The following is a 60,948-nucleotide window of genomic DNA, read 5'->3' as shown; positions in this document are numbered from 1 at the left end:
CCCTTATAAGCAGATCGACTGTTTTTTTGCACTCTACACATAGACAACAGCACCACATCTCAGCTCCCATATCCTATTCGAGCATGCCCGCCCTTCTGTGAGTTTCAAGGTTAAGTTGCCACTATTTAATTTACAACCCTCGTATATATCTTTTAACTTTGACACGAAATAACTCAAAAACTAATGATCATTTTCTTAAACCTCTCTAACCTTCCTTCCTCTAATTTTTTTTTTTTTTTTTTACTTTTTTCATCTATTTCAAAGTCCTAGTCCCGCAGTGAACTGATCGTTAAGACACGGTTCCCAGCAGATCACCGAAGTCAAGCATCACTGGCTGCGGTCAGTGTGCGGGTGGGTGACCCACTTGGATCAGTCTGCGTAGGGACCGAGGGTGTGCGGTATTGGTTAAACTGTGCTACCGTAAAATGCTCGACATCGCGCGCAGGTCGTTGGGCTACCGAAGCGGGGATGCCATCCCCTCTGCAGAGGATCATCCTCAGGGATGCTTCCCAGACCGTCGCCAATAGCCCATTGTGCAGCTCTAGTGCGACGTAAATGAAACTACAAACAGAAACTATAATCCCTTATGAAAAACTCGAGGTACAAATGAGGTATATTTGAAAGGTATAAAGGAGGTTGTTATTTAAATACGTCGTTAAGGTTGAAAAGGGTGCAAATGAATACCTCAAAATCAACCTCAAATATGCCTTAAATATACCTCCAGAGGTATATATGTTTCAACCTGAGGTGTTTAATTTTATATCTGTGGAGAGGTAGAAATTTACTACTTTAAAGTGTTTTATTTTCAACCTTAGGTTATTACTTATCAGCCTGAAGTATATTTTTTTACACTTGTGGAAGTATTTTTTCAACAACCTAAGGTGTGTCATTTTACACTTCAGGTTATTATAAATCAACCTCAGGTGTATTTTGTTCTACCTCAGGTAATTATTTTTCAACCTCAGGTGTATAATTTTATGCTTGTAGAGGTATATATTTATCAACCAGAGGTGTGTCGTTTCACACTTCTGGTTGTTGTAAATCAACCTCAGGTGTATTTTGTTCTACCTCAGGAAATTAATTTTCAACCTCAGGTATATAATTTTATGCTTGTAGAGGTATATATTTATCAACCTGTGGTGCGTCGTTTTACACTTTTGGTTGTTATAAACCAACCTCAGGTGCATTTTGTTCTACTTCAGGTGATTATTTTTCAACCTCATGTATATAATTTTATGCTTGTAGAGGTATATATTTATCAACCAATGGTGTGTCGTTTTACACTTCTGGTTGTCATAAATCAACCTTGGGTGTATTTTGTTCTACCTCAGGTAATTATTTTTCAACCTCAGGTATATAATTTTATGCTTGTAGAGGTATATATTTATCAACCTGTGGGGCGTCGTTTTACTCTTATGGTTGTTATAAATCAACCTGAAGTGTATTTTCAACAGTTGGAAAGGTTATTTTTTTATTAACGTCATGTGTTCCATGTTCTACCTTTAGTTATTATTTCGTAACCTAATGTATATATTTTTGTATTTTTAGAAGTATTAATTTATCAACCAAAGATGCGACATTTTACACTTCAGGCTCATGTAGCGATGTAGCTGAACCTAAAGCTGTTTTTTCAGTACTTACGAATGTGAGGTCTTCACCTAGTTGATTAATTTTTAACCTCACTATATAAAAAATATAATATATATATAAAGATATTATCTATATTATATGAAGAATAATGTATGTCATTACATTTTTTCACTAGTAGAGATCTTCATTTATCAATCTGAAGTTTTTAATATTAAACCTTCGGCAGTAATTGCTTATTTTGTTAAGTTATAAAAGAAGGTTTTAAATGCATAATTCTTCTGTAATTTTAATAGATTGAATTAAATCATCTTAAAATAACACTTATCCAAATTCTACAATTAGTAAAAACTATTTATGGGAACTCATACTTTTAGAAAATAGTTGTCTAATGTGCTTGAATTTCTTAAGCTATAAAACTACAAAGTTAAGTAATTAGTCAGCTGAAATTCAAATACTTTTATTTAAAACTAAAATTTAATTTTTTTACAAATCAACAAAATTATTTTAATTACTGTTTCCGTCTACCTGTTGAAACTTGTAATTATTGGAACCTAAAGGAAAAAAAAAATGAATTAGTAAGTAAGTCATATTTACAGTAATAGTGGCAGGTTTTAAACTATTAAAATATTAGAAATTATTTTTTTTATGATTTAAATTAACTGGATGAAGTTAATTTTCTTTTTCAGATAATTAGTAGTACTCTTCTGCCATTTCTATTCAATCCTCATAGCTAAAAAGCATGATAGGTACCACAGCCACAAAATAAAGTACACTGAAGTCAGTACTACCATTAACAACATTTACAGAAATTCAAAGATATAATTCCAATCTTAATATGGAATTTTAACACTTTGTATTTTTCTATGCATTTGGTATCATTATGGTACTTGTAAGTTTAATAATTATATTTTCTTTCTTTCTTTTCTTACAAATCTTTAAACTCAATAAACCTAGTCTATATATTTTTCAACTTTTTGTCAGACTTTATGAAAGTAATAGCTTTTTTATAAATTTTAGACGCTGATTCTGAAAAGGACTTCCGTTATTGTCAATCACATAAGAGTTTCTTAAAAAATAGTTATTTTAATATTTTTTAATAAATGTAATCAAGAATCAACAATCGTCTAATAAATTAAATTTTAAAGTTATGTACCAATTTTTATTCTTTTTTTTCACTCAATCGAATAGGACAAATTACAAGTTGATAAGGAGCATTTATTTTAAAGTTGTGAGTAATTTTATGTGAGGAAAGTTTCTAAGAGAGAATGATTTGAAACAATACTTTTAAAATAAATTGAGTACAATATCTCCTATATAATTTATAATACCAAGCAGAATAAAACTAGTAGTTACAAACAAAAAACTACTAGTTGTTACAAACATTTGTTTAAATATAAAAGCACATCCCACAAGATGAAATTCAAAAAAATTGCATGTTACTTTTAACAATAAATGTCTTTATTTACAATTGATTTTATTCAATTCAGCATTAAAATTGCATAAGAAACTATACTGGATTATTTCTAAAACATTTAAGATTTCCGAAAGTCACTAATTTTTGAAGTAGTGAACTATAAACAGCTGCATAAAAATACTCATAAATATACCTCAAATCAACCTTAATACCTCAAAAATACCCCGAATCAACCTTAAATATACCTTAAATTTTCGTAAGGGATCAAAGTCCTGACCTTCAATCGGTTGACAAACTACAACTATTTTTTATGAATACATTTTCAATAAATCGAAATATGGCTGAGTCGGACATAAACGAGTGCTATTGGGCCCTAGATATATGATAAAATTAGCCTAGTTTTATTGAGACTTGAAAATCGAGGATAGAAAATTTTTGCTGGATCCGAGTAATAATCGGGAGATCCAAACTACAACTATTTTTTATGAATACATTTTAAGGTTTCAATAAATCTAAATATGGCTGAGTCGGACATAAATGAGTGCTATTGGGCCCTAGATATCTGGTAAAATTAGCCTAGTTTTATTAAGACTTGAAAATCGGGGATAGAAATTTTTTGCTGGACCCCAGTAGTAATCAGGAGATAAAAATCTGGCTACGTAGAGAGTAAATGCCAGGTACCCGATATATCTCTAGTATATATGGAACGGCATTAAAGCGGGCAATTTGAGAATTTCTTAAATTATTTTTTTGAAAAGTGGGACTTAATTCAAACTGATATTCTCTGAAAATAACCCTATTCGCCTAGAAATGTTTAACGAATTTTTTTTAGTTTTATTTAGACCAAAACACGCAAATACCAGTTTATATGTTAGCGTGAATGGTCGAAATCTGGAAAATGCATGGTAATTTGCAAAGATTTTGAAGAGGGAGAATCTTTTGAAACTAATTTCATATTAAAATATTGGCATCATATTCTCTGGAAATCCTCATATATGACTAGAAATAAATAAAGAATATTTTTGAAGTAGTTTTATTTACTCCAAAGCACACAAAACGTTTACATCGAACAGGCACTGGTATTTTTTGTAAAAGCGAGATTTCCTTCAAACCTAAATTAAATTAAATAAAATATGGGTGTCATATTACTTAAAAACCCCATATATGACTAGAAATACTTAAGGTATATTTTTTAAATAATTTTATTTAGTCCAAATCCCACAAAATCCAGTGCATATACAGGGTGTCCCAAAAGGTCGTTTACAAACTTAACATGCTGGTCTGTCATATCATGATGAACAAGATTTACATAGGAACTTGTGTCCGAAAATTAAAACTGAGACCGCTAGAGGGCGATAAGTGCAGGTTTGGATGAGGAGAAAAAAATGATATCGAGAGCTGTGTTAATATGATTTTTATTATAAAGCATCATTACATCACAGCAAATGCTCAAAATTCCTTCCATTCGCCACAATGCACGTTTCACAGCTTCGGCGCATGGATTCACGAACCCGTACAAATTGGCCAGGAGTGTCACGGACACGTGCTGTCGCTTCCGCGATCCTGGCGATAAGATCCATGTCCGATATTACAGGTGTCTCGTACACTATGGACTTCATGTGACCCCACAGGTAGAAATCCAGGGGAGTCAGGTCGGGTGATCGCGGCGGCCATGGGACTGGTCCGCCTCTACCGATCCAGCGATTAGGATAAATACTATCGAGGTATTCTCGAACAGCGTAGCTAAAGTGGGCTGGCGCTCCATCATGCTGAAACCAGATGTTTCGGCGTGTAACGGCTGGAACGTCACCCATCAGATCCGGCGAAACTCTTTTTAAAAAAATGCGATAGGTATTTCCGTCGAGGCGTTGAGGTAGAAGGTAAGGACCAATCAACATGTCACCGATAATACCAGCCCAAACGTTTACGTTGAAACGTTGTTGATGTGCATGGACACGTGTACATCTTGGGTTTTTATGCGCCCGTTTGTGCATGTTGTGCAGGTTCACGACACCATCCCGTGTAACGCAGGATTCATCAGAAAACAAAATCCATGATGGAAAATCTGGCGGTGCGACCCGCTGTTGCAAATACCAGCGTGAGAATGCAATGCGTTTGGGATAATCGTCAGCGCGCAATGCCTGTACTTTATGGAAGTGGTAAGGGTGTTGCATGTCATCGTGCAGTATACGCATTATGGTGGAACGAGCTACACCCAAGACACGTTCGCCTTCTCGGAGACTTCTCTGCGGGTTGATGGCATACTCCTGTAGCACGGTTTCCTCTACGACAGGTGTGCGTGTAGCACGTTCTCGACCGATGTGGCTACGTGCTACGAAAGCACCTGATTCACATAATTTGAGGTGCAATCGTCCAAACAAAACATGACTTGGCTGACGTCTGTTTGGGAAGCGCTCAAGGTACGTCCGTGCCGCGGCTCGTCCATTTCCATCAGCGGCGCCGTATACGGAATGCATGTCGGCCATTTCTGCGTTACTAAACTCATTCATCCTTCTCCTTCAACGTCCACGCCTGAAATGATTGTTTTTCCCACTCTCCCGCTTTCGTGCAATTATCGCCCTCTAGCGGTCTCAGTTTTAATTTTAGGACACAAGTTCCTATGTAAATCTTGTTCATCATGATATGACAGACCAGCATGTTAAGTTTGTAAACGACCTTTTGGGACACCCTGTATAGACCTAACATTAGAAAGGACATTTGCAAATATCTTTAAAAGCAGGATTCCTTAAAAAAAATTGACAAATTAAAATACTAGATATGACAAGTAAATACTAATCTATGACCCCAAAATACGAGTAACCCAGCATATATATAGAACTAACATGAAAATGTCGAAACATTAATTCCTTATAGCTAGTTTTATGATAAATATGTCCGTGGCCGTAATATTCTCTGAAAAACTCGTAAGCGACTAGAAATATATAAAAAATTTATTAAAAATAATTTTATTTTGTCCAATTTACATTGCACATATCAAATAAAATTAGAATAGGCAAAACCAGAAATTTTTATTTATTTTTTCTTGGTAAGCATTATTTCTTAAGAACTGGTTTTATATTAAAATAAGGGCGACATATTCTCCGAAAATACCCATAAATGACTAAAAATAATTAATGGCATTTAAAAAAAAAATATTTCGGGCAAAACACGCAATGAAATGCGCATAAAAAAAGCTGGAATTTACAATTTGTAAATTTTTAAAAAACATTTCAAAAGTGGAATTCCTGTAAAACTGGCTTCTTATTAAAATGCGGGTGTTATATTCTATGAAAATTCTAATATATAATGCAAAATATTTTTAAAATAGATTTATTTTGTATAAAACACACAGAGTCCAGTGCATCTACAGAACTAACAGTAAAACATATCTCATATTAAAATATAGATGTTACATTCTCTGAAATTATTAATATATTTTTAGAAGAATTTAAAGGATATTTTAAAAATAGTTTTATTTAGTCTATAAGTGCTCAAATTCCAATGTATATGCATACATCAAATTACATTAGAGCGGGCATAGTAAATTTTTTGAAAAGCGCAATTCCTTTAAAACTAATTTCATTTTAAACTTATGGGCATTATATTCTATTTAAAATATCAATGTATGGCAAAAAATATCTAAGGAATATTTTTTAAATAATTCTGTTTAGTCTAAAACACGCAATGTAGAACTAAAAATTTTTATTTTAAAAATTTGGAGAAAGGTGGAATATTCCTTAAAAATATGTCTCACATTAAAATATGGCCTTGACATTCTTTAAAAATCCCCCTATAAGACTAGAAAAAATTAAAGAATATTTTTAAAATGGCTTTATCTACTCTAAAACACAAAAAATTCAGTATATATGTAGATTGTTGTTGTTGTAGAACTAACATTAAAACTGGCAATTTGCCATTTCTTTAAATATTTTTTTGCAAAAGTCCTTTCAAACGTTTGATTCCATTCAAACGGGCATGTTTTTAAAATATTGGTGTCATATTCTCCAAAAATACCCATATATGACTAAAAATATAATATATGGGTCATATATAGGTATTAATATTTTAAATATTTCTAAATAGTTTATTTAGTCTAAAACATGCAGATTCCAGTGTATTCATGAAATAAAATTAATATAAACACTAAAAATGTTTTTTTTTTAAGCGGGATTTCTTTATCATTAGTTTAGTATTAAAATATGATTGTCATATTCTCTGAGAATACTCATAAATTTCTAGAAATATTTAAGAACATTTATTAATGAAATTATTGCTATTATTGCATAAATAGAGCTATCGTTAGAAAGGGGAATATTCAAATTTTTTGGAAAACGCTGCTCCGTTAAAATTGATTTGATAGTAAAATGATTCCATGAAATTCTTATTCTATGTCTTATTCTATGAAAATATCTACATATGACAGGATGCAAAAAAAGTGTGAACCATTCTCACTGCTGATATGAATGTTCTTTTTGGATCATTCACTTCCCGAATGCAATTACAGTTCACAAACATTGTACTAGTTCAAATGTACCCAATGCATTTTATTGAGACATAAGTTATTTTTGTCGATATAAGATGTTTTAAAATTCAATTTACGATCTTGATAAATCGAAGAATAAAGAGAAGTAGTTATTTTTGCAAATATGAGATGTTTTGAAATTCAAGTTAATTCAAGTTAAGTTGAGGGAACAAAGAGGTTATCGAAATCGTATCGAAAAATTTAATCGTATCGTTACGATATTGCCTTCGAGCACGGTTCTGGCATAATATTCTGTCTGGTGACTATATAAAGCTGGTTGAACGCAACATTCTCGGCTTTTTGTAAGCCCATAAGCTTTATCGTAATGGCTTCCTCTAGTGTGGTAAACTCCATATTTATCATTTAAAATGTTTAATTATTCTAAAAATGACACTAATTTTACACGTTTTTATCATTATGTAATAGAAATTGTGTTTGCAATAACACTTTCAGTTCGATTGCAAAATGTCATTAATGTCTATTCATGAGTTAACATAACGTGCGTTTTGTATTTACATATTTTTGTAGTTTAACAACTTATATGCTTATTAAATAAGCTAAATTCGCAAATATGTTATAATTAATGAAATTTTCTAATTAAATTGTAAGTTCTCTGCTTTTTCTGTTTGAAATACATTTTTCTAATTTAAATAAAATGGAAATTGACCTCTATACCAATAATCAAATGCCAATTTAATACATTAAAAGAGCTATCAACTCGTTTTATTAATTTTTTCAAACTAATCGTGCTTTTTATTTCTGATCACTAGTTTTTCCTTTTATGACATGACTACTATTAAATTTTTGAAATAGCTGTATAATTTTGTTCGCTAAGCTTTTAAAATATTTCACTTATCAGTAGACACATTTTTCTTGAAAAAAAAGGGACCTATTTCATTAAAATTTAAACCATTAAAACTCCTTTAATTTATCATATTAAGGTGATTTTCTGAATTTTTTTTTAATCACAAAAAGTATGTAGGTATATAAATCAAGTTCAATAAAGTCCATTGAATGCTTTGTCATTAAAATATTTTTAAAAATGTTGTATTTCATAAATAAAATAAGATCTTTGTATCTAAGACTAGAAGATCCATATGGTTTGAATTTGCTTCTTCACCTCTGATTTTCATTTAATTTTTCTCAACCAAAATAATAAAAGTCAGGCTTTGAAAAAATTAACATGTTTCTGACTATAATTGTTAACATGTAATAATGAAAGTTTCTTTAGATTGTATTTGATTTTTATACAAACATATAAGGAACAATGATACAAACAAACAATTTGATTTTTTATATAAACAAACCTGTATACTGTTTAATATTAAGAATGCTTAAAGAGGTTTTTTTGATCAAATCATTTTTTATCCTGAAGTAGAACAATTTTTCGTACCTCTCGTACCTTGTTAAGGAGGCAAAAAAATAAGAAATACGAGCATAGTGTTTATATTAGTATAAAGGTGTCTGTTACAGCAATTTTTTTTACAAAACATTAGCTCAATCATGAGGCAAGCTGTAATATTTGCTTAGCATGTTTTATTAATAAGCCAAAAGTATAGTTTTTTACTCTCAAATTATTATTTTCTTTGTCAAAATATTTTAAAAGGTAAATATTATCTTGGTATTTAAAAATGGAGTAGGAAAGAAATAATTGAGTAGCTTGAATTTTATAAGGTCCGTTAATGTGCAGGGAAATGAGTTAGGCATTTTTATTTTTCCTTTTCAGCCAAGCAAAGGTAAGGTTTCTAATTCATAATGAGATGTGATGATTTGAGAGGCATATTAGTCAGAATCCATGGATCCGTTTTTAAAATTTCTACAGTCTAATATTTTTAAATGTGTACAAATTGTTTACATAATCTTTAAATTGTGTGCATTTTTGAATAAAGAAAATAATTGTATATTTTTTATTAATTTTAAAAAAGTGCAAAAAGGCTGTGGTTTTGAAGAAATATCACCCAGTTGACAAAGAAAAAAGAAAAATCAAGAAATTTTGTTTTTAACACCACAATTACAATATTATAGTCAAATTTTTAATCAGAGTAAGATTTTAACACAATAGCATAACTAAGTTTTATTTTATGTTGTGAAGAAAAAGGTATCTAAAGTGAGAAGTTCAGCGTTGTAAAAAAACACATAGGCGTATGATGCTTCATTTAAAAAAAAAGCTAGATTTTTATTTAACAGAATAACCTAGGCTAGGCCTAATTTGCTGATAGCCAAGTGAAATGGGGGGAATTACAGCTTAGTGCATTTTATAAAAATTTTATACAATTTATAGCACAGAGAAATAATTACATTTGTGCCCAGTTCTTACTCATTATAACATATTTATAACGTAACAACTTTATTGTTTGTGCTGAAAAAGGCTTATAAGTTTAAAAAGTTAGCTGCACCAGAAGCAATTTATATTTAATAGAAAAATATATACAAAAAAACAAAAAAGAAATGTCATAGGATGCATTTTAAGGAAAATTGATATAAAGCATACTTATTATGAATGACAACAATATAATATTTATTCTTAAATTTTAGACTTGAGTGGTCTATATTCAACTGATAAAATAGGTTTTTAATAAAATATGCTAAACTTTTTTAAATACTTGTACGGCAAAGTAAAAAATGTCTAAATTGCAGAGCAATTTATGTGAAGCTTAATTCCTTTTTTTTTTATTGCATTTATATTGAAAATATTTGTCTTCATTTCCGTGCAAACTAACCAAATTTATTATTTTGTTTCATTATTGCACATACACAATATTTATAATTGTTTCAAGTCTTGTTGCAGAATCTGGGATTGGATATAATTTTGATTCATAGCAGCAGTAGTATATTGTTAAATACTGTACTGGAATTGTATTATTAAATATTTGTATCCCAATATTTTAGATATGTTTGAGATTTAAGATTTTGTTTTCTTTTTTCATTAATTAAAAAAGAAGAATTTAATTAAAAAAGATTCATTTTTATTGTACAGTGAAACCTCCTGTTATGGACACTCCTGCAAAACGGACGCCTCTTAATACGGACATATTTTTAATTCCCCGGGAATCTTCTATGAATAAACCATTACGTACATTCTCCGCAATGCGGACACTCCCGTAACCGGACGCGGACAGTCATTTTGGTCCTGAAACGTTGTTTTTTATCTCTACAAACCGGACACTACTTTTTCTAAATAAATTGCAAGCTAAGAAATGCAACTTTTCACCATTTTTAAGGCATGTAAATAAAACTTTTTGCCTTATCCATAACTAAAAATATTGTTAAGCTATTTCACCACCGAAAAATCAATCTTTCTCCTTTTACCTTGCCTTATCTTTGTAAAGAAAGGAGAGAAAATGGTACTGCACTCCTGAAATAATTCTGACATCGGCATCTTTTGATCTTTTCATCTGGACCACACAGGTTATGAGACCCCTCAAGTTGAAATGACTTCTCTCAATGCTTCTTCCCCATTGAAAATTTCTTCAATTTTCTTATCAATTTGAAGATTGTATTTAACACAACTGGGGTAAAAAAAGAGAACAGAAGTCTAATCTTTGAGGTGTTTATACAAATGAAACATTTATTCAGACACTTGATAGCTGATCAATTGTGAATAATCATCTCCATAGGTCCTCATGACTTACAGGTATGCATTGTTTTATTTTCTGTGAATCATGGGAGGTTTATTTTCCAAGAAGGTATTCCCTATCAAATGATAAGTAGGTGTAAGGGGATGTGAACCTAATAATTGAAACTGAGCCTAATGACTGAGGACAGTACGCTCCTATTTGGTATCATATGTCTAACTAGTATCTATGCTAATAGGAAAATTATATTTATTTATCTGTAGCTACATCCAGAATTATGTATTTAATATCAATCTTCTTTATATATTCTTTTTTATCTTTCTTATTGTTTAAATAAATATTCTTGTAGATATTTACAGTATCCTTGTAGATATTATTTAATTATTTCTACATCTTTAGAGTATTCTAAAACAATTTACTGTGTTAAATTTCGTTATTAGGGTACCCTTCCCGTAAACGGACAACTCTCATAAACGGACAAATTTTTTGGTCCCATGAATGTCCGCTTAACGGAGGTTTCACTGTATATAAAAAAAACAAAATTTAAGAAGTATGTTTTAAATTGCTATTTTTTTTTCATCTTCATTATTTTAGACAAGGTATTGTGTTAAGTTTTTTTTTAAGCTTTTAGATTACAAATTGTAGATTACATAGATTACACAAATAGACATTAGATTACAATAGACAAAAACATTAGATTACACAAATTATAGATTTTTGATTACACAAATTATAAAGCAGGAATCATGAATTTAGAAATTTTTTTTTAACCTAATTCAAAATATTTCTAAAATGAGATCAGAGCTGTCTTATATTTTAACAATAATGAAAGACCTTTCACTTTTAAAGAAGTTTTTGTGGTAATAAAATTAGTCTAATTTGGGACTAAAACAGGTTTTTCTATAAGAAAGGAAAAAAAAAAAAAAGAATAAAAATTGGGTTGACTTGGCAGTAATAAGTCTAGTTGTCTAATTTAGTAGATCAATATTAGTCCTAAATTTAAATAAGTCTTTCTAGTCTTTAAATTAAATACTAGACTCTATTGAATATTATACTAACTATATCTGTGAGCCATTAAAAATATAATTAAATTTATGAATTATTATAAAATAATTCAGGCGTAATCAGAGCATAAATAAGTATTCATATCAATGTTCCCTTTAAATCAAAATAACAAAATTAAATTTTTGTAACGTTATTTTACTTTAAAATAATTTAATTTTGTTAAAGTTTCATTAATTCATGATGTGTTTATGTTAATATAAATAAAGAAAATTTTAACTTAGCTAAAGGAATAATTTGGAGAAAATTTTATATATTTTTTAGATTTGTTCATATTGAATGATAATTTTCTTTACAATTTATTTCTCTGCCAACAAGATTTTGCCAATAATTTAACATTCTTATGACCACTGTTTTTAAAATGAGAATCAAGTTATGTTTGATTTACTTGATGTTAGAATACTACTAACTAGTATTAATTTTTCAGCCAAAGTTATATTGTAGTGTGATAGAAGACGTAATATCTAGTGTGAGAGAAGCATTCATAGATGAAGGAGTTGATGAACAAGCTCTTGCTGAATTGAAACAGGTCTGCATATTTCTTTCTTTCAGAATCATGGCGACATTGTCGCGGAACTTTACAGAATTTTTGCAGAAAGATAATTGATTTAAAAATTTAAAAAATTTTACTTTTCTTTTCTCCTGAAATTTGCACATAATATTTGTGTCATGCATTTAGATAATCACTTTTTGACGCTCTCAATTTACACCTACAGTATAGTAAACCGATATAATGTTTCGATTCTATTTTCGGCAGTTATTGATGTTGATTTTCACGTGTTTTTTTTTAATATCCCGATATATCTCAAACAATATGGAAAATTCTAATCGGGCATTTGAGTATTTATTTTTCAAGGCAATAATTCTATTGAATTTTTGGCAGTTATTGCTATTGATTTCTCCATAGTTTTTAAATGTGTTATTTTTTATGTGATATTATTTATTACAACAACCTAATCTCAAAACTAAACACGCGTTTGAGGATACACATAATTTCATGGCCTAGTATATTTTTTTCGGCAGCTACTGCTACGCATTTCATGATTTTTAATTTTTTTTTTTATTGTAATAATTATTTATAAAATGCGAAGAGTTTATGATTAGTATGTCCCCCTCCCCAAGAAAATGCGAGAATATCACCCATAATATTAGAATGAAAAATTATTATACAGTAGGGAACCGATTATCCGGAACGATCGGGACCATCGCTATTCCGGATAACTGATTTTTCCGGTTTTCTGAATTTCTACAAAAAGCCGTTTTTTTTATTGTTAAACCCAACTAAAAAAATATTTGGTAATAATCTTAAAAAGAAGAAAAAACGATAATGTAATACACTAATGATTATTTCCAAAATGACTGTAAGGTAAACATCTTTCAAAAAAGAAAGAAAAATCCTAAAATTTTATGAGAATTTTTTTTTTTATTTTTAAAAATGGCGGAAAAATTTATCGAATTTCGTTCCGGTTTTTTGGTTTTCCGGTTTTCTGAATTCCGGATAACGGGTTCTGTACTGTACGTTCAATTAAAAAAATATATAGTTTTTTTTTTTTTTAATGAACACCACTTATTTGTTATTTTAAATTAGTAACATATATGTTTATTATTAAAAGAATCTTGCAGAAAGATATTTGTGCTGGAGAGTTAAATCATAGTTAGCTCGAAAAAATTCTGCCATGGTGTTTTTTACTTTATTATTGATCTTGTAAAAAGTTATGCTACCCACCGAATTAAGTGTTTGTAGAATGTTTTGAATTTTCCGTTTATAAGGATCTGTTTTTAATGAACAATTTCTAATGTATTTTTTATGCATTGAATTAGTTTAAAATTTCTGTTTCCCTCTCACCATTAACATTAGCTAAATATTTCATTAGAAAATTTTAAATTATAATTAGAAAAGTTGTAACAAGTTTTTATAATTTTAATTGTGTTTTAAGAAAACAATTAAAATTATATTGCATAGTTATAAAATTATTTTGCATAGTTATAAAATTATTGGTTGTGATGAAGATGATATTTTGATTAAATTTGTTTTTTTTTTTTTTTTTTTTTAAACAACGATATATTTCGGGTTTAGTTTCAATTATATCTTTATTTAAATTTTGGTCTGCCTGTCTTTATTTTCTGAGAATTGTTCTTTTATTAATTTTTTGAAGAAATGAAAAATTTTTCCTTTTTTTTTCATGTTGATCAATTTAAGAAAACCATCTACTCTATCATTATTCAATAGTTTGTGTTTTGTATCTTCTAGAAATTCAAATTATATAAAAAGTTTGTTTTCTATTCTTATTTTTTTTTAAAAAATTTAAATTGGTTTGAAATTTATTTAGGTTTGGGAAAAGAAAGTGCAAGAATCTAAAGCAATTGAAAGGGAAGTTGAAGCTCCTATTAATAAGGCACCTGTGTTACAACCTGTTCAACAGACTACAAATATAGGAACTTCAGGTAAATTATTCATGCAATCAAAATAAATATCTTTATTTACATATTTTTTTAATAAATAAGAATATGTGCTTATGCAATATTCTCAAATTGGCAGCCCTAAAATCCATAATCTTATGAAATCAGCTCAGATTTTAGATTGTAAACAACAAATTAGTAGTTGAAGTTAAAGTTGGCAGCTTCAACAAGTTGGTTTCTTTCACTGCATTATCGTGTATTTATATTGTATATCTTTCACTGCATTATCGTGTATTTATTTGTATATCTTTCACCAGGGTTTGAAAAATTTCAAAATGTCCTATATGTCCTAATGAAATTACTCTAACTATTCATTGAAAGAAACGAATTACCCATAAACCTCATCACTTAGCTAAAAAGACAAAAGGAAATAGAAGAAAAAAAATGGGAATATTAACTAAGATTACATTTTATATTAACGTTAGAAATGGAAGAAAAATGTTTATTTCATACTTTGCATCCAGCATTATATAGAATGCCTAGGCATTGTGTGAAATATAAATCATTTCATACTTTGCCAGCTAGTTTCAGGCATTATATATAATGCCGGATTTCATACTTTGCCGGTAACCTATAGGGCAAATGTTTTTCAATAAAAATAGGTTTGATTAGGGAAATAAAAAACAAAAAGCTAACTTTATTTCCTATATTTTTATTCAAAAGCAAAATTTGAGGAAGCACGTAATGTGTATGTTTAGGTTATTTTTAATTAATTGTATTCATGCTTGGCAGGACTTGTAAGAGTTAAAGTACAAGTTCAATCAGAGTTTTTATGTCCTGGGCATCTTAATTTGAGTCTATTCATCCATAAATTTAAAATAAAGAATTTATTCTAGCGAATGTAATGCCACACTTGCGTTGAAATTGTCTTTTAAAAATGGGTAGGAAATATTTTTATATATTTATATTTTTATATATTATAGTTGGTAAAGTTAAAATGCTGGAATTTCTTCTGGATATTTTATTATCTCAGAGGTATTATCTAATCTTTCCTAACAATATCAAAATGAATTTGATGATATGAGTTCTGAGAAAGTGCTAGTAAATTTTTTTCTTAAAAATTTTTTTTCTTTTGTTGATTGTTCATTTTATTCTACATTTCATATTATACATCCTTTGATTTTTAATCTTTCTCCTTCTTTAACCTAGTAAAATTAATTACATTAGATTTGGAGTTTTTTTTTCTTCCTTCTAATGCCATAGTTGTGGCATAAAGCCATGTTGACAACCAAATTTCAGAAATTTTTACCTAGTTACATAGCTGCCAACCTCTAGTTATAAAAATGCAGAAGATAGACAAAAAAAATGCAGAAGAAATGCCAAAAAATGCAGAAGATTCATAAATGCATACTAATTACAAAAAAATTTATAAAAAAAGCTGATTTTAATTATTTATTTTTAAATTCACTATAATATGAGCATAAGAAAGCAATATACTTACCTTTATTTTAAAACAAGAAAAGGAAAAACAGTTTAAAAAAACCTTTGACCAGCTATTGATGGTACAATATTCATTTATTAATTCTTGATTAAAGGAAAATAGTAAAATTTTAACATTACATTAGTTTAATTACAATATAATAGTATGCACTGTATATAAACTTAATAGAAACTATGGAAAGAGAATAACATTATAAAAAATCATTTTTGTAAAGATGCTTTAGTAGCACTTTTTGCCTTTACTAAAAATTCTTTTGAAAAGTCTCTTTCAAAACAAAGTCTATCTTCTTTAGACTTAATTATTAAAAGTTTTTCGAGAGTCTCATCACACATCGATGAGCGAAATTGAGTCCTATTTTTTTTCACAACAGAAAACACCCTTTCGCATTCAGCGTTGCTGTGAGGTATAGTCAATACAGCTTTCAATACCTTTGAAATTTTTCTATATTTGGGGCTACCTTCTGCGTCATAGATATTAACTAAAGCTGCAACTTGTTGATCCATAGGATCAGAGGAAATGCTTAAGTGTTCAACTTGCAAGGAATTGAATTCAGTCTCTAGATTATCTAAAGCTTCATCTTCACTTTCTTCATTTTCTCTTGTTAATAAAAAAGGAAACTTTTTAACAAAGTATCTTATACTAGCGAAAGACTTAGAAGAAATTTTGGCCAAATCTGCCACCTCAGCATGCTCCAATATCTCATCATTTAGAGGAAATCTCTTTACAATGTATTCACACAAAGCAACAAAAAACTTCCTGACTTCTGCATAAAATTCTTTTCTTTCTTCAATTGTTAAAGATTCCAATATACTTAGTGTGCGATTGCCTACACGTAGATCGCCATCATTTTTTTGGACAGTACGATCCTGAAAGGGGACTTTAATTAACTCAAACTTTTTTAAACAATTAGCATCAATAAAATAAAGAAATATGGTCTTTAGTAGATTTGTAAGTATTTGCTTCAGATTGTGAATAAGAGGAGAACTTGTTTGCAAAAGTGTATTTATTCTTTCAAGGTCCGCTGAGGCAAATAAGACAAAAGAGCAAAATGCCTTATTAATATTAGAAGATAAGAAATAAAATATTTTTTCTTCTCTTTTTACAAAATTATTTTTATTTGCTGCTTTACCTATTTTCTTTTTTTTGGACTCTGGCAGTTGACAATCTACTTTTCTTTTCTTGGCATTTGAAGGGCCCTGTTGAATTCTTTCTGATCTTTGTTCCTTGTTCAAATTATTGGATGACTTTTCCGCTACTTTGGTTGCTATATTCTGCTTTAGACTGGTAGGTAAACTTTCTCCTTTTACTTCACTGAGAAAGAAGCTGAGAAGAGGATCCCACTGATCTAAAATTCGACCTAAGCATCGACCAAGAGACAGCCACCGAGTAGGGGCATGCTTTAAAATCTTACGCATTTCAACATCATGAAGTTGTTGAAAGTATTTTAATTTTTCTTTTCTCTTAGAACTAAATTCCAGGTAATAAAAAATATCAATTACTGCCTGGTCAAGGGGAAAATTCATTGCAGAAATAGATTTCTGTAAAGCTAAATTAAGAAGATGACAAGGGCATCCAATGATAATTAATTCATTTTGCACATCTTTCAAAAACTTTTGTGCACCATTTCTGACACCTATCATTACAGGTGCATTATCAGCACCAAAGGAAACACATTTCTCAAAGGGAATGTCTAGAGAGCGCAACCTGTCCAATACACCATTCGCAATATTAATCCCAGTACAGCCATCTCTAATAATAGTAAATGCTAAAACACAACTTTGAATTTTTTGAATTGATTCATCAAAAAATGTTACCACTAATGGATGGAGTTTAGAGTCAGAGTCATTTGTCCCGTCAATTGCAATTGAAAACGCAGCATTTTTCAATTGATCCACAATTGATTTCTGCAGTTCATTGGCCATCTCATTTACTATAGCAGAGCTCTTAGTTCTGCCACAACTATAGTTCTTTGCTATATCAGAATCAGGAAACATCTTTCTGAAAAGTTTTCCAGCATGATCGGCTGCACTGATCGGTAAATTGTGCTCTACTAAAAAAGCTGTGAAGAGGCATTCAGCATTCGTCTGTTTTATAACGGCTTCTTCATTGAGGCTTGTTTGAAAAAAAGAAACAATCTTCTTTGTTGAACCTAAAAGTTCTTTGTTCTTTTGGTGTTTTGTCGATTTCATATGCCTGACTATATCAGTTTTACCACCATGCGAGATGCTAAAGTCATTTTTACAAACGTTGCAACGTGCATCATGTACTCCAAGATCCGATCGAGAAATAAATGGAAATTCAAGAGAATAAGACTCCTTAAAAGCTTGTTTATATTGTTTTCGTTCAGCCATAATAAATTAACAAAATATTCGAATGATAATATAAATATCGCCATAAACCAATTTGCTATTTCGCTTTTACACAAGCCATTTTCTTTCAGTGTTTACTTACGCGCCGGCAAACAGGAAGTCACGTGATAACGGGAAGCGCTCTCGTAACAGAAGCTGAATTCCTTCCCTCATTGGTGGAAGAGAGGAGAAATCTATTACGTCACATCGTTCGGCGTGACGTAATAGAAGGAAAGGGAGGAACATCTCAAGCAGGGCTTCTTAATGGCGTTACAAGAGGAGCAGCGATGTCGGACTTAAAGAAAAAAATACGAGCTATTGGGGGGGACGGGAAAAATGCGGAAGATCTTATCTTCTGCGCGTAAAAGCGGAAAAAATAGTCAAAATAAGTAAAAATGCGGAAAGCTTCTGCAAAATGCGGAAGGGTTGGCAGGTATGTAGTTATATTGAAAAGAGTGCAATATTTTGAGTGTTTTAAAAATCTTATTCTTTTCTACATTGATCAGATTGTTATTTAATATTGTATATTTTTTTTATATGAATTTTTTGTTACTATACCTTCTATATTTTTTTTCTTCTTTTCCCCATTAGCAACTATTACTCACCAGTTGGCTATGCCTACCGCTAATATTGTCCCACAAACTTTATTGCAGTATACCAATGTAAGTATTCATTTGTTTCCTCATTTGACAGTTTCAGAAATTTTTTAGTTGTAGCAATTGAATTGAATGTAGGGTTTAGTGGCACAAGGTCAAAAAAAAGGACGTGCTGCTCCAAACACACGGTTTAAAAAACTGATTAAAAGGTAAAGTAAAGCACATTTATAAAATCAGATGAGATAGTGAAAATTCTAAAGCAATGTTGTAAAGTTGCATACATTAAAATGAATAAAACTTCATGGTAAGTCTACTAAAATGGTAAGAAGTATGAAACAATTATATGCAACTTAAAATTGCAATAGTGTTTAAAAATGCAAATATGTTAGGATAGTGATTTTTATCTAACAAGTCTTTTATACATAAAATCGTTGTTCCGAAAAAGGTAAGGCGTTTTTAGCTATAGCAAAGATTATATTTTTTATAAAGTACAAAAATGATACTTGGGTTAGGCTGAAAAAAAATTTATCATCCATTTTAGTTGCTACTAAATAAATGCCAAAGCCAAACCTTTGTTTATTAGTTGTATAAATTTTGACAAAGATTCCTGTCTTGCTAGAGTGCCGCTGTCACATTGCGTTATTTTCACTAAACTAATGCTATTGTTTTGTTGCTAGTTGTAATTTACTGATAATAGATGTTTCTGTGCGAGAGATTTTTTGCCACTCGAAATAAAAAAGGATATGCCTTTAACTTATATCTAAGTAAAGGGCAACTTTAGTTTTTATGGATGTTTGCTTAGCTTTTTACATCTGTACAAAAACATAAATAATAGCTCAAATTGTAATTCAAGTATTAATCATAGTATTTTTTCAATAGTAAAATAAATTAATACATTCAGAAATAAAGATTCAGTAGTACAAATAATTATAATTAAAAACATTTTATCTTGTGAAGATTATTTAAACATATATTTATAATTATTTAAATATATGTTTATTAAAAATACTTGTGTAACATTAGAAATAAAGTTATTTAGTATTAAATAATATATCATAATTAAAATATTATTACATTTATAAACTATGATATTTCAAAGCATTTAAAAGGTATTTTTAATGATCATTATATGACTGTAATGTTCATAAAGATGCTGAAAAAAAAATCTTTTGCAGCTTTTATTTTAATTCTGATTTGAGTTCAAATTTTATTTTCATAGTTGCATTGATAGCTTTTTCAAAAAAAAATATATTGTAAGAGTTTGTAGCTGGAAACAAAACGACATTTAAACAGACTGTACAGTAAGTTTCTAGCCTTGTCTTGAACCAACTTTGAATTGCAAGAGCATATAGTGTACAATCTATATGTTCATAATATATATGAATGTCTCTTGTTTGAAAAGATGACAGTAAAATTATTGAAATTTCATGTTTTTTTTTTAATGAAAAATTGTAAAATTATTGCTAAAGCAGTGCTTTCTTAAGGTTTTAACAGCGTATCTGAGCACCTGGAAAGTCCTGGATTTCGGTATTGAACATTATTTGTCATGATTTTGAGTATTTTTTTTAAAAAAAAAGTCGTGGATTTGGGTTGTTGAAAAATCTAATTTTTAAAATAAAATTTACTGCTCGCCCTCCCTCAGTTTCACGGCGTTCCGAATATCTGAATTTGTATTTAAAAAAAACCACTAACAGTCATATTTTATTGAAATATATAAAGGCTTTTATCTTTTTAAAAATTAAGGTGTTCTTTCAAAAAGTGAAAGGCAGAACATGATTTCTAGAGTGAATTATCTTCTGTGATTTCAGAATTTGTTTTTATTTATTTATTATTTTTATTTTATCAATTTAAAATTCTAGCTGAAGCAAGCCAGTCTTTAGCAAATTTTTTTTAATTCCGAAATGATAACAGAAAAAATCAGGAGTATTTCTTTCCTTTCTGATGAACAAGAAAAGTATCTTTAGAATATAATTCTGCAGAAAAAAAAATTTGCTTTTCAGCTATTTTATTGTTTTAACTCTTTCTTTACTCAGTTTTTTAAATTAAAAATCTCTGGATATGAAAATGCAGGCTAGAACAGTTTTGATTATACATATTATTTCAATTAATGTAATTATACTGCTTTTTTAAATTTATTGTTGTGTTTCTGTCGGAGAAAATAGTAACTTCGTTAAAGTCAAGAAAAATTCTTGGAATTAGTCATGGAAAGTCATGAATTTGAAAATCTAAAATGTAGCAGATACCCTGTATTAATCTATATTTGTCAAATTCTGCTCAGTAACCAATTTTTACCTACTTTGGGAGGCTATTATAAAATCTTTGAAAAGTTTTTATTTGTTAGTGCCACCCTAACTTATATTGTCATTACATTTCGTTTTATGTTTGCTAAAAAAAATATATATTACACGATTGTCATAATTTTGTTCAAATGTAATTTTAAAAAAATTATTATTTTTTAGGCTGATGCTCAAAAAACTATGCAACTTAACTTGCCGCAAAAATTAACATTAACTGTTCCAGCCCATTTAGCTCAGTCTGGTCTTCAAACTTTGGTTGTAAGTATATATTTTTAATTAAAATTTCACTGTTTTTCAAGAACATGTCATTTTAACAGGGCATAAAGTTAATCAAATAATTATAAAATTTTCCGATATAGAGTGTAAGTTACATTTGTTTATTATCTTGGAAAATTTTATCTTTGAAAAAGTATCAGATGTAGTTGTTCATTATGGTGTTTTCAATAGTTATATTTGATAAATTTAATAGTAAATTGATTAATAGTTTTAAAATAGTTTTAATTGATTAATAGCTTTCTTTTTTTTTTAAATTTATATATATGCATTAGGGTTGTAACAAATAGTGATTTGGCAAAATGCTAAATATTCAACAGAAGAATAAAATCTTTAATAACTATTTTTTATTTTTTTTATATAAGTTAAGTCATTATTTAAAGTTAATCAAAATCTAGCTATATTGTAGGTATGGGGTAAAGCGAGAAAAACTATTTCCTTTTAATTCATAAAATAAAACTAATGCTAAAAGAAATATAGTCCATCAAAAACGCTTTTAAAAATACTGCACTATAATAAAAACGCTAAGAAAAACTAAAGATTATGTTTAAAAGTGATATAAAAAGTAAAAATCAATCTTAATTCTCAAAGGAAAATTTTAAAGCTGAACATCTTAATTTTCTAATTTCTGTATTTTCAAGAAAAAATTAGAAAAGAGAATTAAGTCCCATAGTAATTGCTGTGTCATAATTAAAACATAAATTAAAAAATATTTTTTTTTTTTTTAGAGAAAAAGCTGGACAAAAATCGTTTTTAATTTTTTGATAGAAAATTTGACCATATAAATCTAAATGTAACTTTTTTACAGTGCAGGGATGAGATTTTTCCGCTTTTTAGCGGAATTCCGCTTTTTTCACTTTTATCTCTTGAATTTCAGCTTTTTTATCAAAAATTCAGATTTTTCTAAAAATTTCACTTTTTTTTCATAAGTATTCCGCTTTTTCAGAAAATTCACCGATTTTTAAAGAGAATCGGAAAATTCAAACTACATAGCTACCAATCCTTTCTCATTTTTACTTATTTTAGCTATTTTCTCCCCTTTTACTCGCAGCAGATAAGATTTTCCGAATTTTTTACCCGCCCTCCAGATAGATCCGATTTTTGTAGTTCAAACGAAACTGCTTCTGACAAGCCTTTTAGAGGTCCCAAGCCTGGAATCTGCTAATATCTCGATTCTTATTCACACGATTTTAATATCAAACATAGCTTTTCATATTTGCGTGTTGCGATTCTTATTCACGCGATTTGGATATTGTACTTTGCGATTCTTATTTACGAGATTTAAAAATCCGATATTGTGATTCGTATTTACATCTTTTTAAAAACCTATGTAGCGATTCGTATTCACGCAAGTTTAAAATTCAATGTCTTGATTTGCTCATGCGGCTTATAATATCAAACATTGATTTTCGTATTTATAAGTGATTTTAAAATAAGGCATTGGGATTTGCATTCTGAAAATTATGCATCATGATTTTTATTTATGCAATCTAAAAATTACACATCATGATTCGTATTTACGCGATCTAAAAATTATCAATCGTGATTTGTATTTACACGTTTTAAAAATTCTATATCCCAGTTTGTATTTTCACATTTTCAAAATCGTATATCTAGTTTCATATTCATGTGAATACAAAATCAATAATTGTTATTCATATTCACGCAATTTTAAGATCAACTATCGCGATTCTTGTAAGAAGTAAATTTTTTTTTAGTTAGTTACAATAAAGGTGACTGTGACTGTGAAACTGGAAGGGAATATATTCAAAACTTACATTCTGTGCTTGCAAAGAAGAAAAAATAGGATTTGTCACAAGATGTTTGAAGATGGACTAACGACTAAATATACCAAACATAAAAGATGTAGCGAACAAAAGCAATCACTTAAAAAGGGATTTAATTAAATTTTTTTCTTGGAAAAAGAGTTAATTAACTCATCATCAAAATTTTATTTATAATTGCTGTTATTTATGCTGTAAAATACAAAATTCTTATCAAATAAAAAACAATTATCTAAACAGTTGCTGATTGTTATGTAATTTTTCAAACTAAAATAGCAATTTTAGTATGTTTCAAAGGGCTCTAGTTAGATTAGACTATAATATGAGCATAATGATTCGGTCCATTGTTAAAGTTTTTTTCCCAATATAATTTAAAAAGTAATATTACTGATATATTTGCTATAAATCACATAACAGTATTTATTAAAAGAATTGAAATATTAATGTATATTCTCAGTAGTTTTAATTTGCTAAACCAGGTAGTTTTTCAAGTAATGTGAACTGAGGAAAAATATAATTTCCAGCTTTATTTTCTCATATGGTAATTTTTATTTTCACTAAATGTTAAGTATCAATGTAATCATTTATATAATAATAGATTAGTACACAATTGTATGTCAACACATTATTTATTACCTTAAACTGTCTGGAATTTATTATTAAAGGGTTGCGCTTGCGTAAAATTTACTATCGTGGAAATTCAGCTTTTTTGCCTTTTGGCTAATCTCATCCCTGACAGTGCCACCTTTTTAGAGAAAAATATCGTCATTAGAAACACTCTTTAAAATAATTTTGTATCATAAGAACAGTGCTGATTAAAAAAAAAAAAGCAAAAGAGAAACCGAAAATAATTGTTCTCAATTTATAAGATATTACTTTAACATTGAAAATAAGTTTTTTATGTTACAGGTTCCTACCATACAGGAAAAAATGAGAATAAAAAAATAAAGTGTCATAAACGCCTTGTTAAAATGCTTTGCTATAATAAAAATGAGAGGGGGAAAAAACATTTAAATTTTTTTTAAACAGAAAATGTTCTGAAAACAAAATTAGCTTGCCTGAATGTAATTAAAAGAAATTTGCAGAACAAAATTCATGGTTCAGTCTAAAGTAATCAAGTTTCAATTCTTCAAATTTCCCTTTTTTCATTTATCTACCAGAACATAAATTTGCAAGCTGTGTACAATTTTTGGAACTTAACTGTGTGGGAAAACTATTTCTAATGTATAGTAAGAAATTAATGTTTTTGGTTAACATAACAAATGTGTGTTATAGACTCAGTGATCTTACTCAATCTGATCCTTTTTAGTCTGCTCCAAGTGGCACTACAGCCCTTCAGTTTCCTGCTGACCTTGCATCATTCTTCCAAGGAACTAATGTTATAACCTCTGGTCATCCAAATAGTATCCAACATGGTAAATTATTTTTTATTTCCTGTGACAGTTACTTTTTTTATTTATAAAAAATATATGTCCTGTAAAATGTCGGACGGAACATAGTGTAATGTGACGTCCCGTAAATGTAAAACGGAAGGTCAGAAGAGTTTCTTTCCCCCCCTGGCATGCCAGAGGGACAATCTTTTAAAAATAGTTCTGCAAAGAAAAAATAAATAAATAAAATAAATAAATAAATATTTTGAAGAAATTCTGCAAAATTTTTTTTGCAGATTAATTTCTGTTTCTGAAAAAATTGAGCTGAAAAGAAGACCAAATTTTATCATCTCTGAAAAGCAGGGAAAATCCCTATTTTTTTAAAAAAAACCTGGAAAATTCCTATATCATTCCTGGAAAATAACAAATCTAGAATTGTCAGTAATCAGTTATTCATATTAGAGTTAAATAATTCTAACATCTATTAATATTATTTTTCATAAAATTCCCATTTTTAGTGAAACTTTTCGATGTTTCCATACTCATTTTATTATATGTTTCATCTGCTTACACAATCTGATGTTTGACGTTACAAATAAAAAAAATACTAACGTTTTCTGTTGAAAAATTCATGGTATAGATAAAATATGGTTTCGATATCCTTGAAATTTATCTAATATACCTGGTAAAGTCAGGGAATTTTTTCTGAAAATAAGTGAGAATGCTGTTTTATTGTTTCCCAAATAAAATAAAAAAATCTTTCTGCATGAACTATGTAACATTCTGTGACTGTGTCATCATGTCACCTCTATTTTGTCACAAGGAATTATATAAATGATATATTTTAGTAAAAGTACTCAGTAAAATGCAAGTACAATATTCTATTTATGTAACTGCGTTTTTATTGATTCATATTTTTTTTTAGGTGGTCAACAAATTGCTGGTGTTCATTATCAAACATTAACTAGTGAACAGTTGAAAAATGCTCAACAGTTTACTGTTACGATTCCAGTTAGCTCAGCGCAATCTCAGGTTTGTTTCCTTTTTTTCTGGTACTTAATCAGGATGAGCACAAAATAGGGAATTTAATCAATCTGAAAAAAATCTTGAAAATAACAAGTAATTTAACTAAAATGCTAATAAAAGTCAGGGTTTAAGTAAAAATAAATTTATGTTTGAATTATATAAAAGTGCAATAATTATTCTATAAAATTGGTGTAGCAGGTATTTTATTATTTTTTTTAATTGTTATTTTCAATTGTAACTATGCATGTATAAGTATTTTGTAATATGTGTTTAAGAATATAGCATTACTGAAAAATTAATAAAATTTATGCCACCCGGTAGAAAATCAGGGAGAGATTATGGAATTTTTTTTTCTGAGTGTTAGTTAATGTCATAATTAAATATTTTCTGTGTACTGATTTTACAGGTGTGGCAGTATAATTTACTAGACACTATTACTTACCCACTCATTATTTCTGAAAGTACTAAACTTGGGCATTTAATGACAATTTATGGCATATTGTGGTGCATAGCTGCCAAATATTCTGGATTTTCCAGTAGACTACTGGATTTTGCCAGTTTCTTCTGGTCTACTAGTTTATTTAAAATTCTCCTGGTTTTTGAAAATTTTAGAAAATTCCCAAAAATTGAGTAAGTTTTACAAAAAAAATCCCTATTGTAATAGAATTTTGATACAGATTATTGCTTAAATAATTAAATAAGTATTACTAATACATTTTGAAGTGAACCTCATTTATCGAAATCAGTTCAAAACTTTTATTGTTATAAAATGTTCAGTTTATTTTTATTCACAGCTCTCTTTTTTAAATTAATTTTAAAAAAATCTTTTAACTATGTTTGATGTATTAAATGCCTATTAATATTTGAAATTATGAGTAAATGTAATACATAGCACATACAAGCATAATTTCAGACACATTTGATGTCAATCATAACTGGAAAATATTGCAGTTTTTCTATTTTGATGACTATAAAAATCCCTGAAATTCCCTACATATAAAATATTTAGTACATTATACAACAATTATAAAATTTATATTTCGTTAATTCTACCGGATTTTTTCCCCTTTCCATGTTGGTAGTTATGTATTAAACTCTCGTGTCAATGATTGTTTGTCTAAAATCTCAAATATTACATTTTTGTAAGAATCGGTTGATTGTTCACAACTTAAGATTCTGCTGCAAAATATTTCATATTTATAAGTTTTGTGCATATGTAATATAAAATCTTAATGTTACCAAGTGAAAAAAAATTTTTTTTTTTAACTAATTGCACCATTTGACATATTATTTATCTGACATGTTTTCAAGTATGTTTAATGTCAATCATAAGTGGAAAATATTGCAGTTTTTCTATTTTGATGACTATAAAAATCCCTAAAATTCCCTATGTGTAAAATATTTAGTGCATTATGCAACAACTATCATGAAATTATATATTTCGTAAAATCTTCTGGATTTTTTCTTTTTCATGTTGGCAGCTATGGGGGTAGAATTAAATATTCTTTTCTTAAATAAACTTTTAAAATTTTATTGCTTAGAAACTATTTGGCTGATTTCTTTCAAATTTTATAATTCCTCATTTGAAATTACATATTTATTATGAGATAATTACAAAAAATTGTGTTCCTTACAATTCAAAAATCGTTACTATAGTATTATATTTTCCAAATTATTACAACTACACTCGAATTTTGATGACCAAAATCCATTGGGGGAAGAAGGTATGTTCAGTCGGAACAAGTATATTTTTTGTAACATAATAGCTAGTACTGGTTAATTAATATATGTAAGAAATTTTTTTTAACTGTTTAGATAGGCCCTTAGTTAGTGAAAATCCAATCATTAGAGCAAACATTATTTGGGATGGTATGTGATTTTTGCTGTATACTCTACAGTGAGGAATAAAAGTTTTAACCTATAATGGACTGCCTTTAATGAATCATTAATAAAATTTAAACTTTTTTTTGTAGTATAATTTGAAATGTTTATTTTATAGCCCAGTGTTATTGGTCAGATTGATGGAGCAAATGATACGAGTGATGATGACGATGATGATGATTTTCAAGATAATGATGATGATCGTGATGACAATGATGATGACCAAAATGAAGATGATATAGGGGAAGAAGATGAGGTAAATAAATACCATTTGCATTAATTATTACAATAGTGTTAATAGTTAAAAATTTAGAGCTATGAAATTATATGTATGCACGGATACTGAATAGGGATTAATAAAATGTATGAATAAAATATATAAATTCTTATCGAAAGTTTGTTTCTTACCTTTACATGCCTGTCGGTACATCTAAGTATTTAACCAGGGATGTTTTCTACATTATTCCTTTATTATTACAAATTACTGAATGGATGAATTTTCGTTTAGACTCAATGCCCTCTTGAATTGTAAAGTTTGTGAGTCAGTTATGAAATATGAAGAGTAGATTAATTTTGATGAAAACATTAAAAAATTATAGTTAAGTACATTAAGAACACATAAATAATTTTAAAAGTATTTAAATAAACATAAAACTAAATTTGGGTGATTGAAATTATTATTTATTAATAGCAAAACTGTTAACTCACAAAAATAATTTCATGGGTCATTCCATTCTTATCTACGTTTAGTTTCCTTTTTTTTCTCCGAAAACAATGAAAGAACATAAAATAAATAAATAATGATCTTAAAAATATGTGTATACGTAATACTATGTAAAAAAAATTTTGACTTAAATCAATGATTTAAAAAAAAAAAAATGAAGTGATGTAAATAAGTAAATTTTTTAAAATAATCTTTAACAATTTAAGTTGTGATTTTAATCATACCTAAAACTTTTTCAAAATGCTAAAAATTATACTTTCAATTACTCAAGGTTTAATTTATCTGGATTATAGATTAATGATTTTGATAAAGGCACTTGATTAATCAGTAATAGTAATTAGTATTTAATAATAGTTCATGATATAATTTTGCATAATTTTATTTCGTCAAGGAACCCTTGAATTCTGCTGATGATGTTAGTGAAGATGATCCAACTGACCTTTTTGATACTGAAAATGTTGTTGTCTGTCAGTATGATAAGGTATGTATAACATTTTTTTCTTATTATATGCTTTTCTTTGCTTTTGAAAATAAAAAGTTTCAAGAATTTGCTGATGGTAAGGCCAATAATAGGCAATCCGTACTGTATAAACAAATAAAAATTTGATTGGGAGTTCTAGTGTCAAAAAAGCTGAAGTCACTAATAGAAAGATTTGCCTGTTTTGCCAGAAAAGAGATATGTTTGCATCTTGATTTGTTACATTTACAATGAAATTTTATGTTTTCATTAGCATAAGACATATATAGACACTAGTGCACAAAAGTCTTTGGTCGATCTCAATATTGTGGATAGTTGATTCAAAATGTAAAATATTGTACAATTCTATTTTTAAGCTGTAGTATGTTTATCAACCAGAAAATGAAGTCAGCATTTTGAATGTCACTTAAACCCTTCAACAGCTGGTGCTTAACATGGTGAAGCCGATCATTAAGGTTCACTCATTATACCATAATTTTTATATCAGTCTAATATTAAATTAATAGTGTTTTCGTACTTAGCATTTTTTTATACATTAGAATAAGTAGTTTTCATATTTATTTATTGAATCCTAATCGTAAATATGAATACAATTAATTTAATATTAACATTAGTTTTTGTAAAATTCGTTCATGAATGACCCGAAGTACGAAAAAAAAAAGAGAAAGGACTATTCTATTGAGCTGCGCACAAAGATAAGTATTTTATTTGGAAACGTTAGGATAAAGAAGTAAGAAAATCGAAAATTCGAGATTAAGTGTAACATATATGTTGGCTAGTTTAAGAATAATGCGAACAAACTCTGTTGAACTTGAATATTTTTAATGCAAACAAATTAATCCAACAGTATCAGTAGTTTATCAATTACATTCATAGTCGTTAGTCATTGCGTACATAGTCATTTGAGTGCCTGTACATAGTGTATTGAATCTCACATGTCAATTCAAGTTTAAAATTTTAATTTTAATTTTTTTTTTGGTGTAGATAACAAGAAGCAAAAACAGATGGAAATTTCATTTAAAGGATGGCATCATGAATCTACAAGGCAAAGACTTTGTTTTCCAGAAAGCTCTAGGTGATTCTGAATGGTAGCATGCCTGTGTTCCTGATTATTCCTCTTCTCATTTTAATCATCATCATCTTGACAATCCTCATTGGTCAGTACCTTTGATGGCTAGTATCAAAAGTTAATGATTTGCGGCATCTGGCTGACAATAGGTTGTCATGACTTTCATTCGGGACTGAGAACAGCAAGTTGTTTAATCATACCTTTTTTTAAACTATTTGTACAGTACTGTGTCTCCTCCAATGCTATTTTCTAGCATCTTGAATTTTGATACGACTCTTCCACAAACTTGTAGTTTCTATTTTAAACAGTTTAAAGATAATTTTGTTTCGCCTGCCTTTGTATCAATGTCTATGCAATTTTATCGAATCCTCTACCAAAAGTGGATAAATTTCTATATTTCTAGCTAAACTTTATGATATTGTATTAGTTTATTTTCTTTTTTTAGCCAAATCTGGTGTGTTGTCTCGTAATGCAAATTTTTTTTCTTTTTTAATTTCATGCATATTCCAATGAAAAATTTATTTCAAAGCAGATGAAAGTCAAAATTCCTGAGCTACAATTTAAATTTGTCTTAAATGATGGTTGGAATAAGTTCATTCATTTATAGTTTTTTTTCTTCTGTAGTTTTTCTTTTATTTTCATTTTGTTTCTTAATTTTGGTGTTCTTATTTTCTGTGAATATTATGAACTACAGTACAGAACCCGTTATCCGGAAATCATAAAACCAAAAAACCGGAACGAAATTCGATAAATTTTCTCGCCATTTTTAAAAAAAAAATTGTTTTTTTTTTCTTCCTCATAAGATTTTACGATTTTTCTATCTTTTTTTTAAAGATGTTTACCTTACCATCGTTTTGAAAATAATCATTAGTGTATTACTTAATCATTTTTTCTTATTTTTAAGATTATTTCCATTTTTTTAATTTGGTTTTAACAATAAAAAAACGACTTTTTGTAGAGATTCAGAAAACCGGAAAAATCAGTTATCCGGAATAGCGATGGTCCCTACCGTTCCGGATAATCGGTTCCCTACTGTATTTTACTAATTTTAGTTGAATAATATTAATTTGTTCTTAAAATATAATTTTTTTAAATAAATAAATGCTTAAAATTAGTGCTCTTGAAAGATTTAACACATGAAACCTATTTATTGTATATAGATTCAAATGGTATTTACTTCAGATTTATTTTATTTTACAGTTCTGGGATTTTGAAATTTTTATATACTTGAGTAAAATAACACAATTTTTTGAGCTAGCATTTTCTATAAATAGTAAAATTTTAAAAATATTTTTTTTTAATTTTGAATTGTTATTTGTGAATTTCATTATGTCGCAGCAGTAATAGTTCGCAAGCTAGTAAAGTTTGATAATTATTAGTTTCATTATTGTTTAAAAGTTTTTTTTCCTCTTTTAACATTAATAGAAAATAGTTGTAAGTATGATGCTGTTAGTTAATTTAAAAAAATCTATCAAAATTCATTGCACAATTTTTTAGGATATTTTTAAAATATCTAATTCTTCAGGCATGAGATTTTTTTTTGTTCTTTTTATCATCTTTACCTCTTTTTTTTTTAATTTTCCAATTTTCTGTTTTATTTCTGATGATGTAGCAAAATAATTATACCCATCAAAAATTCTTTGATGTGAACTTTTCAAAATCTATAAAAACTAATCAAAATTAACTCTAAGGCACTAGATTGTAAAAGATTAGGGTCAGTTGTTGGCAACTCGGATTTTTCTAATTAGCTTGTAAAAGGATAATTTATTGATTTAATTTGTTGTATCAATCAAATTGAGATTTCTATTGATTTAATTTTGCTAAGTCTTTTATTCTTGTACTATTAATATTTTCAATGTTGTAGTATAAAACTGTTTTGCTAGCATTCCACTAGTCTAAGATAATTTTAGTGTTTTTCAATTCCTATATTTTATGACCTGATTAATAATAAATCATCATAATTTTTTTCAAAAAAAGATTGCTGCAAAATATTATATTGTATTAAGTTTTATACTTTTCAACACTTTTTTTATCATTTAAACAAAAATATTGTTAATTAATAATTTTGATGCTCACAAAATTGTCTAGTTCTTTTCCAGACACATTCTTTCTATATTTTTATGTTAGCGCAAATTTTAAATAAGTTGCTGAAAATTATTGTTTTATAGTTTTGAATTTGAAACTTTTTATTAACATATAAATATTGTTAGCTGATAATTTTTTTTTTTATTTTTTCTTTTCCAAACACATTCTTTAATTATTTTTTTTTTTTGTACTCATGCCTGTAATAATGAAGGCTTGATAAGTATTCCATATCAAGCATGTAATGGAATACTTATCAAGCATGTATCATGTTTTGTACTGAAAAATTACCATATTTGCAATAATCAAAACAAATGCAAATATGTTGATAGGTTATCTGATTGACAGGATTACATATGCTGTCTTAAAACCTAATTTTTATTTTTTGGATTAAGGGGACACTGGATGCTCAAAATGAGAAAAATCCTTCAAAAATCCATTATTTGGTTTTTGAGGTATTAAAAAAATTACACTTCACTAAGTAATAGGCAAGAAACCGTGTTTAAATCGGAGTTATTCTTACCTAGTTATAAGATTTGGAATTTGTAAAGGTCCATACATCAATATGTAGTTCTCGTTGATAAAGTTGCTTTTTCTTGTAATGGAATTTTTCAATGTTCTCACAAATTCGACAAGTTTCTTGTGCACTAGTTTTTGTTTTGTTATTTAAAAAAATTTAGATGCTTTTTCATGTTTCTTAATTAATTCTAATTTGATTAACTCAATATCTTAATTTATTTTTTTAATAATTGAAGTGTGTTATTTGAACAAATTTTTGGTGACATAATAAAAATTCAATGGCTAGTTCTGTTGTATTTTTATTTGATTACCACAACCACCTAAATTTGTTTAATTGCTGATAAACAACATATTTCGAAAAAAGTTTAATTAAAAAAATTAAAATTCGTTTGCAATGATCTTTTTAATTATCAACAATTAAAAACAGTACTTTTAGCTATAACTTAAAAACTAATTATAACTTTTTCTAAAACTATGTACACAGACTTCTATTAATACTACCAATATTCTGTTAACTGTTAAAATTTGAAAATGATCGAATAAAAATTTATTTTCTTTTTTTTTTGAACGTCCTGTATCCCCTATCAGCATCCTACCTTTGTACATTTGAGTGAAAGTACATACTTATTATGTATTTGTGTAGCGTAATTGTATTTGTGAGAGATCTGTATAAAGTTGATCAAAATTATTAGTTATGCGTGTCGTTTTCATCTATAAAAAAAAAATTTACATTAAGTGCCTGTTTTAAAAATTGGTATCTGGGATAGGATAGTTTCGAAATTGTCATGAGTGTGTTATATCATGTTGTGTTTGTAAAAAGTGTATTACTATATAGTTTTCAATTTGTTTTATAGATAACCTTAGATCTAAAGTTGATTATTTTCTATTAAAAGTGCAAATTATGTATTTATGAGTTTATAAGTTTGTTGCAAAGAAATTTTTATTGTGCATCACTGTGATGCAAATAAACATACTATTGGAAAAGAGAAAACAAATCTGTGATGATAAATAGTCTACTACTAAATAAAGAAAAAAATATCACGTAGATTTTGAATAAATGTTACTTAAACTTTTGAATTACTTACTGAAATAAAATGTTTATCTATTCAATGGAATTCTTTGTTTTTGCCTGTTTAAACTCATTTACTTTTTATTTTGAATCAAAGATTAGTATCTTTGTAAGAGTTGAATTGTGAGTGAATCAATGAAGTTGCATTGCTTTTTATGATTTTCATTTTAGCAGTTTGTGCAGTTTTAAATATTTTATTTTTTTCTGGCATTCATCCCACCTTCCAAATCTCCTGTTTTTTAACGGAGGTTCCTGTATTTTATGACTATCTCTTGTTTAACTGTTTCTCAAATTTCGCCGTATTTGTTGAAAAAATTAAAAAAAAATAATAATTTGGCAATAAAATCCGTTGATACTTAATAAATACTTCTCTTATTCCTCAACGACAGATAGTGCTATTGCCAGTACTGCAGTATGTTGAGTGTTTATAATTTAAGCACCCCTTGCAGACAGGCTAACTGTGGGACATTTTTGTGGTTTTCCTCTCCATGTAACGCAAATGCAGGTTATTTCCATCAAAAAGTCTCCACAAAGGCAAATTTCTCCCGGTATTTGATTGATCCAGGAGTTCAAAATTACAAGGCTTTGAAGTTGAACATTAGTAAGCCGTGAACCCAAAGTTGGGTTGACTGTTAAACAACGGTTATAAAATAATTTCAGTAATTATAAATAATGGTTTAAAAAATCTTCTTTAGATTAATATTTATATACATATTTTTTGCTAAATGTAAGTGCTTATATTTCCAATTTAGAATTTCTCTTTTTGACTTGCATGATGTATCAAAACTTTACACGTAGCCTAAAAAAATGTTGCTAGTAAAATCTCCGTTATTTTATTTCCCTCATGTTGTCAGGTATGTTCATCTGCTTTTAATATTAATAGAGGTTCATCAATTAATAAAAGAAAACAAATGTTCAATAATAAACAAATTAAGTTACTTAATAATAAACAAATAGCATTCATTACCTCTCCATAGGTTAACATGGCAGAAGCTAAATTACTTATCTCACTTAAATGTAAGTTTTCTTTTACTTTAATTGACTTTGTACAGATTAACTTTTTAGCTATTAACCGAGTTTATGCAATTGTTTCATCTCCCAAGTATGCTTGTAAGTTTGTGTTATTAATTTTCAGGGGGGGGGAAGCAAATTTTTAGAGCATTAATTGTTTTATCATTGTTATGATACCCTAACATAATTTCTAACATAAGCTTTTTGTATGTTTTGCTAATTCTCATCAATTCTCAACTTCAAAATTTTTGATATGCTCAGAGTTGTTGGTGTCATAGACTTTATTTAGCTTTGCTAACAACTGAGAGCTAGCAATAACAATAATTCAAAATTTACTTTATGAATAGTCATTATGTAAGTAACCTCAGGGGGTTCACCTTTCTTTGGGTGAATACGGGTGTCACAATCCCGAGGTGCCCTAGTGATTATTTTTTTATATTTTTAACTAGCATTTTAAACATCAGACTTGGCAGTCTCTGTTGCATAAGTCCTTGCATACATATACTTTATTTGAAATTTTGAAAATTCATCTATAAACATGTATAATTTTACTTGGCATTGTGATTTTACTGCGTGAGGGTTTGGTTGAAAAAAAAATTTTTTCTTTAAAAAAGGATCAACACACTTTATTTCTAAATTGATGTCACAGTGATCTTCGATACACAGAAACAAATCTTAAATTAAACTTACTATTGCCCTGACTTTGTAATGCACACAATATATCACTAGTGCCCCTTTTAACGATCAACTAACTTCATATTTGTATTCGTTCATATCGTAAAATTTCAAATGCACTGATAAAAACGTTAGACTAGGTTAAATGGTTAAGCACCTACAATTTCAGTTTTATTCTCTGAAAACTACAATATTCTCTTTTTTAAGAGGACGCTACACTAAGGGTGAAACCTTTCACTGCATATTTTCGTTTACCCCCAAAAGTAAGTTAAAAACTTAGAAAAAGCGTGTTCACACATACCTAGAGTAAGCCATGATGTTACAAACTTCAAAAGTTTGCAAAATATCGTAATACGATAGGATTACTTTATGTTATGTTAGTTCTCTAATAATTCGTTATCATTTTGAATTTTTTTTTAAACATATTTAAGTATTTATTTCTCCAGGTCTTGTAGGGGGGGAAAACGTGTTTTTTCATAAAGCAGGCTTTGCGGAATATGGTTTAATACGAATACACATCACATGCGACTAAGTTAACTGTGTCATAATAAATCTTTCAATTATCTTTATACAAGGTAGCTACAAAATACTGTTACAAATATTGAATCATTTTATTGTACAGATATTAAATAGAAAACGCTAAGTACAAAAAAATGATTAACATTATAAATGGAAGTTTACTTACAAAATAGTTTTATTCGAATCGACCATCATCTTTATAGATTACTAAAGGTAATCTCTTACGTCATTGTTCGATGGTGGTCCGATTCGCACAATGAAGCTCTGACCCTGTGATCAAGCACGTAGGTATAGTTTTTCCATGGGGTGTTTTGTGATTGAGGAATTTATTATCTAGATGTAATATAATTAAATCAGTTACATATATACAAGTAAACTCTTTTTGGTTTTGATAAAATAATCTAATACAGAAGTTTTCACGGAAAGCTTAATTTAAAAGCTAAAAATCACAACTAGTGATCTAAATGAAGATCAAAATAAAGACAAGCCATAAACGTCGTTGATCGCTTCCCTTCGATTGGGAGATCAGCGAAATTCAAATAAAAAGAACATTAAAACAAAACCACCGTTATTGTCAAAAAGTCACGTATAAAATATCAATAAAAATCCATCTGTTCACCGCAAATTATAATGCTTAAGCAGCCAAAATAATAAAAAAAATGAATTCTTTACGAAGTAGAATACATGGGTAATTTTCAGAAAATACGACACATAGGAAATATTTTTTTTTTTTAAATTTTTAACCTTTCGGTTTGGATACTATATTTTTTTTTTAAAAAATACTCGTTTATTAAAGTAACTACACTGGTTATCATAAATTAAGGAAAATTCACAAAAATCGCGATAACTCAAGAAATTACACATGGAATTTTATGAAACTTACCCACAATATACAACACATAGTAAGGTATTAAACAACATAAAAAGAAATTATCAGACATTAATAGTAGTATAGAAATTAGCACATGTATAAAATAAACAAATTGGAAGTATCGGTTTGCAATAGAAAAAGTACCTTTAATATGGAATATGATTGCCTCTAGAAGCAATACAGCACAAACAGCGATGTGTGATGCTTTCAATTATGCGGTCTATCAGTTCAATAGGAAGTGAGAGCCATTGCTCTTGTAAAGCAGTTGCAAGGGTCTGAGGGGGCGGATTGATGGCAGATACACGCCTCCCTAGAGCATCCCAAACGTGCTCGATAGGATTCAAGTCCGGGGATCGAGCTGGCCACTCCATGCGAGTAATTGTTTCCTGTTGAAGATAATCATCAACAATGCGAGCTCTGTGTGGTCTTGCATTATCGTCCTGTAACAGGAAGCAATCACCAATTGCCCCGGCATATGGGCGCACATAAGCATCAAGGATGTTGTCTCGATAAACCTGAGCATTCACGGTTCCCCTTGGAAAGACATGGAGGTATGTGCGCCCTCCTAAGGATATGCCTCCCCAAACACAGACACTGCCTCTTCCGTATGCATCTCTTTCACGGATGTTTGATGGATGATAACGGGTCCCAGGTTCTCTCCATATCAAATAACGTCTACTGTCACTTTCTAGACTAAACCTGGACTCATCCGTAAAGAGAACAGGCCTCCATTGATCTGACGTCCAGTGGACATGTTGTCGGGCCCACTGCAAACGGTCTCTCCTATGGCGTGATGTGAGCGGCACGCAAATGGCTGGTCGTCTCGCATACAGACCACCTTCGTGGAGCCTTCTGCGCACAGTTGACGTTGACACCAACCTTCCGGTGGCTGCAGCAAGAGAGGATCTAAGATGTGTCGGAGTAGCGGTTCTATTCCTGCGTGCACTTAATGTCAAATATCGGTCATCGGCACTGGTCGTAACAGTTGGCCGTCCTTGACTGAACCTCCTAGATGCCGAATCTGTGGTTTGAAATTGCCTCCAAAGTCTATGAACCACAGATGGACTCACATTTAGCCATCTGGCCACTTCTGATTGACTCTGCCCTGCCTCTAGTCTCCCGATGGCTCTCCATCGTAGTTCTTCAGGCAAATGATGCCTAGAGGTCATTATTACGAATTGGCTATCTCAGATTTTCAATGTCGCAATCACAGTAAAATTTGTGTGCTTTCTCTCAAACTTGGACTTTTATGCTCCAGGCAGATGACGTAAGCCGAGTGCAGCGCCACTAATTTGCATATTGCAATTTTACTCAGCTACTCTTAGTGGACAACATATGCAAATTTTGCACGGTTTGGCTTACTTTTGAAAGAGTTATCGCTATTTTTGTGATTTTTCCTTAATTTATGATAACCAGTGTAGTTAATACCTTATAGCGAGCAATGTACAAAAGTTAACAAGCATTTAACAGTTTGCAATTATTCCTTGGCATTCAAGTGCCAGAAAAATTACAATTTTTATAGCTTTTACTTCCATGTTCCATTTCATTTTTAGTTAGTCTTCGTGTTATTAATCACAAGACTTTATTAAACAGCTCAGATTAAATAATATAGTTCATTAAATAAACTTTACAAAAAATTGTCATTTTATTCTATGATATCAGATTTCAATGGCAGTTACATTAAATTGTCGCCTTTAACGAAAGTTACTCGTAGATATATAGTACATTCGCAGAGGTCTGTAAATGAATATATCTTCGCACAAATTCTTCTTTTTGTTTATTTCAATGATATCCTGTTAAACTACATTATTAAATAGAATGTGTAAAACTTTAATAATATAACAAAAAAATATTAATAAATAAAGATATACAGTACAAGAAAAAAAAATTAGATACAAAGCCTCAAAATATTTTGTAAATAAATATTGAATGAAAAAATCCGTGTTTCGTAAGGTCACTGACTATCAAATTTGGATTTCGATAGAGTGTCCGCTGGCATTTCAACATTTAAAGAATTACTTATCACACTAAATTAAATTTAAATATCAGAGAAACAATTAATTCTTTTAAATTTGTTGACTTTAAAAAAAAGTTTTCGTTACTTAATCAGTATAATGCATTATGTGTTAAAATATTTTACACACACATATTACATATATATTATAGTTAAGCAGGGTTGAAATAAATATATTTCAACTCCTGTCTAAGCTTCACCATAAAATGGAATATAATTAATATTCTTACCATTCCGATCATAAATGTTTGTATCATGTACGACAATTATGACTTAATGATATTTTTTCAAAGCAAAATCTCTGAAATTTTTCTGACAAAACGGTTGATGATGGTTCAATCATATGATACATTGCCATCAGGAAAATCGTCTGGTAACAAGGCGAGATTCCCTCGAACATGAGCTTTCCTAACAGTTTCACGTGAAACACGTCGCATGTCAGCCTAATCTGTATAATTTTTATGGCACAAATTTTCCATACATCGAGAAAATATTTTTTTGTCCAGTTTTCATTCCAGGCATTGATGAGGATATCTCCATCGCTGCATATCCTTTTCCTACGGCTAGGAAAGCAGACACTTATTAAGACTTTCAGACACTATTTACGAGTTTATGTTAATTTTTTTCCCCAGTTGTCTCACGTGCACTGAAAAAGTTATACCAAAACTCTTTTTGCAGCTTTCAGGCTAACTCCAGTTTAACTAAATATCCTCAAGACATCTTATGTTTGAAGCACATTCAATGTACACTTATTACATTTACTATCAATTCACGTTTTGTAGTAATGTAGATATATCAATCAAATTATAATGGTAAACAATACTAACATCGCTGGTAGCTCGTAATTGTTGTAATTTCGTGTCAGGGGTGTTTCACGGAATGTCTCTGCTTCTCCCTTTTTATGGGCGTGGGGATGATCAGTCACCATACTCTCAACCAAGCCCAGGTTTTATTGCCTACTAGATCGGCACTCTTTTTCGTCCTAGTACATGCTAAATGATGATCGCCAAAGCGGAAAGTTTATAGAAAGGGATGGCTCTCTCGTCAAACACAACGTAGTCGTCTGCTGTCGAAGTACCAGGAGAATGTATGTATGATTCTCGAGAACTCTCATGTTCTGAGGAAGAAAAGATTTCCAGCTAACGTTCCTGGGACGTTTGCTTTATTAATTGCATTTGATAATTTCAATGGTTAAAGCAAAAAAAGAAGCTAAAGCAAGATGACTATAAACTATATTTGAATTTTTACAAAAAAAAAAATTATTCAAAGGCGATATATATATTTACATAGTTTAACTACATACATAAAAGACTGCAAATTTTTCACCCCTCGCCTTTTGAATGACTTTCACAAAAACGTTAGAAACTTACTTGTATAGTTTTGGTATGGGAGTACCAGTTTCTACGGCTGCTCTAGTTCTTAAGTTTTCTTTAAAACTCCGAACTTCTAATTTGCCTTCACTTGAAGAATGGTTGTGGTTTTCGGCTCGTGAGTGAAAGATGTCGTTTTTTAAAGTTACACGTGCAGTGTACGCACATTTCCAAATTTGGGAGCATCTCCAGTATGTAGTCTTGGTCGGGGAGATGTTGAAATGATGTTGAAAATTTCCTCTTCAAAGATAAAAATTCTACCTCCTCTCTTTGAGGGCATGAAATGAAAAGTATTCGTATCCATTATAACTAAAAAAAAAAAATGTCTAAAAATTAACTTAAAAAAATTATGTCGATTGACTATGATTTTGCGTTGCCTGGTGAGCGCTATTACCCACGCCACAGATGCCCTTTCATAAGGTGAGCAACATTCACATATAAGAGGTCAACACACACACAGGAACATCCGTGCCCTGAGCGGAATTCGAATCCGCTGGGTCCTGGCCGCAGAAAATTACTATCTTATTAATCTCTAAATGCTTCATTATTACATCAACAATTTCTTTCTCGCACTTATTTCTCTCGGAATCATGTTTAAACTCTCCTAATTTTGGGGCAATTTGCTAACCAGACACCTCAAAGCCAGGCGGCAGATAATAGCCATTGTATGCAGATCAGTTTAAGATATGGAGAGCTTTACAAGCTTCCATCAAAAGCTTCTCTTCTGCACGTCTCATTTTTTTTTTTTTTTTTGATAGTTGTAGCGACGGCACCCAGTGAGCTTAATTTTTGCTTGCTTTGCCGTCCTGAATAAGAGGCGTTGCAAGAACGGTACCAGTCACGTAGTAAGTGGAAAAAGGGGTGGTTTAGAATAGCTGTAGCTGGCAGTAGTCTCAAATGATTGGGGATCATTGATACTTTATTTCGGTGAAGAAGGTGTATTGGAGATCTAAAAAAATTGGTGACATAAAAAATAAAAAAAGAATTCGATGAGCGTTCATCTTCTTCTAAGCCCACATCTTCCATGAGATGCCACATATCACCGCTCAAATTCTCTGAATAATTGACTACTGAAATGTCTTCATATACTTCAGTTCACGATTTTCATTTTTATTGCGGGTATCAAATGTTTGGTACGTGCGTGCGATTGAGATCTAGTAGACATTCTTTATAAAGATCCGCCGTCATCCATCTTTCGTGTCGGAGAGGTATTTTAAAACAGACCTTGTTTTGACATTTTTAAAACATCTTGGATTTCTTGATTTTCCAATAATCAGTAACGGTAACTTTTCAGTGCCGTCCATGTTTGCTCCCACAAGTAGGGTTATTCGGATTTTACTGTGTTTTCCAATACTACATTTTTCACCTTTAAAAGCCAAGGTCTTTGCAGGGGTACATTTGGGAAAAAAAATCCAGTTTCGTCGACATTAGAATTGTCTTTTCTACGTGTGTACTCCCATGATTTGAGTAACTTTCTTTACACTCATTTGCTGCATCTTGGTCCACACACTTGAACTTTCACCACACACAGACTTGAAGAAAATTCCATTTCTTTCCTTAAATCGGTCTAACCATCTGGAGCTTGCTTTGAAGTTGTTGTTTCCTAAGCTGACAGCAAATTCTCCCGTTTTAGCACGAACAAGAGTTCCACTGAGGGATGTTTTTGTCCCACGCTTGCTTAAACCACTTCAAGACAAATTTGTCCATATCAGGATTATCGGGTTCTCTAGCTGGTTTACGATTTCGATTATTTTTCAAAAAGGTCGAAAGAGAAACCACAGTACTCCCCCTCCTGAAAGTTTAAGATACTGTAATTTTTGGCTTTTACTTCAATTATCATTGTCTCCTACACAAGCTGAAAATAAATCTCTAAATGAAATACAATCTATGAAATTAGATATAAAAATCGGTAACTCTATTCGCTTTAATTTTACATTGTTGCTACAATTTGAAGTTGCAGAATTTAAAGATATATTGTCACTGTTAGTATTACAAGTATTTCTTCTTCATTAGTGTTATAATCTGCATCTAGACAAGTACTGAGTATGTCAGTATTCAATATTTAATACATTTACGTTATTTTCATAAACTTCAATTAATAAAGATACAACTTTTAAAATTTTGATCGCTTTAATTTAATTTGGTTTAAATTTGAATGTTAGTGATTATAATTGAGTAGTTTACATTTTATTATTGCATCCATTCCTTCCAATCCGGATCATCAGTTATTTCCTCTTCAATTTTCCTTTTATTTTTTTTTGGTAACAAATCTTCTGTTTCTGTTGTAGGGATTATCATTTCTATCAATTAGTACTTAAGTGGGGCATTAGGTTTTCAGGATCTTGTTTCTTTTTGACAAGCAAGAGGGGACAAACCCAGTATTATTATTAACCAGTATTAGTATTATTGAACTTACGGTTGTACGTTCAATAATATTGCATGGGCATTGCCCATGCATCGGATTCTTAGCATTTGAAGCACAATGAAACAGTGCAGCTATTGTGCTCTGTTGCATTTTTTCCAGTTATCCAACATTGCTGCTGATTGCTATTCCATAATAATTTTGGAGACGGTCTATTAAAGCATGTGTAAGTTTTCCTTTACCAGATAAACCTGGTACTTTAGTTTTTAGTTTGCGTAGGTGCGAACCTACACGGTTTTGAATGTGTCCAATGCATTCCATTTTAGCGACACTACCATCTCCGTACATATCTTTCACTTTATTATAACCTTTGGAATCTCTGTCTCCGAAGTACTCTGTATATTTCAAATTATTATTTTGAACAGATCGTTCAAAAATTTTAGAAGCACCAATTACTTCCATATGGGAAGCGGATCCAGTATAATTTTTCGTACAATTATGATCAGCTTTTCGAGAAAGCTGAGCTGTAGTATTTTTCTCATTTTCAATGTGTCTACATATTTTACAATACGAAGACATAACTTCAAGATCTCATACTTTTCTAGTGTTGTATCTTTACTCCAGCGCCTTGAATAATGACTGAAATGTATCGTCAAGCGTCTGAAGGTTTTTTGCCTCTCCTATCAGAGAAGAATTTAAGTAATGCAACTTTTGTAAATCATTTAACTGCTCATTTGACGTAATAATGTTGTCAAATTGTATTGTAAATAATTTCCACTCATCGTATCTTCCTGAGAATTTTGGCATGGGTATTTCAGGAACAGTTATGCTTTGTTTACTTGCAGTTTTTTCTTTTAAATTTTGCGGGTTTTGCATTAACGTATTTTCTAAATTAGACTGATTTAGAGTTTTGAAACACGTTTTTATAGTGGTTTTTGCATACAGTAATTTGTCATTGTACTCTTCGCTTCTTGCGATTTCTTGTTCGTATTCCGTTGCATTTGTTATAAGCTTTTCAATTTCTGAATTCAAGTTTTTTATGTCTAATTCTTTACTAATTAAAATTTCCTGCAACTCGCTTAGTTCCGCTTCATTTGTTTCATAAGTTTCTTTACCTTTATTTTGCATACACGGGTCTAATCGATTTATTGCTTTTGAAATACTAGATCGAATTGTGGTACGTTTCTTTTTTAATTTGTCAATTTTTTCCATTGTTAATTATTTTTAATTTAGAAATTTCTCAACAGTAATAAATTTTAATATGAATAAGTAAGATGAACAATTTAAAACAAAACAATACAAATGTATTTGTAATTACCAATATCTATACAGAATGTTTTAATTGTTAAGATACTACTTTTACTAAATACAATAAATTTGAAAGTTTATTTAGATTATACCTAATTATATACTGTAAAATTATTTACCTCCGGCTCGACGAACCATTATGTTGTTGATGCGGGGTAACAAAAGGGGGGTAATTTATCCATGAATCTTCACTTCTAATTAGGGTGGACTGTATTATCGCTGGTAAGACCTAAAATTAGTAATTTTTTACATCTGGTAAATACTAGTATGGGAATACGACAAGAGAGAGAGAGCACCACTACAGCCTTATGACAGATAGTTTATTTCTACTCTGAGTGTTACAAAAAAGTTACTGTAGATGGCGCTGGAGTAAAAGGTACAACATCCAGTATCAATCGAAAGTGCAGCAACACATCCATTTAGCGAAGAGTAGCCACGCTTCTGCCACGTCCCGTCAACTGAAACATCACACTTTGAGTCTGTTGCGATAGAAACATTGGCGTCTAGATAAAGCAGTAAATAATTTTGCCTGATGTGCCCTAAAAGATGTTTTACTGAGAGAAGGTGGCATATTTAATGTATCACAGAGTTTTTTTGAAGCTTTATATCCTCTTCCAATTTGTCTCATCCCATAAACAAACCTAGAATTTATTTCTGCAACACATTATTATTTTTCTTTGATGAAGCAAATCCTTTCTCAAAATTACAATGCTTGCATTTTATTGAGAAGTGTGAGCAAAGTCCATATCTGCTATCCTCAACTGAGTTAAAACCAGGTAATGAACAAGAAGGGCAGCACAATTCAGCAAATAAATTTTGCAATATTTCCATATCAACAATTCTGTTACCAGTTACTTTTTCACAAATAATGGTATTTTCCTTTAGATTTAATTTACTGGCACTTACTGTATTATCCAAAGGAGAAGTAGTATCCAATGGAGCAATATTTTCCTTTGAATATCTGTTCCCATAGAACTTTCGCTTACGTTTTTGTAACGAAGATCTAGCCATAACAAAGATATAAAAATCTTTGCAAAATATAACAAAAAATATAAACGAGTTGGTAGAAAAACAACAAAAATTAACAACTAAAGTAAGAAAATTTAACGATAAAAAGGATGAAAATAATAGCGTAATCTCAAGTAAGTAAACAAGGATCAAATGTTTTGCCAGTGTTGAAGATGCCAAATTTATTTCGATAAAGTTTTAGAATAATTGTTGCCAGATTAATTTGTTATATTTTAAAAACTTACTATGATAAAATATATTGTTTTTACTCAGAATTTAAAAACGAAACTTGTGAATATAGCTAACTTCTGGTTTCGGATTGGTACTTCTGGGTGGCGAAAGTTATGTAGATGTTTTTTTTTTTTTTTTTTTTTTTTTTTTTTTTAAACACTATAACTTCTATTCTATTCAACGCAAGAACAAAGTTCATTATTTTATTTTTATGTAAAACAAAAAAAATCGATTTTTTTCCTTCCAAATCAGCCAAAAAAAGGTAGTCGGACACCTTAACAGAAACAGTTCTTTATCGCAGTACAAATCCGAAATGAAAGAAATAGCCCCAGATGGGGTTATTCTAATCATAGCCTTCAGTGTGTTATCATTCTTGTAATGACTGAAAGTGAGCTGTTGCTCAACAGGATTGTTGGGCTTTTGAATTCTAAATTCGGTGCAATCTATAATTACACGACATTGCCTATTTTCCACTTTTATCTGACTAGGCATGTTTGCCTGGATCAGAGATCTGCTCGGCCAAATATCAAGAAGCAACAGCTTTTTATATACCACATTTACAGTATTATTGAAATATCTTGAAACTGTTGAGTCTGATATTTTAAACAATATTGACAAGAACTCATTAGTGATTCTAGTTCTTAACTTAATGAGAAAAAGAAAAAATTGTTCTTCTTCACTAAACTTTACTCTTTTCTGTAAATTAAAGAGGCAGTAAAACTTCTTACTATCAAATCCTGTAATCGACTTAAACTGCTCATCACTCTTAATATTTTTGACAGTAAACAAACACACTTTGAACTTCTTTTTCGTTAAACTCTTCAACTAACTTTTGAAGGAAACTCAATTCATCAATAACTTCACCAAAGCTCAGTGTTTGGCAAGCTTTGGACAGCAAGTCTCACTAAATAAAAAAGAAATATATATATGAGTAAATGCATAAATATAATTCTAATGAGGAAAAAATTATTCTACTAACTATTTATATATTTTTTACAGCTAAATTTAATGACAAAACATGAATAAGTGAAAGTAATTCTCTCATTATAAAATATTAGTTTCTTTAATGTGAACAGTTTGACGGTGACTTGCCATAATAGATGACTTCTTGTTACCAACTGTACTCATTGCGTTAATCTTTTATTGCACATTGATATGTCATTTATATTTATTATTAGTTATAACAGTGAAGAACCATTCTTGAAATGTACTACTAGTAAAAATTGTAAGAGAGAAAAATGCTGACTTTAAAATTATAATTTGAAATTATTCTACCGAAGAAAAATTAAGCTATTTTACAAATTAAGAGGTTAACAGAGTAATGTTAGTTTTTAGCTTATAAATTAATATTTTTAGAAACTTTAAAATTCCATTATAATTAAATTAACTAATGATTACAATTTAGATTAGTAATTAAATCTTCTAGTATGAACCTTAATTACTTTAACTACTTTTTATGATTTAATAGATATAATTATAATTATTTTATCTTCAAATTTAATGATATATGAATAAAAGAGAATCAATTTTTATCATTATAAATATAAAATTTTTGTTTCTTTAATATTAGCATTTTGATAGTGACTTGCAAACTTGCCCTAATATATCACTTCTCACAACAGACCGTAATGAATTACTTTGACTTCTTAATGTAGCTATATATATATAGTTATTTAAGTTTCATATTTATTATTAGTCATAATAGTAAGGAACTATTTATGAAATATTATACCAGTAAACACTATGTGAGAGAAAAAAGTTAATTCTGAAATTAATAGTTTTCGGTTATTGTAAAGAAAATAAAATAATAAAATCACGAACAAGTTATTACACGAATCAAAAAGTTTATCAAGTAACACTAGATAATCTTTTATGTTTCAATTTTTTTTTACAGCTTTAAAATATATTTGTCGTAAATAAATTAATCTTTAGTAATTTTTATACAACATTTTTTTTCTTAATTTTTACTGTATATATTTCTTTCTTTGGCAGTTTTATAAATGAAATTTGAAAAATAAAAAGTTCTATTACTTTCGTTAATACATATTTAGTTTATATTTGCTTTATTATGTTTAAGTCAATTATATAAATACTCTATAAATTTAATTTGCTATAAACTTAGTGTATACTTTTAATATTTCAAGGAATGCGAATGAGTTATGTATAACAAATGTCTGGTCTATTTAGTAACGTCATTATCTTAATATTCTAATAATATTATTTTCTTAACTTAATTAATTTTATTATAGATGAAAATATGTTGCATTTATAAATGAATATAATTATGACACTTACTTTAAATCAGTAGATATCGTGTCCACAGAGTCATTTAATGATGAAACCTAATTTTCGATGGTGTCAGAGCGATTTAAAATTCTCCGTTTTTTATTTTTAGTGAAAACAAATTTCGTGGGAACAGCTTTAACATCCTTCTGTTGGTAAAATTTTGGTATTTGAAGCAATGTTCTTCGAAATGGTCAGAACACAAAAGTGTGTATCGTTGGAACGAAATTGTCCCGTTTTATTTTTACCTACCATGCTTTCAATTGTTCTTTATTATTCACAGGAAAAGTAAAAAAAGATTTGTTGATGCAGTTGGGTTTAGTGCGACAATTGTGGCATCCAAATGCAGCACAATAGGCCATTATATTACAAAAATATTTAATAAAATTCAAAGGTAAGAACGCGTTGATATCAAAAACACTAGCAATGTTTGTAAACAGAATGACACACGTGACCTGTGACGTTGCCTGAAGGGATCCCGTTTTCATCAGGTTTAACAAATGGAACAATTTGTCCGTTTAAAGAAACAAATAGTTTTTGAGGCTCAGTGATAAAATTATACTCCAGAATAAATTCATAACCTTTTACATACAGGAATCAAGGTTTATCATATTTTTATTAGGAGAAGGTGATGATTACACATTGTTACATTAAAGGCTGGACAACGACTAACCAGAATCGCGGGATAACAACAGTTGAGTTATTGCAAGGCGCATTGACACTGAAGATAAAAATACATAACATAACCTAAGATGCCACAAAAGAGATAATAGCGGTAATGTAAAAGAGGCATCAATACAAGCTTCAAAGTTTATAACATTTCTTGATAACCGTTTTAAGGTCTGAAGTTCAGATAGGATACGAAATATATTTTTATCGAGTAATACTGACGAGCTAGTGTCTAATAATAAGAGTGCTTTTTCAGTTTGTTAAATTTAAGTTCAATTATATGTAAGGGTTAGCAAAAGCACTATTAGTTGAGAGGGAAATAGGTTTATCATTTCTAATTTTGAGAAATTCACATTCAAAATAATGTTTAATGTTATGAAATTTGGTTGTGTTAGACATATAGTTGGGTGTCCATCCAAGGATTTGTCGAGACCAGTGCACCCTTTCTGACCCGACTTTTGAAGCTAATGGAAATTGCTGTTGTTTGTTGCTGAAGAAAAGAAGAACGTTGTTTGGGTAATGTGTGTTGTTGTGGTAGTACATGTTGTGTGTGTAAATGATCATGAAACACAGGATACCAATTATGAGCACTTGGGTAATTGTGTTGTGGAATGTTCGATTGATCCCTTTTTTTCCCACCAAGAGTTATTTTTTTCTCACTTTATTTCGTTCACTTCACTCATTTCACTTCATTCCTTCAATTTACTTCATTCCTTCACTTTATTTCGGAGAGCAGTCCCTTGTCTCTTGGCCACGTGCTCGGGGCACTCTTCTTTTTCAATGGTGATGTCAGGGCCATGTATTTGAGCTTCACAAAGCTGTTGGTAGGCTTTCTAGTCACCATCACTGAGAACAGACGTGTATCTCATTTTACACTCAGTGATGGATAGTCGCCACAGAATGAGTGCAGCTTCAATTTCCATTGCACCTGAGGATCCATGGAAATTCTGCTTACAATTAAAACGAGACCAATCAATATATCAATGACGACCAATAAGCAAAATATATTCAAATGTTCTGCAAGCATTTCACAGCGGAAAAGAAGTCTACGTTAAAATACTATATTTTCATTTATTAAAATACAGGATCATACACAGATACACTTCATTATTTTTTAAACCAAGGCAAACATTCTTGATTTGTTACTTTTTCAATCACTTTTGTACAAAATTTTATTAATGACAAACATTCGCTGGTCTGTTGTTCCAACAACTTCATCTCCATCGAAAGCATTTGGTCTTTTAGAAACAATTCTGTCAATCGTGAATCCCCACGATTCACAAATAGCTTCTGAAATGGGAATGGAAAATATAAAAGTCATGAACTTTATGAAATTGGAAATCTCTGAATTTAATTCTTTTACGGCTTGCTTTAGAAGCTCGCTTGATAAAAATCGTGATCGATTTCTCCTGCTGTCTGCTAAAAACTGATACAACAATTTTATAAAAATGTTATAGCCAAAAGCTAATTCATTAATTTCCTCGTCATTATGACGACACCAAGACCCAAGTTTGATGTATAGTCTCGCATTCCTCCTATGATCCTGTTTCGAATCAAATTCATACAGAGAGGCCACATGGGACCAAACTGCATATTTGAAACCATTAAAATGAACAGGATACTTTTTAAAGTTGTTCCGTAAACTTTTTAACAAGTGAGGCACATCAAAAAAAGTATAATACATTAATATTATCTACAGTGAAATAAGGACAGTCAATTGTCACACCCAATTCTTTGGCATACAGTTTAAGATTGTTGGCTCCCTGGTCACATACAACAGCAATTGGGGTCCTGCCACACTGAATGAGTTTACGTAACAGATTAGTCAGTAAAATCTTCAGTATGGTAGCCACGGCTGTTTTTGATGAGAAAAAGAAACCAACAATCTGTTTCCATTTTTTGCAAAGCCCACGCACCATAAAAGATAAAGCGTGTGTTGCAAGCTTGAAAGAGGAAGATGAATTTGGGATCCGTAATATTCAAATCCCTCAATTTTATCTTTCTTTTTATAAAGCTTGAAGCTGTTTTGTCAGAAAATGAGAGAATAAAAGAAAAATGAGTTCCTAACACTACCTCTAGGACTGCCACTAAAACCAGGGATAAATTGTTGGAATAATATTTTTGTCTCAAATCAAATATTTGTCTTCGTGTACCCTATGCCGATCCCTAATTGCTATATTTAACTAAAAATTAAGATATGATGAATACAAACTTTCAAAAGAATTTTATGAGAAAACAGCGAACATATTTAACAATTTATTGATACTGACAGAGTATTTAATAAGTATGATATTCCTTAAACTATTTCTTATTCCGAAATAAGGCTACATAACAAGCTTTGCAAATGGTTATGGTACACTCATATAGAAAATGCAAACTGTCAAACAAGTTTGGGAAATAACAAATATTTTGAGCTTGAAAAGTATGAAATTCTTCAGAATTCCTGTTACAACACAAAATTACATCACAAGCTTTGCAAATAGTTGTAGGGACTTGAATGTGTTGAAGGAGAAATCTGTTCGAATTCATTTTGGCATTTCATCAATTCTTTAATTAAATTTACTTTAAATGCTCTATGTGTCAAGGTTGACCCTGTCACTAGATAAGTATTTAAAACAGACAGGTCTAAAAAATGAAGAAACAGTTTTTTAATCAATTTTCGAAGTTTTTCTGCCCAAAGAATAGCTATTGGCCATTCTGTCACTCTTATCGACGTAGTCCATCTGCTCGTTGTAGTTGGCTTTATCTTCATTTGGAGAGTGAAATTGCTCAACATAAAAACTTTGGCCATCCAACATAAGGCAACTAAACCCTTAGTGTACTTAGTGATAGTTTCATCTTTTTTTTTCTTTTACTGAGTCCATGTAGAGCTTATGTCTTTTATCTTTTATGCATTCAGTCATTTTGCTCACTACATTGTAGACCACTGATACCTTATGAGAGTTTTTAAGCTTACCATTGTCTAAATAAACTCTCATATCTTAGGTATATCCAAGTTTATCTGCAACTTTATAAGTTTCCATTCCCCGCTGCTTTCGTTTTTTTGGAATGTACTGTCTAAAAGTACTCTTCCCTTAAATTTTACTATCCCTTTTTCGATTTAAAGCTCTTCGGTTGGGTGATACGCAGACTAAAAAGAATCGTTTAATATTTCAAAAATATCTCTCAATTTCCATAAACGATCGTTTTTTTTTTTCTTTAAAATTTTTTCTTTGTGAAATGAAGAAAATTTTAGTATCGGCATAAACCTATCTCTTGACATGCATTTCCTCACAGTGTTGATACTAGTTCATCTGTTGACCAGTAATGCAAAATATTGTCTATGTCTACCTGGCCCATCAACATAATTATTACAAGAAATTTCTTTATTTAGGCACTCAACTAGCCTGAGGCTTTCTTTTCCCTGAAGATTCGGATCTTTCGTGTATTATCTGCTCCGCATATCTGTTGGTTTCGTTAGATAATATTTGAAACAGCTAATATAAAATTAATAAATTAGAAATAATTATGAAAAATTACTTCTTATGTAGGCCAACTTTTTTGGGTCTAAAGCTGGTTTTACCGTTGAATATTTTGATGCGTTACTCATGCGGCCTGTTACATTTGAACTTGCTAACGTGTCAATGTCAAACAGCATGACGGCTAAATTTTTTATGGACATACTATCACCAGCAACACAATCTTTCACTGGGTCTAAAGCTGGTTTTACCGTTGAATATTTTGAGGCGTTACTCATGCGGCCTGTTACATTTGAACTTGCTAACGTGTCAATGTCAAACAGCATGACGGCTAAATTTTTTATGAACATGCTATCACCAGCAACACAATCTTTCACTGGGTCTAAAGCTGGTTTTACCGTTGAATATTTTGAGGCGTTACTCATGCGGCCTGTTACATTTGAACTTGCTAACGTGTCAATGTCAAACAGCATGACGGCTAAATTTTTTATGAACATGCTATCACCAGCAACACAATCTTTCACTGGGTCTAAAGCTGGTTTTACCGTTGAATATTTTGAGGCGTTACTCATGCGGCCTGTTCCATTTGAACTTGCTAACGTGTCAATGTCAAACAGCATGACGGCTAAATTTTTTATGAACATACTATCACCAGCAACACAACTTCTCTTTTGCCATCATTTCTTCAGTTAGTTTAAAATTAAATACACATTTATTATATAGAGACGCAGGCAATTCAGGACTTCTTTCTGCAAGAAATTTTCGCTGGTATTGAATGTTAAAAGCCAACACTTCCTCTAAATTTCTTTGAGTAACCTCTAATTTATTTTGTAATAAGGAATTGGAAGCCTTTAATTTTTTTTAACTTTTCATACTCCGCCACCATTTCCTTATGTATTTTGATTAGAATGACCGAGTCGTCCTCGTCACTGTCAGAATTCAGTTCAGGGAAAGGCAACTCAGTTAAACTTTTTTTCATCCTTTGTTGGATTTTAGTTTACTTTCCCTATTAAATAGGTAAAACTAATTAAAAATAAAAAAATCTTTGCATGAAATACTATACAAATGCTACAATTGGATCTCACTCTAAGAAAAATTGGTTATTGTAAAAATTCCTACAAATAAAAGACAAAATCTCTATACTAACATTAAAAAAGTGTAATAAGAAGAAAAATATTACAAAATGTATAGTTCAATTTTAAGATTGAAAATCAGAAAAGAAAAGCAAGAATAAATTTTAAAATTATAAATATTAGCATTTTTTAGCAAAACAGTGTAACCTATGTTAGTTGAGGTTTGATATTCTTGTAGTTTCATAGACTTGTGTACAAATCCAAAGAAAAATTTATTTACACCAACACACGTTCAGCTTGTTCTGTTAAATACAGCTGTGTGAAGAAGAATACGTAAAGAGCAATTATCAAATCTACGTCGCAACGTTTATACTGTGAAGATCAGGACCACTTCAGTTCGCTTCACTAGAAATAATGATCTATACAGCAGCGACGCCACAATTCTCAAACCTTCTTATTTGATGCAGAAGGACCTTTCTTATCTGTGGTAATATGTTTCCTAATTTCTTTAGAGTTTAACTTCGCTGAAAGTTGTTCTTCATTCACTAAATGTTATAATATCAAATAAAACATTTGATGATTAATCAGAGATTCTCCCTCTAATTTACGCAGAATTTTTTTTTCACAAGTTAAAATATTTTGAAGAATTTAATTTTCCGCGGAGCGAAAGTATTGAAATCCTCATTCCTCCCTCTGAAGTTTCCCTAAAAATCATTTCCTTGGGAAAAAACTGGTTGACCTTTATAATCAGGGATAAGATTTTTCCGCTTTTTAGAGGTGAAAATTCAGTCATTGAAATAAAACAATTATATTTATTTACGATTTTCAAAGATAATTAGAAAATTCAAACTACGTCCTAGCTGCTAATCCTTTTACTTATTTTAGCTATTTTCTCCGATTTTACCCACAGAAAATAAGATTTTCCGTATTGTTATCCGTCCCCTGATAGCCCGTATTTTCGTAATTCAGACGTTGCTGCTTCCTGTTTTTTGGCGTGAAAGCAAATGGAAAAAAAAATGAGGTGAATTTGCGGTGAAAATATTTATTTGCTCATTCAATTAATCTTGTAAATTTTTATTTATTATGTCTAAACAAAAACAATACAAACAAGCCTTTTAGAAATCCCTAGTCCAGACTCCGCAAATGTCTCGATTCTTATTCGCACGATTTTAATATCAATCATCTATTTTCGTATTTACTTGATTTAAGAGTTGCGCATTGTGATTCTTATTTACGCTATTTAAATATCGTACATTATGATTCTTATTTACGAGATTTAAAAATCCAATATCGCGATTTGTATTTACGCGCTTTTAAAAGCTTACGTAACGATTCGTATTCACGCGAGCTGAAAATCAAATGTCGTGATTCGTTTTTGCAGTTGTAATATCTAACATCGATTTTCGTATTGATGCGTGCTTTAAAAATTAGACATTTGGATTCATATTCGCGCAATTTAAAAATTATGCATCGTGATTCGTATTTAAGGTGATCTAAAAATTACGCATCGTGATTTATTCTCTCAATTTAAAATCATGCGTATTCACATATTCATACAATTTTAAAATTAACCATCCGTATTTATAATCACAAGATTTACAAATTTAAAAATCGCGCTTTTTTGTCAAATTTTTGGATTTTGAATATATATATATCTTCTTGGATTTCCACTTTTTTCATTTTTTGACTACTCTCATCCCTGATTAATGAAATTCTATTTCTCCATAATTTAATTCAATGACCGTGAGCGCAAAAGTAGTCATGTCATCACTGTTTACATCTCTTCTATCATCATTATAAGATAGAGTTAGTTTATTATGTTTTATTGATTGTATTTGATGACATTTTGTTCTCATTAAATTCATTTCAGCATTCTTTGACTACAGTCAATTTATTATCAAATTAAACTTTATATGAATACACAGCAAGTTCAGTACTAAGTAGACCAAGAAAAAAATAATTAATTTGAATATGCAGAAGAAATGAAACCCTTAATAAATACCTATAAAATAAAATTATTTTATTGCTGATTTGAACTAAGTGATAGTAAATAAAGATCATCCAAAGATAAAATTCTACAGAATCTTAAATATTAGTTTTGAATATAATCACTTAGTCATAAAGTTAAAAATTGTTTCAAATGTAATTTTAAACAAATTATATTTGTCAATGGTTTCAAATCCATGCAATATGAATTAAAAGTATTTATTCAAATACAGAAAAGAAATTATAGTGAACCAGCAAGAAACTAATTTTAATACAAGTACATGGGTAAAAGTAAACATTTCCTCACTTGTCAAAACTTTATAATTACTATATTTCAATAAATTTAGAATACAATATTTCAAATGCATTTTAAATTTTTTGTATGATTTAGGGGCGTAGTAAATAAAATGTATTTTAATGTTTATAAAATCTATTTCTTTGCTTATAATTAAAAAATTCATAAATATAGGTGGCATTTAAATAATTATTTGATTTGTGAATGCGAACTAAACCAAAAAATCTGGTCAACTTAGCAATCTTTTTAAGTGATTTCTTCCTGTTTGGATTATCTTTTGATAGTGCCTTAACTTTATAGTAAATCATTGCTAAAGAGTAATAATTTGCAATGCAATTCCAGACATCAGAAGCATGAGTAGCACCTGAGAGCCATTCATGGTTTACATTTCTGAGACTAGAGACCATTTTGTTCGTGGGAAATTCCAGAAAATAGAGCTGTAAATTTCTGACACAGTTCACAAAAAATCATGACTAAATTTTGAGTAGGATATGTTAAACCATATTTAACACTATCAAATTCTTTTACGTTTAACAATAAAGAGCTTTCAGCCAAATTTTTGTCTGTCATTAGCAGCTGGTGACAGGTTTCACACTCAAACTTCTTGCATGCTTTTTCTGCAACAAAGCAAGCAAAATATGCTGCTCCATTTGCAAAGAGCGACTTACCATCAAAAGGGAAACAGGGAATATCACCTGATTCCCCTTCACAGTAAGTGAACTCTGCAATTTCAGAGTTACCAGCTGCCTCTGAAACACATCATCGATCTCTGCAAGCAGTTGTGTAGGAATAAGAACTGTGTCATGATCTGGTTCACAATTCGTCATTCCACAACTGCTAAAGATATTTTGTGCAATTAACAGTCGAGCCCTCTGTTGAAAGTCACATGCAGTAGGATGGTCATTGTTACGTCCTCTGCATCTGGCAACAGAAAAAAAGTTCTCAATTGCATCCTGATGAAATCTGCACATTAGTATGAATGAAACCTCATCAAGTAAACGAGGAACCAGTTTCATAGCAGCAGATAAGGTGATTTTCCATCCCCATAAACAGGGAAAAGTAATTTTTTCCCCTTGGTCTCAAATTCAATCGACTTAATGAAGTCAAAGAATTTAGCCCATCTATTTAAACGGGATGAAGCTTTTGTAACAGCTGATTTCAGACTATTAGTTGTATCAATTAATGTGCGACTGTTTAAGCTGTCAAATAAGTTATTGACAGTTGCACAGGAGTCTGCTGTATGCTTAGCACTAGGAGGTAGATAGCCAAAAGTACTAAGAGTGCAAATACCCGCTGCAACAGATTGACTTAAAACCTGTGCAGCGAGCTCCACATTCATGGCACTAAGTCCATCAACCTCAATGTTCTTTTGCGTCAATTTGGGAACACTCTTATGATCCTGTTTCAAATCAAATTCATACAGAGAGGCCACATGAGACCAAACTGCATATTTGAAACCATTAAGGGGAGACGGTAGGGCCCCTGTTAATGTTAAAATAGTGCTTTTTCGATGTACCTTTTCTAAGAAAGTAAAAAAGATAGAAACACAGAATTTTTTTTGCAGGTTATTTACATATTGAAGTTTATACTGTGACAATATTTTATATGTATCCTTAATAGATTTTTTTTAAAAATAAATTCAGAAAAATCAAAAAATTTTTTTTAAAAATCAACGGTTTTTAACCTGAAAAACCCAATAACTTAAAAAGTAATACGTAAATAAAGTAATAGTAAAAGTAAAAAGCTTAAAATTTGTCACAGCATATAATTGAAGCATGTCTAAAGGTCCCATAAAATTTTTAATAATGTATGTTGAGTACTTTTTCAGAAAAGGTACATCGAAGTTTTAAAAACACTATTTTGAGAAAACTGCATTTTAAACAAAAAAAATTCGTATACAAGAAAAACTATTAAAACCATATGCATAATTCTTTTATACTTTATATGCTCTAGAAAAACTTGAAAAAATTTCAGGGTGTTTGTTTTAGTATTTTTTTGTACAAGGTTCAATAAACAAGAAAGTATTTAGTGTAAAAAAGAATGAATTTTGTCAAAAATTTTTATAAACACACAGAAGTTCATATTTATAAGTTAACATTGCTATTAAAATAATTAAAACCTGAAATAATTAAAACCAGTAATAAAACACAATATAAAATAAAAATAATAATAAATTTGACCATATGAATATTAAAATTTCATACAAAAAACGTGTTAACAAATTTCTTTGTAATAAAAAAAATTTATATGATGGAAACTTACGCTTGAAAATTCTCGTTATATGGCGAATAAATTCAATATTTGTTAACTCAAAACATACCGGCACTATACACTTTATTTTTTTTGTCTTTTGGTTCATCGTCCTCTCTAAGCTTTTTGCTTAATCTTTTGGCTTTTCTCGCTTCCTTACTTTGTAGACAATGTGCACGAGCAGCCTTCTGCACTCGCATCTCATCTTACTTTTTAAGTGCATGTTCCACCCGGGCTCAATATTCAGCTTTCTTAGAACTGCTAATTTTGTTATATTTCCATCGTTAAATGTGGAAATCGTATCATAAACACCAAGAGATAAAGTGCCAATATGAACAAATGTTGTCTTCGGAATTCTCGACCAGATGACATTGTTCACACTTTTGTTCGGATTTTGTGTTTTGCCATGAACACATGTTTGTAATAAATCGGGCCTGGAAAGGTCTTTAAAAATAGGTCGCATTACTTAAACCACTTCAACAGGCAAACTATGTTTGTGCTTATATACTTCCCCCTTCGCTTTAGCTTTTTGAAAGCCACACCAAGATCCCTCTCCTTCGGGACAAAAACCATCTTGAGGATTATCATCAGAGCTCAATTTATGCAAAAATATTGCCCTAACAGCTTGGCGCATGCTCTTCACTGAATGGCAATTTCGTCTTATGGCAAGGCCATAATAAGTCTGAATTCGGTCTATTTCGGCATCTGAAAGGCGGTTCTTTCCAGTAAGACTTTTTCCATCTGAAAGTTTCATTCCTTCCATTTTCTCTTTCATCTTTGCGCCATTCACTTCCATTTTACCACTGTAGCCTACATGATTTTTTTTGCATTGCATAGAATGAGAAGCTTTGTTAGGGCACACAGAATATTTTGACAGAACCTCAACGTCATAAACTTTTTCGGTGTCAATGCTGGTAGCTGTAACTACACCGTTTAAAGATAGATGCAAACCCCTTCTTTTGCCAGGTTCCATCGATAGCTACCGTCATGTCACGACAGCCACCATTCTGCTTAATTGATTGTTCAACTGCATTGAGCATAGATATCTTGCATACATCTTTAGCAGCATCCAAAAGTTCAGCATTATACGTAGAAAATTTTGTAGGAGGACTGTGAAGATTTAGTACACCACAAAGTGTTTTAGCAGCTTCAGCCCCTTTACCAATAGACCGCATGATATGTTAAAGTTAAACAATTCTCCACTTCCTTTTCCATGTTTGTGGGAATTGGAAAACTTGCGTGAGAAATTGCACTTGTGACAAACAATCTCGAGTTCGATTGCCAAACCCACATTTTGTTTGGCAAGAAGCAAAGTTAACTCATTTTTTGAGCACTGGCTACATTGCACACACTTTTCAATGACATATTTCAGAATATCAAAGTCCATAATTATATTACACAATTCTGGATTGTTGTTAAGATCTCCGTAACTCAAATTTAAATCCGGCATCTTACTTTCAGAAGCACTACAATTCACTTCAGGATTTATTACTTCTCTTTTCATAGGACCACTCCTATTTCTGGGTTTTCTTTTTGTAAACACTTAACCAGTACTCGGCATCGTTTCCAATCAATAAATAATTATAACAAATTTTAAATTAATAGCAACATTGCACAGCAGATTTACCCGGATGCCCCCTTTGGGGGCGGGACGAGGTTTAGCAATAAAAAAAATAACTGTAAATCAGTTTTAAGCCATTGACCGTAGTACAAATTCAAGTATGAAGAATATTCATATGGGTACTTTTGATTGTAAGAAAATATTTCAAATATAGGATAAACTTTTTTTTCTCAAAAATATTTAAATTGATCCTTTGTATCACAGTGTTGTTAATTTTTTTAATAATTTAACAACATTTATTAATAATTATGTTATTTACAATTTAACAACATTAACAAACAAAATTATAAAAATATGAATTAGTATTTTGATAGTCAGATTAAAATTTTTGTATTAAAAATTAGAGGAAATATGAAAAAGAAATTTAAGAAATTTCTGAGTTTTCTTTAAACATTAATTAAAAAAAATAATATAAGATTTCGGATAAAAAAATTTTAAGCTTAAAAACACAATAACATTGCAAACGAGTATAAACAAACCTTCCGCTCCACACCTTCCGCTTGGAAACTCCTCTATAAATCATGACAAAGAAAAAAGTTATTATATATTATCATACAACGTAATGAAATGTCTTATAGTTAAGTCACTAATAATTTGCTTTTAAAAAAACAAAGGCACGACAACACGAAAGATTTTTAAAACTACATGACTGTTAAAAAATTACTATTAAATAAAGCCTTATAACCAAAGATGAAGTGTTGTCCTTTTATAAAATAGTATTACTTCCTTACAAAATTTGAACAATAATCAATAAAACTTTAGAATAAACATTGAATAAATTATAAAAACCATTATAGTCAGTAGAGAATTTCAGATCTATAACATAACCCTTGAAAGTAATTCTTAAAATTAATAATCAGCAAGTGCAGGATCAAGAAGCCTGCATATTTATTTACATCTGATTATATTAAAATAACTTTTATAAAATTTATTGAACACATTGTGGAAAAATTAAAATTATTTTTGAAAAATCATTAAAATTAGAACTCAGATACCTATGTGTTTATTTATATCCGATTATAAACATTTACTTGACATAACAAAATTGTTTATAAATTGCTTAGCAAGTATTAAACATATTAAGTAAAAATTAATGTTATATAATATTAACAAAAATTAGAACTCAGCAATAGATAATTTTCAAACTTTACATCTTATTATATTTATATCACTATGCATAAAATAGTTCATTAAATTATCTCATAAGTATAAAAAATATTAAATAAAAATTAAAGTAACTTTAATAATTAATATTGGAAATCATCAAGTACAACTTTTTGTTTACATGATTATGATAAGATAACTTTACATTCCATTTAATTATGTAAACATTCCATTTAATTCAACAAATAGTTAAAACTCAATTTTTTCGAAGATATGAGTTAGCTTACATCTTATTATATTTGTATCTCTTTGCATAATATAGTCCATAAAATTTCTCATCAGTATAAAAAATATTAAATAAAATTAACTTAAAAAATTGTCATTAAAATTAGAAATCAGCAAGTACAACTGTTTGTTTACATGTATTCCATTTAAATAGGCAGATACTTTCAACCAAATAATCAATACATTTCTTATATTGAATGTTACTTCCTTATATGATAGAAAAATTTATAAATCTGCAAGTAAACGAACAAAAGCATTAGTTTCTTTGCATCACATTTGCACTAAGATAGGGATTAGAAAAGATCTTCGTTTAGGCTTAGAATATTAAACATTCTGTGCTTGCTAATTCTAATTCCATGGTAGAATATGTTAAAATAAACAATTATAAAAGTATTACTTACTTAGAACTCAATTTCCTTTCGATGTCATCCATCTTCTACAATGTAAACTGTATTAAAAGGCTCAATTACTAAAGAAAAAAATTTTATACGAAAGAACGCTCTAATAAACACGACGAAAATAAAAGCGTTTGAAATTCGTGTTAGGAAGGTGAGTGAATTCTCAAACTGAGCATGCGCAATTTTGAGTAGGATGTTGCTGCTTTCCTAGCAATGCTTCGACATCCCAGAGACGGATGCTTCTTATCTATAAGCAAACCAGTTGATTGGACAATAATTGCTTTCTCATGCTCTTCTTCAGCATAGGTTTTAAATGCATTAAGAGCTTTTTTTTCCATCATCTTTCCCCACCTCATCTCTTTTGTTTCAATAGGGTTTTTTTGAAGGCTTTCTTTTACAATCACCAATTGTCCGGTTCTACAATGAATGACTCTATGAAATAGAGACGAAGTAAGGCGCCATTTTCTTTGCTCCATCCACTCAGAGTTCTTTATCTGGACTCTAGTTTTTTCTTCAATATCAACAACATCAATGTTTAAAGAACACAATTCTTTTAAAATGATATCCCTCCTAGAGT

At 29.9% G+C, this 60,948-nt stretch overlaps 1 protein-coding gene across 1 annotated transcript; it reads left to right on the top strand.

Moving 5' to 3' along the window:
* The first annotated feature begins 7,711 nt into the window (after nucleotides 1-7,711).
* Nucleotides 7,712-33,621, top strand: TfIIA-L (transcription factor IIA L). The gene is made up of 10 exons (XM_043050364.3): nucleotides 7,712-7,869; nucleotides 12,591-12,692; nucleotides 14,494-14,608; nucleotides 19,004-19,074; nucleotides 21,468-21,563; nucleotides 24,672-24,777; nucleotides 25,658-25,764; nucleotides 27,758-27,895; nucleotides 28,755-28,844; nucleotides 29,826-33,621. The coding sequence occupies exons 1-10, from the start codon at nucleotides 7,852-7,854 to the stop codon at nucleotides 29,931-29,933; spliced, it is 951 nt and encodes a 316-aa protein (XP_042906298.1). The 5' UTR covers nucleotides 7,712-7,851; the 3' UTR covers nucleotides 29,934-33,621.
* Nucleotides 33,622-60,948: the final 27,327 nt, after the last annotated feature.

Source organism: Parasteatoda tepidariorum, chromosome 8 (assembly GCF_982258835.1).
Source record: "Parasteatoda tepidariorum strain Cologne lab strain chromosome 8, Ptep-v5.0, whole genome shotgun sequence".
In the NCBI taxonomy this organism is placed as follows: Eukaryota; Metazoa; Arthropoda; class Arachnida; order Araneae; family Theridiidae; genus Parasteatoda; species Parasteatoda tepidariorum.
The sequence above is the reverse complement of the archived record's forward strand: the minus strand, read 5'-3'. Positions and strand labels throughout refer to the sequence as shown.

Bases quoted from the DNA above. Each gene is read 5' to 3' on its own strand.
- TfIIA-L (XM_043050364.3), top strand. The intron at 21,564-24,671 runs GTAAGTATATAT...GATCCTTTTTAG, and splicing joins CTGGTCTTCAAACTTTGGTT to TCTGCTCCAAGTGGCACTAC. The intron at 27,896-28,754 runs GTAAATAAATAC...TATTTCGTCAAG, and splicing joins ATATAGGGGAAGAAGATGAG to GAACCCTTGAATTCTGCTGA.